Genomic DNA, 72089 nt, shown 5'->3' on the forward strand with positions numbered 1-72089 from the left:
GTGTGTGTGCACAGGAGATAGCAGGAAATCTGGGAAGCCGTCCATGTTGAGCCCTGGCTTTCCTGACTTGCTATCCTCTTGAGCATGATGGAGTCTTCAACCTTAAAAGAAATCGGAACAAGCCCTCCCTGAGGGTGTGAGCAGCCCCGGGTCAGATCTCCCATTAAGTCATGTTGGGAAATGAAATCATCAACAAGTCTTGAATTTAAATCGGGGACATCAGCTCCACCCTGCCCCCGACTCTGTTCCTTCCTGTGAGGTGACCTGAGTCAGATGCCCGTGTCATGCCATCTTTAGAAAGGTGTCCATTCCTATGAATACATCTTTCCTCAGCTGATCCAAATGAGAGCATCCTGGTGTTCCATTCAGGAAACCGTGGCGAGCAATGACCTGGCCAATGGGAAGAGGGTGTGAGCTCCTCTTGGCTGAGCACCCAGGCTAGCCTAGGGCTGTCCCATATTCAGTCCTGAGAATCCCCTTTGCAGGTGACCTCAGGCCTGGCTATAAGAGGGTCCCTCTATCTCCTCATCACAATTCCATCTCCCCACAGATGTCCCCATCTGCCACGATGTCCTCTTCTCCACCAACCCCTGATTTGTGTCATACCCCACTCCACCCCACCTCTTCCAGTCGTGCCCTTGTCTCTATCACACACTACTCCACATTCCCACCACTCACACCCCAACTCTGCGGTGTGTGTCCCATCTCCACTACACACACACACACACACACCCTGAAACTGCCATACACAGCCCTGCAGCACCTGCCCCACACAGCCCTGCACCTGTGTCCCACACAGCCCTGCACCTGTGTCCCACACAGCCCTGCACCTGTGTCCCACACAGCCCTGCACCTGCCCCACCCACCCTGCACCTGCCCCACTCACTCTGCACCTGTGCCCCACACAGCCCTGCACCTGTGCCCCACACAGCCCTGCACCTGTGCCCCACACAGCCCTGCACCTGCCCCACCCACCCTGCACCTGCCCCACTCACTCTGCACCTGTGCCCCACACAGCCCTGCACCTGTGCCCCACACAGCCCTGCACCTGTGCCCCACACAGCCCTGCACCTGTGTCCCACACAGCCCTGCACCTGTGTCCCACACAGCCCTGCACCTGTCCCACACAGCCCTACATCTGTGCCCCTCACAGCCCTGCACTGTGTCCCACATAGTCCTGCAACTGCCCCACACAGCTCTGCACCTGCCCCACACAGTCCTGCACCTGCCCCATTCAAATTTGGTGATTCAACTCTGCAGCTTCCTCTGCCAATTTCTGCTGATGAATTCTATGGCTCATCTGAAAGGAGGGAACTAACTCCTTGTGCAAACATAACATAAAAAGAATCCTGAAAACCGTTTGTAGCAAGAACTTTAAACTCATTTGTGAATCTTTTCATCAAATGCAAACATCAGTAGCTCTGAATCGATGAAAAGCCTGCAAAGAATACCTCATTCAGGATGTAGATGCCCAGGAGGCTGGGCTTTTGTTAGCAGTGGAGATGCAAGAAGACATCTGCAGGGATTTGGAAGGACAAGCTTCAAAGTGCATGTACACGCGTGTGCATGTGCATGTGTGTGTGTTTGTACATGTATGTGTGTGTTTGTGCATGCATGTGTACGCACATGTGTGCACATGTGTGTTTGTGCATGTGTGTGTGCACGTGTGTGCACGTGTGTGCATGTGTGTGCATGTATGTGTGCACTGTTTTTACATGTACATGTGTGCATGTGTATGTGTTTGTGTGTGCGCACGTGTGTGTATTATGATATGTATGTGTGCCACTGTATGTGTTAGAGGGGATATGTGCATGTGTGTATGCAGACGTGAGTGCACGTGTATGTAGAGGTCAGAGATCGATGTCTGGTGTCTCTTTCCATCTTATCTTTTGAGACCAGACCTTTCACTGAACCTGGAGCGCACTGGTTTAGGTAGGGTGGCTAGCCGAGGAACTCCAGGATCCTCCTGTCCCTGTCTCCCCAGTGTTGGGACTTCAGATGCACACTGCCACACCCAGCTTTTACGTGGGGACTCAAGATCCAAACTCAGGCTCTCATCCTTGCACAGCAGACGTTTTACTGACGGAGCCATCTCTGCGGGTCCCAACCAGCTTCTGTTTACATGGTGGATCAGAAGAGCTGCCTCGGAGTACAGATTCTGTGCCCCTTAGTGGACATCGAGGCACATTGTCCCAGGTGTTTGTGGCATGCAATCCTGGGCTTGTGTGCAGTGATGGCCACCCAGCTGGCTAACCCAAGAGAGGAGCACCCTGGGCTGTCAGTCCATCTTTTCAACCTGTACTTCTCTACCTCTTCCAGTGCACGGGCTTGCTTCTGTGCACCAAGATCCACCCGCCTAGAACTAACAGGGAACTTCACAGCCTCATGGTAAAGAACACAGACCCACAGCTGCTGACACCCGGACCCACAGGCCGGGGCTCAGGTGGTCCTGGAGGATACTTAGGTTTGCTTCTTCCTACACCAGCTACAAAGGTGCACACCACCCAGTGTCTTTCAGAGCACCTCAGGAGCAAACCCTAAGGGAGACAACCTCAGGTCCGCCACAATGGCCAAGAGTGGCAGGCGATAGGGTATAGGGTCAAGACACTAGTTGACTTCCTGGAGACCATTCCCTATGACTTCCTGGAATGAATGTGTTTGAAAGGAACGAACAGGCTGACTAGTCAGGTCCGCCTTAGCTAGTGGCCTCTGAAATTCAAGGTTCTGAACCCTTAAGTGCACAGCTCCAAGGATGGAGTCTGGGAAGGAAAGCAGTCTCCCCAGGGAAGAAGGGCTGTTAGCAGACAAAGCCATGTGGCTCGCCCTCACCATACCGCTTTCAGTTTTAAGTTCTTATCGGATCCCGTTAGAGTTGAGCAAGTGTTAGTTCTGCTAGGCTCTGGGCTCGGTTGTTCAATCAAACAACAGATGAGATCTTGCATGGAGGGTGATATTTAGATTGATATTTAAATCAGTTACTTGGAATAATGCAGATGACCTTTTATAATGTGTGTGGGCCTCACCCACTCAGCGGCTGCAAGAGAAAAATAGGTAGGGACCCTCAAAAGGGGAGGGCTTCTGGTTCACCTCCAGCTGCCATCTGGCATGAGCCAGTGAACAGCCATGTCAGCACCTCCCTGCTGGGGAGCTGGCTCCAAAGTAGGAATCTCTCTCTCTCTCTCTCTCTCTCTCTCTCTCTCTCTCTCTCTCTCTCTCTGCCTGTCTCTCTCTGTGTATGTTTTTGTCTGTCTCTGTCTCTCTGTCCCTCTGTTTCTCTGTGTCCTTACTCTGTGTCCCTTCATCTTTCTCCCACCCTTTTCTTCTCTCTTTCTCCTACCTCCTCTTCCTTTCTCTTCTCTTTCTCTCTCCCTGTCTCTTTCCATCCTTCCCTCCTTCTCTCTCTCCCTTTCTCCATCTGTGTCTCCATCTCTCCCCACTCTGTGTCTTTCCTGCCCTCCCTTTTCCCCTCCTTTTCTCTCAAGCTTGTCTCTTCTATCTCTTGGGAGAACCCTGCCTTATATACCTCTGTATGCAACACCACCTAAGGAGACTCTAACTCTGCCTTTAACTGGACAAGGCACTGAGTCCTAAATATTCTCATTCTCTCTCTCTCTCTCTCTCTCTCTCTCTCTCTCTCTCTCGTGTGTGTGTGTGTGTGTGTGTGTGTGTGTGTGTGTATGTGTGTGTCCGTGTGTCCCGTTTCAGGTTCCAAATAGGATCACACAGACTCAGACGGCCCAACTCCCTGCTCAGCCAGGAGTTGTGTTCCTGTCTGTGTCACAGAAGCTATGCCTTGTGGGTGCCCAGTCCACTTCTCAGCTTAAAGTCTTATTCTGTAGGTTCCTTGGAGTCTTAGTTTTGTTTCAGAGGTGACCTTGTTTCAGGTCCTTAGGCTGCACTCTGTCCTATTAAATCTCCGACTATGACTAGTTAGAAGGGAGACAACGTAAGGCTTAAATAATTTATCCGGCTTCCACTTAGCTGGTCCTTAGTGGAGATTCATTCTCTAATAAGGAAAATTGACTTGAGGAGCCAGTGTTGGTTTGGGGCAGGGAAACAGCCCCATGTGTACCTCCTCTCTGAGATACACTCAGGTACTCTCTGCCATTGTGTTGGGAAAAGCAGCCTGCATCTACTCCCTTCCAAGATCTCTCAGCTTTGTTGCAGTTGTTCTGCAACCTGGGTGAAGGATGTGGGAACCTCTCAACTGTCAGTCTGCCAAAAGCGGAGATTTCTTTCCCCAGGCACCAGTTCAACAAGGCTCTTGGGCTGCAGAATGAGACAGCCTCAACTTCTGTGTGGCCCAGACCAGAGGGAGTTCTTATTGGATCCTGTGCGAATGGAGTAGGGAGAGACCTGAGGGTTCAGTGTGTTTCCGTGCTTCTGTTCTAACAGCATGCTTGTTTATAATTAGAAGGAATGATTTGCATGGAGACAATTAATGTAACAAGGCATCGACAAGCTGGATCTCCACTTTGAACAGCTTCCTCCAGCCTTTGTTCGTTTCACTCACCCCCTTCCCTGCTCTTTGTTTATCGAAGAGGTGAGTTTCAGGCGAAGCAAGACTCCCTGTGTATGATGGATGACTGGGCCACCTGCCTGGCTCAGGACGTTTTGCAGGTTAGGAGGCTTTCTCCTCCCCTGGCCAGGAGAGGCCCTTGAGATCTCTGTGGGAGCAGAGTCTCCCCTGGAGTCGAGCACCTATCTCCCTGAGTGCCTGTTGCATACAGGATAGGAGGAAACGGAAACCCACATTTCTCCAAACTTCTGGCCTGAGACTCCACCCTGAGGACCCGACCTCCAGATGGCAGTCCCTGAACCATTGTGTTTAGTGGCAGTGGTTGGCTTTTCACTCCCTGTTTAAGCGTCAGTATGGATCCCGCCATCTCAGGTGACAGAGAACTCACTACTTCCTCCTCACTCTGAGATGGACCAGTGGCTCCCTTTGCCCTGGGTCCTTTGTGAAGATGAAGACAAAGGGCAGAGGAATTAGTGGCATCTCTCCCCCTACACCAGTCTGTTCTCTGACATTCCCCAAAGGCCACCATTCTGGAAAGCTGTCTTCCGGCAAACAGCAGCTGACATGGCTCCCGGTGAGTCAATGAGAACGGCTGAAGCCATTGGGAATGGCAATCACAAGGCTCACAGATTGAAAGACAGACACAGCACAGTCTCATATAGACAAGAAGTCTCCATGTGCAGGGCACAGAAGCAGAGGGAGGGTATGGCTTCTAGAGGTTGTCAGAGCACGGGAGGCATTTTTGTAGAGATGGTTTAGTGAGGATGAAGTCCCGGCTGCTATCTTGGAGAGTAAGTCCTGGTGTTCTACAATAGAGAACTGCGTATCCTTAATGATGTCATATAGCGTAAATCAAAATGGCCGCCGATTTCAAACGCTCTCTTCTCTGAAGTAATAGCCAGTGTTGGAGAAGACAGAGTCTGAACGCTGCTGAGCTGACCATCGCAAAGGGCATGGCACACGCCAGAGACCACCCTTGTGCTTTCCACCACAAATGCATGCAATGATCGCTGTCATTTAAAGGCAACTGAATCAAAGGGGCTGGAGAGGTAGCTCAGTAGTCGGGGTGCTTGCTGCTTCTACTTTAGATTGCATTTTTAATTTGACACAATCCAGAGTGGTCTGGAAAGAGGGATTGTCAATGGAGGGATTGTCTAGATCAGATTTGCCTGTGGGCATGCCTGTGAGAGATTATATTGATTGATGAGTGGTATGGCAGAGCACTGTGGGTGGCACCATGCCTACACAGATGACTTGATCCTGTATATGAAAGCTAGATGAACCCGAGCAAGAGGAGGGAGCCTGTAAGCAGTGTTCAGCCATGGTTCCGGCCTCCAGGTTCCTGCCATGACTTCTCTCAATGATAGGCTGTCACCTAATAGTATAAGCCAAACCCTTCCCTCCCCAGTTACTGCCACAGAAAGGAAAGCCAAACCTCTGTTCTTTCAGGGGTCTTGAGACAAGTTTTCAGCATCCTTATCAGGTGATTGACAATCACCAGGGGATGTGACACCCTCTTTCAGCTTCCACAGGTACTCACACACACGTGCCCCAACTTCCAAATAGAAAATAAAAGTAATCGTTAACAAAGAAAGAAGTCAAAGAGGAAGCTGGTGTTGAGTGCTTCTGTAGGCCTGCCCTGAGACTTTGGAGGCAGCTTGTGGGTTTTCAGCATAAGCCTGTCTCATCCTGTAACTGGGACTGACATAGCATTGCTGACCTTTCTGACTTACCTGCTGCTGACGGAATCCAGAATCATTAGGGACACTAGTGAACGGTCGCTGCAAAGTACAGGCTTCTGTCCCTCGGACAGCCTGGAAGCTCACCAGGGCCCCGTGCTTCTGGAAAGCAGATGTGGGCTGTTGGCTCTTGGTCCAACTGTCATGTAACTCAGTCCTTAAGTTCTGCACATGTTCTTGTCCCACCCCACGCCCCTAAGTACAGCTCCAAAAGTGAAATGAAGTGACTCCAGGCTCCACTAGTCCTCTGTGTGGGGATGTGATGATTCATGACAAGATAACACAGCCAGGCGCCCGGGAGCCAGAATCACACTTTCAGAGATTCTCCCGGAAGATGTCTTAGAAATAAATATATACAGAATGCTTTATTATAAGCTGTTTGTGATTAAGCATATCAGATATACCTAACACTCCCTCACAGAATGGGTTGGCTACCCCATGACATGCACAGGAGACGGGGCTGCCACAGCTTCAGTCAGAGGACATGACCGTTTCATGTGGACCAATGTGGAAAGATTTTTCGGGTTCCACAGTTACATATGTTACATATGAGAAACAGCGTGTGTGTGTGTGTGTGTGTGTGTGTGTGTGTGCATACATATATATACCTCTGACATGCTACAAGGAGGAGGGATGAGGGAGAGGACACCCAGTATGCGGTTCTGGATGGAGTCCTGCCTCAGAAGAGCAGCTTTCACTGGGCTATCAGACGGTCTTCTCCTGCTGTCAGGACAAGCTCACTTTAAATATGGGTGTTGAGGCACAGACACTGTATTGAAGCTGAAAATCTGATAGCAAGAATCAGGAGGTTGTCTTCTGTCCCTCAGGGGCTGTATGCCTGGCTTTGCTGTCATGCCTGGACCTGGCTGCAGGCTGGAGCACTGATCTGGCTGCAGATGGGAGCACAGTACTGCTGGATTGTGCCTCGAGTCCCAACTTCCTGCTGGTTCCATTCAGGATTCTGTGGACCCAGTTGAAGCTGGCTGTTTCTACATATAAATCTGTGGTCCAGTGGTGTCTTGGATGCTGGGCATCTGGCTTGGCTCCCAGCCAGTCATGGGCTTCCAGGGAAGCCACAAAGATTCTGCTGTGTGTTGAATGGCGAGGCAAGGATGATGGTTAGGTGAGGGTTGATGAATTCACTTCTACCAATGATGGGTTTGTGGAGACATCCAATGTCAATGCCCATCAAACAGGCTGATGGTAGAGACTGAAAATTGCCCGAGAGAGAGAGAGAGAGAGAGAGAGAGAGAGAGAGAGAGAGAGAGAGAAGACCTTTGCCTCCCTCCCTGAAATCTGTGTGAGAGGAAACGCTCATTTGCCCTGCCCCAAATGGACTGTTCACTGTCGCTCCAAAGCCTTCTATAACCCAGCACTGGGGCACACTCCTGGATGGACATGTCAGCACAGCGATTTGCCCTCAGAGGCTTGAGCCATGAGTAACGCACTCTGTCCACAAGGCTTGTGACGTGCAGTGAAGGCATACACACACGTGAGGTTGGGGCCACACTCTGTCACAACCCAGCTACTCGAGGGCCACACACCTCTAACCCTTCACGCCAAGCTTTCTCTAAGGCTCTGCTTTCCAAAGTTTGGAAGCTGTGGCCAGCTCTGCTCTGCTCTGCTAACCGAAGACATTAATGCAACGAGGTCACAGCCTAAAGGCCGTGTTGTCTTTCCTTCTTTCATGCTTCTCAGATCATGGGAAACGTTTCCTAAGGCCTCTGGAAGGTAGCAGGCTTAGGAATGGGGTGCAGAGGGGGATGGGAGATCCAAGAACTATAAGCTCCCTCTTTCTTCATTCAGACAGATCAAGGACGGAGGAAGGCTGTGTGATATGATTAAATTGTTGCCAACCAAAGTCACCTTGCCTTGTCAGGCCCAAGAAGGCCAGCCTTCAGGCAAGTAATAAAGCCAGTGTCTGTGCGGGGCCCAGTTCACGGATCTGCAGCAATGAAGGTGATGGATGGTGTTGCTCAGGGACAAGGGACACCGCCAGAGGAACAGGGAGGGAGTAGCGTCAAGGAGGCACAGGGGCAACCTGGGAGGTCCTAGACCTGAAGCCTCAGTGAGCATCTCTGGAATGGACAAGAGCCCAGTGGGGCCTCAGTAGATGTCTCTTCCTTCCTTTCTTTTAAAATTTTATTTATAAATAGCTCTCTCTCTCTCTCTCTCTCTCTCTCTCTCTCTCTCTCTCTCTCTCTCTGTGTGTGTGTGTGTGTGTGTGTGTGTAGTGCCCTCAGAGGTCACAAGAGGGTGTTGGATCCCTGGATTTGGAGTGACAGACAGTTGTGAGCAGGCATTGGGTGCTGGGAACTGAACTCGGGTCCTCTGCAAGAACAGCCAGTGTTTGTAACCATTGAGCCATCTCTCTAGCCCCTAAGAGACACCATTTCCCCACCCAGCTACTCTGCTTGCCCGGAGCAGGCTTGGCAGTTCCCTCAGCCCTATCCTTTGCACTCTTTAAAACAGTGATGTCTCATACAAGGTCACCCTAGGTCATCTAGTCCCACGGCTCACAGGGTTTGTGAAAATCCTCCTCTGGTATTTGCAGACAGAGGCCACAGGACCCTCTACCCCTCTGCCAGGACCTCACCCCTGTTGCCTTTCTTCCCACGGTTTTAGACTGTGACTCTGGTCTCCCAAAGTGCCCACAAGGGTGTGTTCTGGAGCTCTGAGAACAGAGCAGACCAGACATCAGTGAAACTACCAGCTCTCTTTCCATCTTGCTAGGTTCACAAGACACAGAACTCCTCCATCCTGGGTAGATGTTGGTGGGAAAGAGGTCTGATAACAACATGGAGAATAGGGGAGGTGCCGGGTCCCACGCCATCGTCTGAGCTCTGGACTTAGTAGCCAACCAGATATCATGTCTACCCTTTCTTTCCTCTCCAAAAAAGCCTACCTCTGCCAGCTGCACACACCCAAGGAAAGCTACGTAGGGCAAGTTGAGAGGCTGAGGATCCGAAAGCCAAGTTGAAAACCCAGGGCAGCCCACGTGAGTTGCTGGTCAGTCTAGGCAGCAGCTGCACATGGCCATCTGCAGGAGTTTCCCAGATGGCGGCTTTGCACTAACATCAAATCCAAATGACGCAAAGCACGCACTCGCTGGCTTTTATTAGCACACGTATCTGCAAGCTATCTTTAAAAATCACCTTCAAGCTCACAAATCTCTGGCTAGTGCAGCTGATACTTCTGTTCAAAGTTTATGGAAAATCTAGCATCCAGTCAGAAGCTGGTGAAATTCTCTTCCTGCAAAGCGGACAGTCTCGTTCTGACAGACTAAGTTCTGGTGGAAGGTTCCACATGCTGAGTGCGAAGTCCATACAACTCGTGAGTCTGTTCATGGGAAACGGAGCCTAGACAACCATGTGACATTATAAAGAAACTAGGAGTGACATGTCAAGTGTCAAGGCTCCCCTGAGGAAGGTGAGAGGCCCTCTAGAGGGGTGGAGCCTCTGACATGGCTCTGTTCATCCCAGCAGAAGATGAACACTGAGAAGCAGAAGCTCAGACCATTTTACAGAAGACGCACCATGACTTCCAGGGGACGCTAAACCGATGTCAGACCACTGACCTGAGATAGGCCACTGGCTCTACCAGGTAGGCTGGTTTCCTTGTATTAGGTTACTCAGGCCTGATCCAGGCTGTTGCTTGGTTTTCTTCCCCGTACCCGGGGTCAAGTTCACCAGTCTGTTGAGAGTGAGATTGAGGAGAGTCCTTCTGGTGACCGGTGCTGTCTGCTGACTCATGTCAGCCTCAGGGGACAGATACTGACCAACACATTTCTAGATGGTTCTGTAAAGGTATCTACTTCATGGACTTCACCTTTAAGTCAATAAGCCCAGAACACAGCAAATGTCCATAAGGGGTGGGCGGGCATAACCCAATAAGCTGAAAGCCTTAGGGGAAAAATGGAGGGTCCTCTAGAAAAAAATCCACTGTAGGTGACCTTGTGGCTGGAACGGGCATGCTTGCTTTTAGCCTGCCAGGTAGCTTGGGCATCTTTGTAATTACACGAACCAATTTCTTGAAGCTGGATCCAGCACCGACATGCGCAAATGTGAACGTCCCGTCTCAACCCCATTCTTTGATCTCTTTAAAGAATACCAGCCTCTGAGGCCTGTGGAGATCTAGGCTGGGAAATCCTCTCTGGAGGAGCTGGGTTTTACAAGGTGCGGTTACTGAGAATCACGTATGAGTAATGGCATCATCCTTCCCTTGGAAGCTGGGAACATGGTCCCTGTGTGCTGGTGAAGACATCAGACTTGGCCCACCCGTGAGCTGCGAGCTGCAGGGCTGACCAGGATTTGGGTCTTAGCAGGGGCATTACCAGTCAACTGTGAGACTCAAGGGCTGAGTGATGTTGGGTAAAGTACCTCTTACTTGGCTCCATGTCAACCGCAGGATAGAGCTGACTAGGACTCCATCTCAGATCTGCCTCTCTATCCACCGTGACATCTATGATGATGTGGCGGTCCTTGGTCTTCAATGCCCTGCTAAGCCACCTTGCATAGTCTGATCAGGTTCATAACCTCAAAGGGCCCTTGTAGAGGACTAATTTCAGGCATCAGGTAGGATGAATGAGAAACACAAATAATCCCTGCATTCCAGGGTCAGAAGCAGGAGGATCTCTGTGAGTTTGAGGCCAGCCTGATCTACCTAGTGAGAAATAGTTTCAAGAAAGAACAAGGGTGAGGACAGAGAGACCTCTAGAAAAGCATCATTTTCAGGCATGTCTCTGATGTTTCCAGAAGAGGTTGGTGTAAGAGGCTGAGTGAACCAGGTGCAGAAAACCTGCCTTCCATGTGGGAGAGAACATCCAGGTCAGAGGGCCGGAGAGGACAGGAGCAGAAAGTAAGCCAAACCATCTCGCACCCTGAACACTGAACCTTAGGGCTCTCCGGCCTCAGGACTGCAGGACTCATCTCTGTATCCTAAGGCTCCCTGCTTCAGTTTGAGTTGCAATATTGTTTCTCCTGGACTGAAAGCCCTCAGACATGTGTCCAGACCCCAAAGTTCTGCAGCCTTCAAAAGGCCCACGGGAGACCTTCAGCTGCTGCCACACAGAGTCACTTCACTGGTAAGCTTACTCTTCTCTCCCCACTCTGGTTCTATTGGCTCTGTCTCAGGAGAGTCTCACAGACCCAGGAATCACAGCTGTCCTGCAAGAGGTTGTCAGTTTGTTAGTGTACTAACACTAACATGCAAGAGGAGCTGGGGTAGGCCTGGATGGGTTCCTAGGAACACTTTTTACCTCAGGAAGGAAACAGAATCCAGTCCTGCCGGCCACCCTACAAATACACTCCAAACTTCTTCCTCATCTGCTGCTCAGTCTGTGCCAAACCCTACTGGGATGCAAGAGGCATCCAAACGGGGAAAGGAAAGTGAATGTGCGAAGGATTTTAGAAGCTTCAAGAAAACCAGCAGGTGTCCAAACTCTAACTGCAAAATCAAAGCGGCGGCTCTCAGCTCCAACGCGCCAGTTGTCACAATCATTTGAGATAGTGGGGATGAAACTCGTAGTGTCGCTGCAAATCGTATTTGTTCTGTCGTTAGCCAGAGTGGTGTCATCTGTGAACAGAAGCTCCTTAGCAGAGGGGGAGCAGGACCAGGCAGGCACACTCCTTCCCACTGTCTTTATCATGACTGGAGAAGTAAGACCGACATCAGAGTAGAACATGCAGCCGACACAGAGTGCGTGGGAGAGGTGATCTTGTGTGAGCATCACCTAGCAACGGCAAAAAGCCTTCCCTACATCAGCGACCACTACGACCAGAGACAGACCGTGCCCCTCAAAGCAGATCCATGATGTACACAGGCTGCTTTTCTCCTGACATGAGCTTTATCTGCTCATGGAAGAATAACATTCCTGACATTGGACAAAATCTTCAGATCAACTTCTGGTATGTCTAGACATTAACGGGGGTGTGGGAGGTGTGGGAGGTACCTCAGCTCCTCCAAACCCCACTTTCCTTTCCTTGGAAAGATGCTAAGGGCTACTGATCTCCCAAGGTAGTAGGAAGGATTGGGTGGGGACCTCTCTAGGCAAGCCAGCACCCTTATCCCAAACTCATAGATGATGCAGATAAGAAGTGGGTGGTAAGAACCATGCTCTGTGATGTTCCAAGGTTCATTCCCACTTTGCATGGGTGAGGGGAGAGCGATAAGCCCCAGAGAGTTCTGGTTTTTAATCTTTTGTTTGCCAGGGAAGGTTTTGGTTGCACTGTATGCCAGCTCCCTGCAGATCTGCTGATGTTGGCCCCATTGGCAACAGGCTGCCAGTTTGCTGTGGGGCGGGGGGGAGACCTTTCAACAGCCTCAGAGCAGCATTCACTGCAATGGTGTGAGCCACCAGGTGTTGTGTGGAGACAGGAACTGTTGTGACACAGGATATGGTAAAGTGATGCACATATTTGTGTATGTAGATGGACAGACAGACAGACAGACTCATACCCTTTTTTTTTTTTTTTTAAATGATTTGGGGTTTTAGTTTTGTTTTTATTGAGCCTGATAAAATACAGTTTTCCGATGGTTCCTCAATTATGCTATTTTAATAAAATAAATTAAATTTAGGTTTAATGGCTACTGACTCCTTTAAAAGTAAAAGGAAATATCAAACTCGCAGTGCTGCTTCAGTTTCTTGTGCAGAACTCAAGGCTCCTACTCTACAGTCACATGAACAACCAAGCTAAAAGCACACAGGTAATAACAGCTTTTTTACAAAAATAAATTCAGGTTTAGAACAAACTTGCTCTGTCTTGGCCCCAGTTCTCCTTAAACAGAGGAGTGACTGCTCCTCCTGCCTACCACAAAAACCAGTGTGGAGTAGAGTCTACTTTATAGGCGAGAACAAGCAGTTTGAAGGTGAGTCCTGTGTATTGTGCTCTCACTACAAGGGGGAGGGTAAGATGGAGTCTGCCTGGAGATTTACAACTGCACACACCTGTTGACTTGACACACTGGAAGGAACTCAATAGCCACCCTCACAGCCATAAAAGTCTGCACTATGGTACAGCACCAGTCCAACCAAATGTGTTCTCAGTGCACAGCTGCATAAATTCCTGGACTCTATATAACAACTATATAAGAGATGGTCACTGCAGAGGAGCCTTCTGTAGGGTGGCGACGTCTTGGCGAGAAAAAAACCAGATCTGCTGCTTTGTGAGCAGCTGCAGGTTTACTGTTGCTGAAGGAAGAAAGTCACAAAAGAAAGATGGCAGTTGTGTTTCATTTAAAAGCAATCAGTTCAAACAGCTGGACCACATAGCTGGTCCCTGATAAAGGGGCTGACGTACAACTAAGAGCTCAACTTTAAATTCAGTGATTCCGTGGACCTGGTGACCTCCCTTCGCTTCACCAGGGTAGGGAAAGTGGATCATGAAGAGACCAAGGGGACGCACTACTGCACTCACATCCCGGTACCATGTCACCTCCGGACCTGGTGATCTCCCTTCGCTTCACCAGGGTAGGGAAAGTGGATCATGAAGAGACCAAGGGGACGCACTACTGCACTCACATCCCGGTACCATGTCACCTCCGGTCAGTGACAGATGCGACCATACCATGCCTTGGAAAGTTGACCGCACAGCCCAAATGAAGGCGTCAACACCGACTAGGGTTCTGATGACTCTACGGCAGAAAGCCGACTCATATTCTTAATGAAACTAAAAGTGTTGATATTTTCCTCAATAGTGTTTTTAGTGGTGATACTATCTCTGTAAGAGATTTTCTTGTGTAACACAGGCAGCCTGTTGGTGACCTACTGTATGAACAAGAGTTCCACTGTAGGAAGACTAAGTATCTATGGGGCTCAATAAATGATGTATGGTTCTTGCCTTAAGCAAAAATAAAATAAAATAAAATAAAATAAAATAAAATAAAATAAAATAAAAATCTGTGTAAACTATGATGTTGTCTCACTAAAAATTCCTTAAATAGGGGCCAGTGAGAAGTGAATCTACTGCTGCCAAGCCCCGTGACTTGAATCATACCCTGGAGCACAGAAAAAAGAAGAAGAGAACCAGCTCCTGAAAAGTGTTCTCTGTTCTCCACATACACACTCAATGCACACTCACGTACACACTCACACATACTCAATGCACCCTCACATGCACACTTATACACATTTATACCCACACTCACACACTTGCGTACACACACACACACACTAACTCACATGCACACTCATGCTCACATATACTCAACCACACAAACACACACACTCACATACACACTCCCACACATACTCCCACACACTCACATGCACACTGACTCACATGCACACTCAGTGTAAATAATAACATCCTTGAACATCTGCTGTCCACTACAGAAGAGATAAAAGCTGTGGCAGCAGTGGACACTCCCAGCACACAGTGGACACTCCCAGTACACAGTGGACACTCCCAGTACACAGTGGACACTCCCAGTCACAGTGGACACTCCCAGTCACAGTGGCCACTCCTAGCCACAGTGGACACTCCCAGTCACAGTGGACACTCCCAGTCACAGTGGCCACTCCTAGCCACAGTGGACACTCCTAGCCACAGTGGACACTCCCAGTACACAGTGGACACTCCCAGTACACAGTGGACACTCCCAGTCACAGTGGACACTCCCAGCCACAGTGGCCACTCCCAGCCACAGTGGCCACTCCCAGCACACAGTGGCCACTCCCAGCACACAGTGGCCACTCTCAGTCACAGTGGACACTCCTAGTCACAGTGGACACTCCCAGTCACAGTGGACACTCCTAGCCACAGGGGACACTCCCAGCACAGAGTGGCCACTCCCAGTCACAGTGGACACTCCCAGTCACAGTGGACACTCCCAGTCACAGTGGACACTCCTAGCCACAGGGGACACTCCCAGCACAGAGTGGACACTCCCAGCACACAGTGGACACTCCCAGTACACAGTGGACACTCCCAGTACACAGTGGACACTCCCAGCACACACACTGTAGTCTTTGTCTACCACAGGATGAAATCTAGTCTTTGTCTAGCCCAGGCCCCTCAGTTTCTGCCAACTACAGACTTGAGGTATGGTCAAACAGCATTTCTTCCATTCTTTGTCATACAGGAGAAGAGGCAAGGACTTCTCCAGTGACCGGAGTCAGAGTAATGCTAATAACAACGTGTAGTGTAAACAGACAAAGCCCCAGAGCCAGCTGGGAGAGTTCACGCCGGCCTGAGCACTGCCATCCACACTAGCAGCCGGAATCAACTGAAAGAAGAGAGACGTTTACAGTCTCAAATTTATGGTGACCCAAAGGACAAAAGAAAATGAAAGTGTGTGGGGGTAAAGGAGAGGGAGATAAAAAGAGGCAGGGAAGAGGAGAGACAGACAGAAAGACAGAAGAGAAGAGAAGAGAGACTGAGAGGAAAGTGAGGGAGAGAAGGGAAACACATACACAGAGAGAAGACACACACACACACACAGAGAGAGAGAGAGGGAGAGAGAGAGAGAGAGAGAGAGAGAGAGAGAGAGAGAGAGAGAGAGACCCAGAGACACAGACAGAGAGACAGAGGGGGACAGAGAGACAGAACAAATTAGAACACACACACAAAGATAGATAGATAGATAGATAGATAGATAGATAGATAGATAGATAGATAGATGGATACATGAATACATGGATGGATAGAAACAGATGCATAGAAACATAGATACATAGAAACATAGATACATAGAAACAGATACAGAGAAACATAGATACATAGAAACATAGATACATAGAAACATAGATACATAGAAACATAGATACATAGAAACATAGAAACATAGAAACATAGAAACATAGAAACATAGAAACATAGAAACATAGATACATAGAAACATAGATACATAGAAACATAGATACATAGATACATGTATGTATACTAGAACACATGCACTCTTGGAAAAGCTAGGCAGCCAAGTAGATATTTAAAAAGAAACCTGACAGCTTTTACTTTGTGGGAAGGGTCTTTGCAGCTCTGGATGGATTAGAGACTCATTTGATTCAGCCTCCTCAGGGCTACTTGGCAGTTCTTTTTTATCTTTACAAAAACTCACAGTGGACACTCCCAGTACACAGTGGACACTCCCAGTCACAGTGGCCACTCCTAGCCACAGTGGACACTCCCAGTCACAGTGGACACTCCCAGTCACAGTGGCCACTCCTAGCCACAGTGGACACTCCTAGCCACAGTGGACACTCCCAGTACACAGTGGACACTCCCAGTACACAGTGGACACTCCCAGTCACAGTGGACACTCCCAGCCACAGTGGCCACTCCCAGCCACAGTGGCCACTCCCAGCACACAGTGGCCACTCCCAGCACACAGTGGCCACTCTCAGTCACAGTGGACACTCCTAGTCACAGTGGACACTCCCAGTCACAGTGGACACTCCTAGCCACAGGGGACACTCCCAGCACAGAGTGGCCACTCCCAGTCACAGTGGACACTCCCAGTCACAGTGGACACTCCCAGTCACAGTGGACACTCCTAGCCACAGGGGACACTCCCAGCACAGAGTGGACACTCCCAGCACACAGTGGACACTCCCAGTACACAGTGGACACTCCCAGTACACAGTGGACACTCCCAGCACACACACTGTAGTCTTTGTCTACCACAGGATGAAATCTAGTCTTTGTCTAGCCCAGGCCCCTCAGTTTCTGCCAACTACAGACTGAGCCCTCTCAGAAACCCCACATCACCAGATTGCTCTGAGGAACTGAAGTTTCTTTTCATGGAATTATTCCAGCCTAGAGACAGAGAAAGGAGCCAACAAGACAGCAGATTCCTCAGGCTCTGGAGGAGGATAACGGCTACAGGTCACCATCGTGACCTCTAACACCTCCAGGAGAGTGAAGCAGAAGTCACTCTGAGGGAAGCATGGAGGAAAAGACACCAGAGGGACAGGGAGCTTGAGTTCACCCTGGAGATGCTTCCTGCATGTGCAAGACTCTGTACTGTACACAAAGACAATCAGTGGGACGCCCAGCAGCGACATTCAAGAGTCAATCCTGAGCCAGCCAATGAGATCAGCTTCTTAGATTTAGTGTTTTACAGGGCAGTGGGTGAGATCCGGACCCTACAGGACTCCAAATGACTTGGGGTGGGGGAGATGATCAGAGGAGAGGGAGAGAAAGGGATTGGGGAGAGGAGAGCCAGCCAGCCAGCCAGCCAGCCAGCCAGCCAGCCAGGAGAGAAGAGAGAGACAGAGAGAGGAGACAGCATGAAAGAACACACACATGCACACACACAGCGAGAGAGAGAGAGAGAGAGAGAGAGAGAGAGAGAGAGAGAGAGAGAGAGAGAGAGAGAGAGGAGAGAGAGAGAGGACTGTTGGGAATACACTGACCAACTGAAACATTCAGATCTTTCTTAGATGTTGATACAAATAAACTGTAAAACAAAACAAAAAAATAAAACAAAAAAAAGGATAGAAGCAAGATAATTTGCAAGGGAGTGTCGAAGGAATTGTGGACTCAGCAGTGACTTCCACGTGGCAGCATCCTGGTGTGCTCTTTGAAATGAGATGCTCCCATCTTGGAGATGGGGTCCTAAACATCTCAGGCATTGCCAGCTCCTTGGCTGGTGCTGACTTCTTGGTGGCTGTGGAGGGGGAGCAATCTGCTGACTGATTAGAACATAAGCTCATTTCTCTCTTTATTCTGGCTTTGCGTGTGGACCCGGAGTCTCCTATAGACAAGGGATTTGAGGAGCTTAAGTCCGTCTCTACCAATCTACTGCTGATTACACTCTCCCGAGCCCCATTTGATGCAAGAAGCATATTCTTCAGTCTCTGAACCTAAGATAAACACATGGCACCTCTCAGTGATGCTGAATCAGGGTGAGCACTCCTCAATATTCGCAGACAGTAAGTGTGCTGACCCTCTGACCCCATGTGGGTACCAGTGATGGAAAAAGTTGTCCCCAAAGTCCTATACCTAAGGTCCTGGAACTGGAAAAAAAAAAGGAGGTGGTTTGTGACAACAAGGGGGCAACCCCTCACAGTGGCATACACAGGAACACAGGGGTATGACAGGCTTAGTGGAGACTGTAAGGAGGGCTTTGTGCTGGGCTGGGAAGTGCACTCAATGATCCCAGGGTGACCAGTAGTGGCTCCGTGATGGGCAATCACCTGCTGTCATTCAGGGAGCTTGTTTCTAGTGAAGCAGACAAGGGAGAATATGTGTGCATGTATAAACAAAATGCTTTCAAGGCAAGGGAGATGGGGTCATCAGTAAAGTGATCTCTCGAGAGCATGAGGGCCCAAGTTGAATACCCAGAACCTACAGAAAAAGGCTGGGCGTATCGGCAAGCACCGGTAGTCCTAGCTTTGAGATGGGCAGAACCCTGGGCCTGGCTGCTCAGCTAGTCTGGCTTAAATTAATTAAAGAGTGCCAGGCCAGTGAAAGATCCCACCTCACAAACCAAGGTAGGTAGCAACAGAGAAATGGTGGCCAAGGCTGTCTCCTGGCCTTTACATGTTCTTGTAGACACATGAATACACACTTGACTTTTTACAGCATATATATACACACAAAACCAACAATCAATACCAAGACACTCTCGGCTAATGATGCCTGGATCCAGCTCTCAGCTAGTGATGCCTGGGTCCAATAGCAGGATGCTCTCGGCTAGTGATGCCTGGATCCAGCTCTCAGCTAGTGATGTTTGGGTCCAATGGCAGGAAACACAGCAGCAGAGGTGACCATGGTCCTGCAAGTCTGAGGTGTAGAGAAGCTTGACCTGTGTAGACACAAGAAGAGGCCAGGGGCCAGTGAGATGGCTCAGAGGGTAAAGGTGCTTGCTGCAAAAGCTCAGGATGGAGTTCTATCCCTGGAATTCACACAAGATAATCTTTTTCCTAAAAGTTGTCTAAATAAATACTTAATCAAGAAAAGGGAGGTTTGGCCCTGCAGAGCCATAAAGCATGTCTCACCCTTGCTTCTTCAGGACTCAAATGTGGCACCAGCAGTTCAGCAGGGTGCCCCTCCTTGAGAGGCTTGCCTCACCCCCATCCCCTGCTCTCTCCCCTCCACAAGACACTAACCACAGCCTGGTAAACACCAGAGACTGTCTCCTGTCCCCTGTCACCAGGAAAGTATCAGCTTTAGGGCTCAGGCTTAGGACCACTCAGGCCAACATGACCTCTTTGTCGGCGGTCAGACAAATACTAATAACGCATAGTATTTAGGGACATGTAACATGTATATCTCAGGCACACGGACAGCCAAAAGAGAGAGAAAAAACCCATCAATTTCATGTCAGCCGGGCAAGTAAAGTGTCATTTACATTTTTGTAAATGTACACCGAAGAAAGATTTTTAAAGGTTAAAAAAATACATCTATGTGAGGATTATAGAAATTGTATGGAGAAAATTAAAGTTTCACTTAAAATACTGTAGAGAGGCAATTGAGCGGGCTCGTGGAGGAGAGGAGCCGGTCGACTGGACACCAGAAAGTCACAGGTGCTGAGTGGCCGCGCCAGGTCTGCAGAGGCAAGAGCAGTTACAGCAGGGAAGCATGTACTGTAGACCGGGGTGTTACACGGAACACATGGACAATTGGTCCCATATGCAAATGAGATAAACTCAGGCTCCGCCTCCTGCCACATTCAACTCCAGTTCTGTGAACATCTAACTGGGAAAGGCAAAATGCTCCAACATTGGGAAATTGCTGAACCATTTCCAAGACTTCAGAACAGAACCCCCTCCCCTTCTCTCTCAAATTTCACTTTGGTGAGACCGTTGAGTTTATTGGCCTTTCTTACAGAGCATGCGTAAGGGGTTGCATGGGAGTGTGAGTGACCCCCATACATCATACATGGACCATGGTCACCTCTGCTGCTGTGTTTCCTGCTATTGGACCCAGACATCACTAGCTGAGAGCTGGATCCAGGCATCACTAGCCGAGAGCATCCTGCTATTGGACCCAGGCATCACTAGCTGAGAGCTGGATCCAGACATCACTAGCCGAGAGTATCTTGGTGTTGTTTGTTGGGTTTGTGTGTATATGTATGTTGTAAAAAGTCAAACTCACACATCACCATGAAGCCCCATCTCAACATGGTCGACAATTTCATAGAAACTCAGGGCGGTCTTGAGATTAGCTCGCTTGCAGCTAGGGAGTGGGGCAATGGCTGGAATACCAGGCGCTGGTCTCAGGATGCTTAGAGTGAAGATATGTTTCTTAATGAGGGAAGGGAGAAAACACCACAGGGAGAAAAATAATTGATAAATTTTATTGTGCTGAGTTAAGACAAAACCTTCCCAAATTAGGACATGTTGTTTCAGAAGTGCAAATATAGCCACACTAGTAGGAGAGAGAGAGAGAGAGAGAGAGAGCTGCAAAGTGGAATAGCCAGTTCCCCTTGCAGATGGCATGGCCTTGTAGACAGATGTTCGAAGCAACACACAACAAACATGCGAGCTCAGAAACCAGCCTGGTGGTGTTGTACCCAGATCAACACACAAGAACCAAGTGGCCCAACACCAGCAGCAGAGAAGCAACTTAGAAGGAGGCCGAAACCCAACTCCATTTACTGAAGCACAAGAGAAACACCACTGAGAAATGGCATTTTAAGAAAGCCGAAGTCTTGTGTATTGGATACTCCAAACACCACCGGAAGAGACCTGAGCATGGGACGGCATCCCAAGCCCATGGAATGGGCAACTTGCTGCAGCTGAGATGGAAAAATTCCTGTAACAACCCTGCAGATTCAATGAAGTCCTTGATGAAATATGTACAGCTTCATTTTGATTCATGAAGTGATATTAAAGTTTGGATGAAAATGTAAAAGGGAGAGGAGACCAGGGTAGGCAAGTCTCAAACTGTACAGGCACAGCGGTAGTTACGGCTATGAGGTAATGGCGTGAAGATGGTCACATGGGTCAGTCGAGGCAACACTGGAAATCCAGACAAGCCCATACGGTTATGAGCGGAATTTTACAAGGGTCCCAACACAATACAGTCAGGGCCCCCCTCTCTCTGTGTGCTCTCTCTGTGCCTCTGTGTGTATGTGCATGCCTCTGTGTGTGTGTGCCTCTGTGTGTGCGTGCCTCTGTGTGTGTGTGCCTCTGTGTGTGTGTGCCTCTGTGTGTTGCTCTGTGTGTGTTGCTCTGTGTGTGTTCCTGTGTGTTCCTCTGTGTGTGTGCCTTTGTGTGTATGCCTCTGTGTGTGTCCGTGCCTCTGTGTGTGTCCGTGCCTCTGTATGTGCCTCTGTGTGTGTGTGCCTCTGTGTGTGTGTCCCTCTGTGTGTGTGTGTCTGTGTGTGTGCATATGCCAGTGCAGTGGAAACCAGAAGAGCCTGTCAGATCCCCTGGAACTAAAGTTACAGATAGTTGTGAGCCACCATGTGGGTGCTGGAAATAGAACCTGGTCCTCTGCATGAGCAGCAAAGTAGTCTTAACCACAGAGTCCTCTCTCCAGCCTACCAGTCAATCTGGTAACTAATGATGTCGACCTAAAAGGATATATACAAAAGAGCAAAGTCAGATGTGCATCTAATACCATGTAGCAGAAAGGACCCCGGGTAGCTCAAACATCTAAGTGTGAGAGCGAAGTCTATCGCATGCCCTAAAGACCCACACGCGAGCCTCGTGCAGGAATGGCTTTGTGTGTTTAATTCTAAGCAGCGTAAGTCTACATAAATAAGTTGGACGCCCTCAAAAAAGTGAGAAATGTGTGGGGTTCAAAGGGTGAGAAAGTGGATGATATGTCTATACCTGGATAGGCCAGGCTGGCTACAGAAACAGTAATCCTCCTGTCCCAGTGCTAAGGTTGAAGACATGAGCCACCATACCCAGAAGGGAAGAACCTTTCTTTCTTTCTTTTTTTTTTTTTTTTTTTTTGGTTTTTCAAGACAGGGTTTCTCTGTATAGCCTTGGCTGTCCTGGAACTCACTCTGTAGACCAGGCTGGCCTCGGACTCAGAAATCCACCTGCCTCTGCCTCCCAAGTGCTGGGATTAAAGGCGTGCGCCACCACTGCCCGGCGGGAAGAACCTTTCAATTCATATATCTAGTAAAGCATAAACATGATTTGTAAATGTATATATTTAAAGTTACACAGTTAAATAATAACAAGACTCATGCTGGGGTTGGAGAGTTGGCTCAGTGGTTCAGAGTGGCGACTTGTTGAGAAGAGTTTAGTTCCCCCGCACCCACATGGTGGTTTACAACCATCTGTAACTCCACTTCTAGGGGTCCTGACACCCTCCTCTTCCCTCTGTGATGCACACACTTGATGTGCAAACACACTGTCTTAGGGTTTTACTGCTATGAACAGACACCATGACCAAGGCAAATCTTATAAGAACAATATTTAATTGGGGCTGGCTTACGGGTTCAGAGGTTCAATCCATTATCATCAAGGTGGGAAAATGGCAGCATCCAGGCAAGCATGGCACAGGAGGAGCTGAGAGTTCTACATCTTCATCTGAAGGCTGATAGAAGAATACTGACTTCCAGGTAGCTAGGATGAGGGTCTTAAAACCCACACCCACAGTGACACACCCATTCCAACAAGGCCACACCTCCTAATAGTGCCACTCCCTGGGCTAAGCATATTCAAACCATCACACACACATACAGGCAAATACTCATAAACTTAAAACAAACAAATCTTTTAAAAAAATGACACATGAAGGTCTAGGAACACGGCTGAGCAGTGGTGTACTGGTCTAGTAAGGTGGAGACTCTGGGTTCAACCCTTGGCACCATAAAACAAACCAAAGCGAGGCAAAAAATGACCCAATTAGCAGTGGGCAAAGGATTTAAATTGCCTTTCACCGCAGGAGGTCTGCTGATGGCCCACAGGCCTGTGGACAGATGCTTGATAACATTGGTCTTTAGGAAAACAGGAATCCACTTCCCATCGGCTGATACGGCTCCCAACAAATGGAACCGAACATAAACACAGACACTGGCAAAGCCCTAGAGGGTCCAGGTCACTGGCGCAACCCTGGTGGTTTGAGCTGTGATATAGCCAGCCATTTTGTGAAGTAGTTTAGAGCTTAAAAATGTAATGGTCACATTATCCCATTTGTCACCTATAGCACAGCGATATCTTCAAGACGGTCCCCATTCCAACCCTCAGTTCAAATTCAAATTCAAACCTTCCATAGCACAAAGGAGTCTGCATCTGGGCCATAGTGGCTAAGCCTGAAGTGCCAAGATGACCAGTTACTTCGGATTGCCTGGGTCTGTGCAGTATGAGCACAGCGCCTCTGTTACAGGGAGAAGTGACAGAGGAGAGACTCATGCCTGGATAAGTGTTGTGAAAAGATCCTCATGTCAGAGAGCTATACAAGGCCAAGAGTTGGTTCTGCCTCCAGAGGGACACCACAGCCTTGCACACACCCATGTTTCCATCCAGTGCAGCTGGGCTGGGCTCTGATCTCCAGAGTCATTGGGTCATCCGTGTGTTCTCTGTGTCCCTTGCTTTTACGCAGTTTGTTACAAGAGCCAAAGGAAACAAATACACTGAGCATGTCCACTCCTGGGAGCCGCCTGTTCACTGGAACATTCACACACAAACACGTGTGAACACTTATCCTAAGTCTTGGTAGCTAAGAAGTAGACTTAATTCAAATATCCATATACTGGCACAGGAGTAACCAGCATGTGATAGACCTATACAATTGGATATTGCATGGCAAGAAAAAGAATGGACTATTGATGCAAATTACAGCGAAGATGGATCTTAAAGACAGCAGGTCAGAGACCACAGGGAGAAGGGTACATTTATCTGATGTGCCCGGAGTCCATGTGTCCTGGAGACAGGACTCAGAGTGGCTGTGGTTTCTGGGGTCTGGAGAAGGGCAATGGGTGTTATTCAAAGGTTTTAAATGTAATCATGGGGTACTGAAAGCTTTCTGAAATCTTGCTAGCCAACTTGCTTAGAAGGAGGTCCACTTCCCCCACCTTCCAAGGCTGGAGCTACAGACCACCTGGACGCCCACTGGGCATCTAACTTAGTTTCTGGGAATTCAAACTTGAGTCTTCATAAGTTTCCAGCAAAAACTTTAGTCACTAAGCCCTCTCTCCAGGCCCAGGACAGCCACGGTTAGGAAGACAATCAGATCTCATGGACCTGTTGGCAAACATTTAGAGGGCCCTGTTTATAGCAATATGAGGGTCCTTGAGGCCAACCTCCCCGCTCTGTGGTGTCTCAGCCACAGGAGCCCACGAATCCCATTTTTAGGTAACACTATTTTGAGTTGGTTTCTACCACTGTTATGTAAAAGCACTCAGCGCGTAGCTTTTTCTGGCCCACCATCAACTCCCGGAAACATTTGTGGAATTGAATTGCCCTGGCTGTTTCCAGGGAGACTGAAAATGGAGGCCCGAAAGCTTATTTGTCAAGCCATTTTCTGGATGCCCTGGGTCACGTAATGTTACAGTATGAGTGTCATGTCTGATCAGTCTCTGAGACTCCTGGACAATTTGGACTTTCTGATTCTCAGACATGGATACTAGGATGTCTGCTGATGCCACAAATCCCCAAACCTGAGCCATCTCTGGATGCTATGGGCAGAACCACTTCCATATTGAGGAGAGATGCTCCTGCCCTGGCAAGTGACCCTCACACCCTGTGCTTCCCTCCTGCGTCGGGGGGGGGGGGGGGGGGGGGGGGGGATGGAGTCTCTGCTTGGGTCTTCTCAAAATTAACTAATGAAATGTTGCCGGATACATTGTTAACATGTACCTGAGGCTGATGACTCAACTTAAGGTTATTTGTTGGTTACTTTGGGGGCTCAAAGAGGGATAGAACAGGGGGCACCTGGTGAGTGAGGTCGGGGAGAGGAGGACAGAGGGAGAAACCAGGGACTGTGGGAGATAAATCAGAACTTACAGGTGTGCCCCAGTCATTCGTGCTCTCCATGGATACCTGCTGGGGCATGGATACCACCCGTATCCAAGGTGAATAGTCATGGCCAATCTACCCAAGCTTGAGACCCTTCATCTGGAGTCCTTCTCAATCAATCCTTTGTGAATCTGTCCTGTCACATTCTTCCAACACCAAGTCGACAGACCCACCATGCCCTGATTCCCAGAGCCTCTTACATCACAACCACTCCTTTGTCATGCCAGGGTCACAGCCAGAGCCTGATTCTCGGTGTTCTCTGTCCAGCTGCCTCTCCCCAACCCCTGCCTCTGCCATCTGATGATCACACCTTTACCCAGTGCGTGCTGTCTGAGGAATCTAGTCACAGCTCCCAGTTTGCAGCAACTGTAAAAACACAGCTGTCCAGAGACACATTCCTAGCAACGGAGGAAGCCACACATCCTCCAGAGGGAAGAGAATGACTACCTGACCCTCTGGACGTGTACAGGCAGTGTTACCAGCCTGATATTCTGAGGCGATTCAGAAAGACACTAGAGGCCAGGCCAAGGATTCCAGGGTCCACCATGAGGTGTACCCTCCGCCTGCAGATATGTCTCATTAGTAAAGCTGTCTTGTGTATGTGACAATGGAAAGTGTTACCTCTTGCTGTCCATCACACAGGAAAGGGGTCCCTCGATCCCGAGTGTGCTGGAGTGTGGAGAGAGAACTTAACATGCCCCCTTCTGTTTTACACACAGGGGACCAGGCAGGAGAAGTAGGAGAAGTGTTCTAGACTTCTTGCTTAAAGGCAGTGGCAGAAAAGAAGAGCCCAGAGCAAAGCTGGGCTTTAAAGGATTGGATGTAGGTAATGGTGGCTTATAGCTAGTCTTGGTTCTGTTATCTGCTAAGCCCCCCTACCTTTCCAGGGAGGAGGTGGGATGGTTATTATTAAACATTCCGAGAAATCATATGGATGTCATAAAAGTCATCTGGGTGACACTTCATTATATTAAAGCCAATAATCGGAGGGTCCCTGTCGTGTTGCCTCCAAACATTCGGCATGCAAAGCCATCTTTTATCTGTGTATCCATAAATGCCTTATGGATAATGGCTGTTATAAAAATGATGAATTGCTTAGGTAAGATTTAAAAAAAAATCTTAAGGAAGGATCGTTTTAGATGTACGTTCCTTGAGGGACATTACAACAGCAAACACGGTCTCTTCGTTAACTTTACCAGGTGGCTTTTTTTTTTTTTAACGGTTTTGTTTTGTTTCCAAAGGAAAACGTTTGCAGGCGCCACCACCGTCTCTAGATTTTCAGAAAATTAATTCCGTAGATGATGTGGAAACGATAGCCTATAAAGTTAATGAGATATTACCGAAGGCTGGATGAACAATTAGCGGTATTAGCTTCAAAGATAAAGCGAGACCCAGTGCCACCTAACAGAACTTCACTAATTAAATTGAAAATTACAGCACGGCCACGTGAAGACAAAGGCAAGGGGGTGCGGTGAGAATTATGAGGATCATATTGCAACAGAAGCATTGGTATTAAAAACGAGACGGGGCAGAGGTGTGCGGAGGCACCCGCTCCCCTCCCTCGGGCATCTCGGAGCTGGTTTCCCTCATGCCTTTCCCATCATCCTTAGCACCCACCCTGCTCAGTGTTAGTTTCTGGCCATATAAAGCAGATCCTAAGTTTGCAACTTCTGTTTGTCCATCGACCACAAAGTGTCTGGGCTAAGCCTGAAAGGAGTCCTTGCTGACTCCACGGATGGGCCGCCAACTCTCTGAAGCATGAAATTGGCATTCAGAGATAGAGGGTTTCCTGGGGAGAGGCAGCAGCACTTCAAGTCTCCGCCCCTTGAGTTTAGAACCGCCCCCTTGAGTTTAGACCCTTGAGCTCAGGTCTCCTGGGGCAGGGATGGAGATATAGTTGGTTTGGGCTTTTACTTTGTGAAAGTAAATGTTTCACAAAGTAGCTTTTTACTTTGTCCTGTCTCCCTAAGGTCTTAGAGAACACAGAGTCTGACGGACATGGAAGTGGAGACAGAGGCAGACATATCTTCCTGATGGAGGAAGGCTAGGGGCAGGGTGTGGCTGTTTGCTGAATTCCTGGGCCCTGTGTGACTAAGGAGACCCTGGGAGATCATGTGTCTGCTGATGGCACCTTATCCTCAGCATACCACCCCTAGACACAGTCCTTCTTTTCTTAACTGCTGTCCTCATGTCTCTGTGAAAGAATGCAGGACACCACAGGCTTCCTTTGAAACCTGAGCCCCAAGCTTATTTGTATCACAGAATGTCATGTCTTTCTCTAGCTGACACACTGCTGTACTGGAAAACAGCCGCCTGGACTCAGATATACGACCAGTTCTCTAGATCAGACCAGATTCAACCATTCTTGCTGCCCCACTCATGGAGAAGCCTGGTTGAAAGCATGAAGTCTTGTTGTCTCTCCTCAAGGCTGTCACGATCACTGAAAACAGGTCCTGCCTCTTTCTGTCTTTAGAGAAAGGCCAGCGATGGGCAGTTGGCTGGAGAAACTAGAAATCAGTGCTACAACTGGCACCTTTAATAGCACTACAGGGTGGGGGTAGGGGGTCTTACGTCCCAGCATGCAGCTCCAGCCCCTGGCTCCCTTACCATGGAGTAAAGGGATTTCCGGGATAGTTAGAGAGCTTGACGCTCAGCCCTGATGCATAAAATGGACGGCTGTCCCAATCCAGCAGCCTGAGACCTCAGCTCTTAGTAATGACAAGAAGATGCTCCTGCACTTCCTGGAAGAGCGGGGGAAGCCAGGCACCCCTCTGTGAAGGGACCACTTTCCCATCATGCTCTTCTAGGAAGAACCTACAGTGTACATTAGCTGAATCTCCCCTCGAGTTGCCCCTGTGGAGCCAGGGCTGAGTTTTTCAAATGAAACCCAGCCCTTCCCAGGTACATAGCACAGCAGCACGGTGACCAGTCCCTGTTAGTGACTTTTCTATCAACTTAGAGCTGGACTCAGAACACACCCATCCAGGCGAGAGCCAGTGGTTAAACAAATGTCGTCACTTTGGGTGAAAATAGTTATCGGAACAACACATTTACAGGGGCTAGACTAGAAAACCCTCGGGCAACTTCTCACGCCCGGGAACAGAGCTGTGTGCAGAGACTTCAGTGTACACATTGTAATCCTTCCAACGATTAAATTACCTTAAACTGACTCATTATTTTAGAGTTACATGTTAATAATTTAACTGGCAAACATTTCATAAGTTAATTCTGAAAAGACTCAAGCAGAGGCAGATTTAATTAATTCCATATTTACACTGGCTTTGGCACTTTGAACGTCAAATGATTCTCCTGGAAAGGCAAGCAGTGTATAGACGTGTTCTGCAAACAATGAAATAGCAGCCTCTTTCTGGTATTGTTCTGAGAGGGGACTTTTATAACAGGAGCGACTCCCAGGGCAGGAGAGAGTCCACACATGGGCCTGTGATGTAATCTCACTCTGGCCGAGGTGAGCGGGTCAGTGTTAATTCTCATTCACCCATTTAAAGATTGGCATGCTCGTGACTGAGGAGGTGTCTCGGTGAGTCAAGTGCTTCCGTGAAAGCTCAAAGACCTGATTCAGATCCTCAGAAACCACACGGAGCCAGATGTGGTGGTACATATCTGTAATCTCAGCACTCCCATGGAGAGATAGAAGCCAAAGACAGGACACTCCCCAGAAGCTGGGCTACACACAAGACATCAGAACAAGCTAGAAGCCACAGACTGACACCTGAGCTTGTCCTCTGACCTCCACATACACACCATGGCATCTGTACTCTCAGATTCACACTCGTAAGCAAGCACACACAGCACACTTCACACACACGCTCACATACACTCCACCCTTCTCCCTAACTCCTCCCACATCCACCCACCTCCCTGTAACTTCATGTCCTCTCTTCCGTTACAGCCCATGAACTCTAGTTTCTGCTGACTACATACTTACCACATACATGTGAGGGTGGTGCTGTCCACTGAAGCAAGGTTGACCTAACAGGGGACACACCCTGAAGGAAAGCTGGCTGTCCCTCCCTGAGAAGTCTATAGCTCTCACTAGCTCCTCAGGTAGGGGTGGGGTCTTGTGAGGGCTTCCTGTTCCACACTGGAATGTTGAATCACTCACACCTGGCTGGCACTATTCCATGAGCATTGGGACTGAACCCAGACCCTTAAGCTTACGCGGAAGGTAATTCACTGACTGAACACAGTCAGCCACTCTGTGGAGTGGTTGCTGGACCCTGGACCAAGAACAAGCACAACTTGAATTGTTATTTCACAACTGACTGCTGTGTTTCAGGAGCTGCTTTCAGCACTGGGTCTGTGGGCTCAGAGTCTGTCTGTGTGTGGCTACTCCCTTCCCTCCATAGAGAGCTGCCCTGGATGAGTCTCTGCAGGAACATGGCCCCGGTCTTCTGTCTGTCTCCTGTCTTTCTTCTCTGATTCATGAGAGGAAAACACTTGACCATTCCTGCTTCCATCCTGCGTGGTCCACTACACCCAACTGTTCCTTGACTTCGTGTCTTGTCTGCGTTTTTTTTTTTTTTTTTTTTTTTTTTTTTTTTTTTTTTTTTTTTTTTTTTTTTTTTTTTTAAAGATAGATGTTAGCTGCTAATTAACCCACCTAACCCTGCAGCTGTGAATAATTTTGCTTTGGTGGAAACTGGGGCTGAGGTTAATGATCTGTCCGTGCTCCCCGGCATGTGCTCCCCGGCATGTCCTTACAGAAGGCATTGCCTACGGAGGAGGGAAAGGAGGAGAGACATCATACACCCTGAGACAGGACTGGGCGCTTTGAAGCAACTTTTATTAAGGCAAGGGGGAGAGGGGTAAAGGTTGGGCTGGAGCCGCCAATAATTACAGACACTATTCTGGGATTAATTAATATCTAAGCAGGGCCAGAGTTGTGGAAGAGGGAAGAAAGATATGAGGTAGAGTCTCGGACATCCACCGTATAGGATGACACCCTACTTTAGGCTAACCCTCATGACATTTCCCTCTGTGACCTCTAGGAAGTAATCTCCTTCAGAGCCCAAGATGGAGGCAGTTTATGGAGATCAAGTTATGGAGCCATGAGTGGAAACAGGGGCAGCCCGGGAGAGCTCAGAGATGGCTTTGCTGTCTCTTTGAGCCACTGAGGGGTTGGTGGACTGCTCACAAAATACACAAATCTCCCTACTCAACCCCCCCCCCCGCTGTTCTCAATAACACCAGGCTCTTCTTCAAGAAGGCTCCATTTCTTGGCTGCGTTAATTTTTAATAAGCTGCTTGCATCTGATCTAATCATGCCACTGAGGGCAATTTTTATATTTTATAAGCACAAATAAATCCCTTCCCAATCGGCAAGCCCCTCGGCGGCAGTTTGCAAAGGCCTTTGGGTAGCCAGCTTCCAGTCTTCATCTCCTAGAGGCATCCCTGACTTGTAAATACCTCTGGAAGAGTCATTGTTGCTTAAATAATTGAATCTATTTAAAGAAATGAAGCCAATTAACTTTTCAGTTTATGACTAAGAAATAATTTCACTGTGTGTGGTCAGAGTTGGCTAAGTATCTGGGGATTCAATTATTGTTTAGGTCTTAGAAAAACTCAAACAGGATCCTAAACCATGTTGGGGAGCCTCTTTGGTGGCATTTAGTGTGAGGACCTTGGAGTCCAGATTTCAAGGTAAGACAGCAAGCAACTGAGAATCTGTGAGTCTATCTGCTGAAACCATCTAGATTTTTCTACCGAACTGCTGAGGAGAGACTTGCCAGTGAGGGTTTCAGGCTCTGTGTTCTTGTTCCTATGCCCTCTGCTTTACCAGCCTTTTTCTCCTATAAGAAACACAGGACCCTCCTGGGTCTCCTTCTGATCTTGAGTGTTTTTTAGATCCTCACTGCACATTACAGTATAGGCAACTGATAGAAGGTTAAAACAAAGAAAATTTCTCCTGTGGGGATTTGCAGTTTTAATAGGAAATGTATCCTGGAATATACCAGAAAGAAGTCACTGCGTGTAAGAGGAACAGACTGTAGATATATCATGAGCTGTGAAGAGCTCTGGGGAACCCTGAGGCCACTGCGTGGGGTGTGCACCCACTCTTGCAGAGGAGCCAGAGGGCGGCACACAGAACTTCCACCATTCTGTGTAGCACTGGGTTTCCTCACCAAGGGGGCACGGGGGGAAGAGTGGGCATACACACACTTGGCACACACAGGGAGGCGCAGCTGTCCTAAGACTGAGCACTGTCCTAGCCAGCTTTCCGTATCTGTGGTAAACAGCCTGAGCCAAAGCATCTTGGAGACGAAAGGGTTTGTTGAACAACACATCCTGGATCACAGTCCAAGGAGCAAAATCAAGGCAGGAGGTCAAAACAGGAGCCTGGAGGCAGGAACTGAGGCAAAGGCCATGGAGGGAGACTGTTTGTCTTCTGTGGCTTGCCCAACCTGCAGCCTGCAGCCTGCTTTCTTACACACTCACGACTACCTTCCTAGGCATTCCTCACCGTGGGCTTGCTCATTAATAAGATGCCCCAGAGACTTTTCCAGTCTGATGGAGGCATGTCCTCAGCCCCAGAGACTCTTCCACAGGCCAGTCTGATGGAGGCATGTCCTCAGCCCCAGAGACTCTTCCACAGGCCAGTCTGATGGAGGCATGTCCTCAGCCCCAGAGACTCTTCCACAGGCCAGTCTGATGGAGGCATGTCCTCAGCCCCAGAGACTCTTCCACAGGCCAGTCTGATGGAGGCATGTCCTCGGTGAAGATTCTTTCATCTCAGATGGTCCTAGCTGTGTCACACTGACAGAAGCCAACCAGTATAGCTGGTAACTGGGGGAGGCAAGAGCTTGGGGGAGTCTTTGTTCCTGGAAACAGAGCTCTGATTCCAGTGTCAGAATCCCACTGCTGATGTCATACAAACGAAGATGTCACACAAGGGGAAGCTTTTCCCATGAGTGCAGAGAAATGCCAGGACGTGACAGAAACCCTCACCTCCCAACGGCTTCCTGCTTCCTGATCCTCCTCATTCCCAAACACAAGCTCCGTTTCACTCCTACTGTTCAAGGAGACGTGTTTGTTGAGTAACTACAATGTCCTGGGCAATTTCAGGGCCACTTAGGCAGACACTCCCCTGCATGTTGGAAGGAGAGTCTAGCCTTGAAGACAGATGTTACTAACTCCAGATGTTTCTTGTTAGTCTTCTAGGCATTCACTTCTTTGTAGTACTCCAGACACTTAGGTCATTTTTAAAGGTGTGTGTGTGTGTGTGTGTGTGTGTGTGTGTGTGTGCGCGCGTGCCATGCATGCATGTGTGCAGGTGTATATATAGTCTATGTGTGTGTAGGGTAGGTATGGGTGAATGTGTGTTGTGATGTCATGTGTGTTCATATATGACTGTGTATGTTATATATGTGCAGGTGTGTATGCAGGTATGTGTGTGTATGCCATGTGTATGCAGTGGTGTGTATATGTCTGTGTGCTGTGTGTGTCTATGTGTATATGCATGGATATGGGTGCCTGTCATGTATTCCAGAGTTGGATGTCAGATCCCTTTGATCTGGAGTTGCAGGTTATGAAGCTGCGGGACCTGGGTAGTAGGAATCGAGCCCTGGTTCTCTGGAAGAACGGCAAGTGCTCTTCAGTCTCTCTAACACGGAAGGTCAGAGTCACCCGCACTCTCTCCCTAGGCAGGTAGGCTCCGTCACCTCTGAGACCTATTCATTCCTTAAATGGTCTATATCCACAGGCTGCTTTTGGAGTTTTTGTCACACACCCCCCCCCCCGCCTCCATCTTTGCCTATCTATCCCAGACTAGTCTCTCAACAACCTCCACAAACAGAAGCCATATACCCCAAGGTTCCTGGTCATCTTCACTCCCCCCGACCCCAGCATCTCTATTCCAGCCATGGTACACACCCTTGACTGTCCTACATCATAACCATAGGACTCCTGTACTGCAACCCACATCCTACTCTCATGAGAAGAACCGTGTTCCCCGGGCCACTGTACACATCCCTGAGTGAATGTTCCTCTGAGAGTGTTGTTATGTGGACCACAAGCAAATCCTGAATCAGAGAGGCAACAGAAGAGAGAAACCCTGCTTGCCGCTTTGCAGCTCTGAAGAGAGACTGGTGAGAAGGTTACACATCAGGGACAATGCTCAAAGCCAACAGAGAACAACTCTATACACCAGGATGGGAGGATCGCCAGGTTCTGTGTAGCCGGACGTGGTGTTGCGGACTTACAATCCAAGCTACGGAGAGTCACAGAAGGGATTCAGTCTAGCTTGAGTGGTGACCTCCAAGCCAGTGAGAGTCCTATCTCAAAAGGAAACAATGTGGCTGGAATCCGAGGAATGATGCCAGAGGCTGACCTCAGGCCTGTGCATGTACACATGTACCTGTACCTGCACACTGAAGAACATACACTACGTTTGACCTTCTTAATGAACAACAACAGCTCCTGACATGAGAGACTCTTTCCCTCCATGGTTGAAGCCATGTCTCACAAGGTCATCCTTTTTTCGGGAATTGCTAGAGCACAGTAGCTCCTCTTGTAAGCTTCAGGCTGATCTCTGGTTAAACCATGGGGGACTTTGGTCAGCCCTTGAATGACATCAGCGACTGGATACTGTGTTCTGAATCCATTCTGTTAAGTAGTATTTTCTGGATGTTTCCAGGGTTTCATTCCCAGTGCTAGATACAGGAGTGCAGCAAACAAGAGGAGGTTCCTAAACTCCAGTGGTTTGTGGGGCGTGTGTGTGTGTGTAAGTGTATATATATGTGTGTGGTATGTGTGTGTATGTGTGTGGTGTGTGTATTTGTATGTGTGTGCATACGTGTATATGTGTATGTGTGTGTTTAGGTGTGTATATGTATGTGTGTGTGTAGTTTGTGTGTATGTGAGTGTATGTGTGTATATATGTGTGTGGTATGTATATGTGTGTGGTGTGTGTATGTGAGTGTATGTGTGTATATATGTGTGTATATGTGTATGTGTGTGTATGTGTTTGTATGTGTGTATGTGTGTATGTGTATATATGTGTGTGCATGCGTTTGTATGTGTGTATATGTGTATGTGTGTGTTTGGGTGTGTATATGTATGTGTGTGTGTGGTATGTGTGTGTATGTGCTGTGTGTATATGTGTGTATGTGTGTGTGTATGTGTGTGTGTGTGTAGTGGCATCACCATCAGAATGCACCCCAAGGAGAGGATAGTTCCATATAGGAGTCAACACTTCCCAGGCTGAACCTTCTGGGAAGGCTCTGTGACAAATGGGTGTTGCCCAGGAGGGAAACTGTGTCCTAAGAGGAGGGGAGCCTACAGTGTGTTGTGTGTGAGGCCAAGAAGCAAATGACATCTGAACACGTGTAAGGTCATCCTTCAGCTGAAGTGCTTGGCCATTGGCAGCCACTCGGGGTCTCCACTGGCAGCTGTCTGACTTCTGAAACATGGCGGGGTTAATAATGATGGGGGTGCAGGGGGTGTCCACTGAAGCCCTCTCATCACCATGCGTTTTCTCGACCAACATCCTCATCTCGGGGTAATGTCTGCCTCTCCAAATAATCCGATTGAGCCCGACACAGCGAGGCATGGAGCAGGGTGGGAACTCCACTTGCTCTGTGGCTTGTGTGAAAGTTGAAGCTTCAAGCCAGAGAGACTCGTATATCAAGGGTGGGACGGCTTGATGGTTATGAGGATATATGGGCGAGCTGAGCCATCTGGATGACATTAAATGGTCTAAGTAGGTCAATCTTGTCTGGAGTAATGAACTTGAGTTTAATCAACATATCATACGCAAAAATTATGTGGGGACAGCATCGCAAGTTATTGTTGCCGTGTTTGCTTATTTGAATACTTAATCTTCTAATGCATGCCCATAATAATAAAATAATCTCACATGTGGGTAGAAATCATTTCTCCATCATCACAAAAGTGTATTTAAGAGTCTTGGAATTATGCTTCATGCTGTGGCTGTGGGGAAATGTTTTGAAGGCTGTACTCATGGGTGATGTTGGACAGCCTGCATTTTCACACCTATAGACAGTCTGATGGTCTTGTCTGCACAATCTGAATATAGGGAAGCACAGCCTGTTATCATGTCTCAGATCATCAGCTGTGGCAGGAACAGGAAAAGGGGTTTTGGCTTATATGGGGGCTTTTTAAAGACATGTGGCACATTCTTGTGACAAAGCTGCGTCAGCCTGGAGAAAGAGAAAGATGGCAGTCAGACCTGAGATCTTAGGGGTTTTTTGTTTTGTTTCTGTTTTTGTTTGCTTGTGTGTGTGTTTGTGTGTGTGTGTGTGTGGTGTGTGTATGTGTGTGTATGTGTGGTGTGTGAGTGTGTGGTATGTCTTGGGTGTGTATGTGTGTGTTGTGAGTATGTGTGTTGTGTGTGTATGTATATATACGTGTGTGTGAGGAGTCTGTGTATGTGTGTGTAAGTTTGTGATATGGCATGTATATATGTATGGTATGTGTGTGTGGTATGGCACGGGTGTGTATGTGTGTAGTGTGTGTGTGTGGTGTGCGTTTGTGTGTGTATGTATGTGTATGTGTGTGTGTGTGTATTTTTATGTGTTATATGTGTTGTGTGTGTATGTGTGTGTGTGATGTATATGTGTGTGTTAGTGTGTGGTATGGCATGTATGTGTGGTGTGTGGTGTATTGTGTGTGGTATGTGGTGTGTGTGGCCAGCAGACAATGTCTGGTATCTTCTTCTATTGTTTTTCACCATAAATACACACACACACACACACACACACACACACACACACACACACACACACACACTCACACACATACACATTATATAGAAAGAAAAAGAAAGAGAGATGGAGACAGAGAATAGATATTGATATATTGATAGATGTTGACAGGTAGATATAGAGATAGCTAGGTATGATGTTAATTTTTATTGATAGATTTAGAGATAGATATTGATATATTGATAAATATTGATAGGCATAGAGATAGATAGATGATAGATAGATAGATAGATAGATAGATAGATAGATGCATAGATAGATAGAGGAGATCTGAACTCAGGTCCTCATGCCCACTCAGCAGACATTTTACACATTGAGTCATCTCCCCAGTCAAATCCTATGTTTTGGAGAGGTCATGTTTGTCAAGTTAGAGCCTGACCAAGCCTCCTCTCCACTTCACTGGGTCTCAGAAGATGAACTGAAAGATGCTTGGCTTCTTACATTGTGTATTTCTGGCTTCTTTATCAAAAATCAGGTGTCCATAGGTGTGTGGATTTATGTTTAGGTCTTCAGTTAGAATTCATTGATCAGCCTGTCTGCTTTTATGCCAATAACATGCAGTCTTTATTATTAGAGCTTTGTAATACAGCTTGAAATCAGTAATGGCGAAACCTCCGGAAGTTCTTTTATTGTTTAGGATTGGGTTAGTTATCCAGGATTGTTTTTGTTTTTCCATATGGAGTTGAGCATTGTTCTTGAAAATCTGTAAGGAACTGTGTTGGAATTTTGATGGGGATTGCATTGAAACTGTAGAGTGCTTTTGGTAAAATGGATATTTTTACTATGTTAATGGTGCTGTTGTAACTGGCCTGTAGCATGTAGAAGAATACAAATAAATCCATATCTATCACCCTGCAAGAAACTCAAGTCCAAGCCAATCAAAGACCTTAACATAAAACCAGATTCACTGAACCTGACAGAAGAGAAAGCAGGAAATAGCCTTGAACACACTGGCACAGGAGACAATTTCCTGAACAGAACACCAACAGCCCAGGCACTAAGATCGGCGATTGATAAATGAGACCTCATGAAACTGCAAAGCTTCTGTAAGACAAAGGACACTGTCAACAGGACAAAATGGTAGCCTACAGAATGGGAAAAAATCTTCACCAACCCTACATCTGACAAGAGGCAACTGTCCAAAGTATATAAAGAATTCAAGAAACTAGACATCAACAAACTAAATAATCCAATTAAAATGGGGTACAGATCTGAACGGAGAGTTCTCAACAGAGGGGTCTCTAATGGCTGAGAAACACTTAAAGGTATGTGCAACATCCTTAGTTACCAGGGAAATGCAAATCAAAATGACTCCGTGACTCCAGCTTATCCTGTCAGAATGACTAAGATTAAAAACAAACAAGCAAACCCCACAAGTGATGGTGCAGATGCGGAGTGAGAGGGACACTCCTCCATTGCTGGTGGGAGTGCCAACTGGTACAATCACTTTGGAAATCAATATGGCAGTTCCTTAGAAAACTGGAAATTGACAGGTAGTGTACTCCTGGGTGTATACCCAGAGAAGGCTTCACTCCACCGCAAGGACATGTGCTCAGCTATGTTCATAACAGCTTTATTCATAATAGCCAGACACTTGAAAACCATACTTGTACCTCAGCAGAAGAATAGATTTTTTAAAAATGTGGTGCATTTACACAATGGAACATTACTAATCTATTTAAAAAAAGAGAAAGCCCCACAAAGTTTGCAGGCAAATGGATAAAACTAGAAAACAATCATACTGAGTGAGATAACCCAGACCCAGAAAGAAAAACATGGTGTGCACTCATAAGTGGATACTGGCCATACAGGATAATCGTGCTACCGTCCACAGACCTAGAGAGGATAAGTAACAAAGACATGCATAGATCTCCCTGGGAAGAGGAAATAAAATAATAGATTATAAGGGTGGACTGGGGGTGGGTGGGGATGGGAACAGGAGGGATCAGGTTAAGGGGGATAGAGGGAGAGAGTATTGGGGGATAGGAACTGGGGGACATCTTGGGGGCAGGGTAGGAACCCACTGGGGGTAATGGAAACTCCAGGAATCTACGAAGGTCACCTAGTAATGGCAGATATGGAGCCTGACTTCTATAACCAAACAAGGTTTCCAGTGGAGGGATTGGGACACCAACCCAGCCACAAAACCTTCAACCTACAATTTGTCCTGCCTGTAAGATGGGCTGGGATAAAGCCGGTGCAGAACTCATGGGAGTGGCCAACAATGACTGGTCAACTTGACATCCATGCCACAAGAGGGACACTGGCTCACCCTTGACACTACCTGGAGAGCCAGAAGCCAGAGGCTGGATAGTCCCAAGACCTAGGATAAAACCAAATATGACTGGCAAAAAACAAAACAAAACAAAACAAAACAAAACAAAAACAAAACCAAACAATGAAATAATCCCTAATGATAGTCTGTAGACAGGAGCCTAGCAGCAATGTCATCAGAGAGGCTTCGTCCAGAAACTGAGAGGAACAGATGCAGAGAGCAAACATTAGGCAGATCTTAGGGAATCCTGTGGAAGAGGAAGAAGGATCATAGGAGGCAGAGGGGTCGAGGACACAACAAGAATATGGCCCACAGAATCAACTAACCAGAGCTTGTAGGGGCTTACAGAGACAGAGCCGACCATCAGGGAGCCCGTATGGATCTGACCTAGGTCCTCTGCATGCATGTTATGGCTGCGTAGCGTGGTGTTCTCATGGAACTCCTAACAGTGGAGTTGAGGGAGGGCAGCTGTCTCTGACTTCTTTGTCTGCTCCTGGGATCCTTTTCCTCCTACTGGGTTCTCTTGTCCAGACTTGATATGAGGATCTGTGCCCAGTCTTATTGTCACTTGTTATACTGTGTTTGTGTTCGGCTGATGTCCCTGGGAGGCCTGCTGTTTTCTGAAGGGAAATGGGGGAGAGGATCTGGGGGACAGGGAAGGTGGGGGCAGGGACTGAGAAGAAAGGAGGGAGGGGAAGCTGCATTCAGGATATGATACACGAGAGAGAGGAATAAGTTAAAAGGAAATTAAAATATCGGTTACGAACTGGACATAATGTATGTCTCTTGTAGACAATAGGGTTTAAAATGTCATGGAGTCTGGAACCATCCCAGGGAATTGATCTAGAAACAGGTATCCGTCTAAAACTGCCTATTGATTTGACCCATTAATTTCACGCACAGAATGTATTCCTGACGAAACGGGTAAGACTGCTGTGCCGCCCCTAACGGCATTGCTTTGCCCAAACCCAGCAAAGCTTCAGATAATAGAAAATGAGTGTATTGAAAAAATGGAATATGAAATAAAGTTTCTGAACGGTGCACACAATGGATTCCTTTGTGAAAACAATATATAATGCCTGTTCAGATACACGTCAGTACAGTAAAGCAATGATGAGCTTGAGCAAAGATGGGGGGGACAAGAGAGACCTGGGGCCTCCGTGTGGGAGGAGCCAGCTTCTGCTCTCCCTGGAGCCAGTGCTCCTGGCTGGTGGCTGTGTGGTGGTCACTCACCCTGGTCAGGCAGGGCCTGCAGAACTGAAGCGGTTCTTGTTAACGTGTCTGGTTCAGTGAGTGTCAGCAGACAGCACTCTGCTCCCGTGTGTCATGATGACTGTGTTTCTGCCGTCGCTGCCATCATCATGAGGGCAGAGAGGATGTATCCATGTCTAGGGTGTGACTGACCCTCTGAACCTGTTGGCTGAACCATGGTGAGCCACAGAGCATCTGATGGCTTCAGGAAGAGCAGGTGATCTTCTGCAAGGGCCCCATTTCCTACCCACCCCACCAACTCAGTAACATTTTTGGCACCCCAGGATCGGAAGCTGCTGGAAGCAGACCAAGGTTTTTATTAGGGTGCCTGGTTAGTACCAAAACCAGAGCCATGTGCATTTATGGACCCCCAGATCCCAAACCATGATCAGTACTCTCCCTTACTTGAAGGTCAGAAGGAAGAAGGACCAGACCCCACGGACACCCCGGCCTTCATGCTCTGTTCTTGTTAGAGTGGCTTTCAGGGTCTCATCAGCTGGAGTTTAAAAAAGCAAGGTATCAGCTCACTTGCAGGAAGTTCCTGGGAGTTTTTATCTTTGCACTGAAGCCTTAAAGGGCCTGGCAGCAGCTGGGCAGACTGTAGAGTCGGCACCCTGAGCAAGCAGCAGAGGGTAAAGGCGTCTGGCATCGTGGAGAGTGAAGCTCACGTAGTGGGCTAGAGGCAGCATGGAGCTGGGGGCAGCTTGGTGCATAGTCTTGACCACAGATTGGCTGGTAGGGGACAAGCCTTGGTGACTGTAACCAGCCCTCCACCCTGGGCAGGGCCAGCCAGTCAGGCTCAGGTTCAGATGCATTGGTACAGACAGACAGACAGACAGACAGACAGAGGGACAGAGGGACAGAGGGTGCTCGGCTTGCCAGCCTGGCTGGTGCTAGAAAGTGGCTGAAGCACAAGTGGTGAGTGATTAAAGCTTTTTCCTCACACATGGGTTGCACAATGGCCTCAGTTTGGGGATCAAAGCTGTCTTTGAGGTCAGGCAACTATCCCACCCTCAGGATTAACCATGGGACATGATTCTTAGGTGGCAGAGGTTTTCCCAAAGACAGAGCTGTAGGAGTCTGGAGGCACTGTCAGCAGAGGCCTAGAGTCCCCTCTCTCACAGCCTTCTGACTGACAGCTGAGACAGCAAGGATGACAGCCCAGGGGCCTGGGGCTTCACTTCCCCACATCAGGAGGGGCAAAGAACTCAGTCACCTTCTGTGATCCTCGTACACATTAAGAAAACAATGCTCGTCTTCAAGGTTCAACAAGGAGAGTTAGGGTCAAGCCTCCTGCCAGGTACTGATTCCCCTGGGCACACAGGGAGCAGCGTCTCTTTCTCCTTCTGCTGGAATCTCGTAGATAGCACATCTACGAGAACTAGGTGCCCACTGTTCCCTTCAGCTGGAACCTGATCCTGGGAACTCTGGTTAAAGTTTGTAGTCTCTGCCCAAGCTCAAAACACGGGAGACATAACACTGCTGACCCCTGTGCTCGTTGGGAAGTTCTAGCTTAGGAAACTCGGCGTGGGCTGCCTCACTCAGCGCTTGACTGGGTAAGCACGTGGTTGCCAGTTATCCACTGTGAGGGTTCACTTTAAATACTTAAATATCAACTTGCCACACCCTAGAATCATCTGAGAAGAGGATTCCAATAAAGAATTATTTAGTTGGCTTTGGCCCACGGGTATTTCTGAGGCCAGGACAATAGTCTTGACTATTCATTGAGATGGGAGGACTCACCTTGAATGTGGGGAGCACCACTGAACGGTCTGAGCTCTGGGCTGTGTCAGAGGGAAGAAGGCTATGTAGGTAAACAGCAAGTGAGGATGTGGTTATTCTCTCTGTTCTTGACGTGGATAGCCGATGAGTCCCTGCCTTGGCTTCCTGGTGACGATGACAGTGACAGTGACAGTAGGCTGTGGTATGGAATCGTGAGGCCTGTAAACCCTGTCTTCTATAAGTTTCCTTTTGTTCTGGTATTTGTCACACCAACAGGAATAAAAACAGAACTCTCGTAGTGACGAGAGGATCTGCCACTGGGGCAGGACTTACATACAGGACAGTGGTGGAGTCCCAAAGAGAAGTAGTTATTCACAGATGGATCCTGGTGCACCTGTGGTCTATCTGGGCCCAGTGTGTCTCTGACTGCTGCAGGTCGCACTAGCTCCCAAGGACAGTTGGAGGATGTCCCTGAAGACTTTATGAGGGTGGCAATTCCCGTGTCCCATCAACTTCAGCAAGCACAGAATGAATTTTTTCTTCTCTGGAGATTTAATGCATCAATTCATAAAAACAGAATGGCTAAGGAACCCCGATTAAGGAGAACGCCACCTCGGTCAGCTCCCACCAGGCCCTCGGCATGGGGATGGATATAAATAGCCAGCTTTTAGAAGAAAGTGCTGATCAGATACAAGTATCAGCCACCTTGACGTACTGCTGAGACACCGTCCCAGTAATTGGGGTTACGGGCAGTTGCTCTCTCTGCTGGAATGGCAGGTCATTTCTGCTACCTTGGGGAGGAATGGGGGCCCTTCCTGGGGAGGTCCAGCCATCCAGCAGACAGTTAACCCTCTCTCTGCCTGGCTATGGTGGTGTCCCCTTCAGTCTCTGCCCTGAGCTTTTTTTTATATTCACAGCCTCCACTCTTGCCAGCCCTGCATCCATCCAAGGTGGCAAGAACTTGGGAACAGGACACAGGAAAAGATGGCTGGATCAAGTCATAGGAAACAAGGTTATCCTAGGAACACGCACCAGTGAGCAGACGGGGAGGCTGGGTTCATTTCTGATGGGGTTCTGATCCACAGTCTGAGAGTCTGACCAAGTATCACCCGTTTCAGGGAAGACATTTTGGCCACTCAGCACCCAGTCTCTGGGGGTCAGGGGGAGAAGAGAGTCTCAGGAAGATCATTCCTTGTTAAACTTAAATCAGTTTTCCACTAGGCCTGGCCCACAAGCTCTCTGGTGACTGACTGGCTGGAGGAGCAGACAGCATGGGCAGCAGAGCTGCAGGCTGCTCCTCCAGATTTTCCTCTTATGGTCTCAGGACTGAGGAGAGTCTGTCCACTGGCGTCATGTGCTGGTGTGAACCTTGGGGCTTTAATGAATGTTCAAAGCCAGTGGAGGTCCTCAGAAGGATCTGGTTTGCTAGAGATCTGGTCAAGTATCTTTCTGTTATTCAGTTAGTTTGAAAACAACGCTTCTGTTAACCTGAGCTTCCCTGTAGTGGATAGCTAACTTGTAAGACACTGTGTGGCCTTACTGGATAGACAGTATGGAGTTGAGTGTCATCTGTGTCTCCTGCTCAGATTGTGACAGCTGAATGACCTGAGCAATAGATATGTATCTGTTCTCATCCCAGAGACAGGACCTTAGAAATGAAGGGTTCACAACTTGATCTTTCCCGAGGTCTCCTGCTTTGCTGTGTAGATACCATCTTTTGCCTGTGCCCTTGGGGGTCACCCCTCGGTGTGCCTGCCTCTGTTCCCTAATCTCCCTATAAGGTCAGTACTCATACTGAAGGAGAGACAATCCTACTCACCTCATTTTAACTTAATTACTTATGAAACAGCCTTGTCTCTCAATAAATACAGTTGCATCCTGAGGTCCTGAGGGGTTAGAACCACAACCTAGGAAGTCTGGGGGTGGGGAGGCACCCCACAGCTGAATGTGTGGCTCCCAGCTCGGCTCCCGGCTCCTCAGTTCACCTGGCCGCAGCTGCAGACAGTGCAGGAGGGCCACCACATGCCCTGTGATAATGACCTTCACCATCTCACTGTCAGGTTATTCCGGGTGTCAGCTCTCCCCTTACTCCACCTCCCACAGCCGTAAATGAAGACAGATCTCTCCTCTCACGTTTAAAGGCCCCTGAATACGGAGAGAATCGATTTATATATGGGAAGGCAGCGGCCCACCCCCACTCCTCCCACCTCCCCCATCCCCGGGCCACACCAGTGTGAGCTTGATGACCAAGCTCCTCGTTCAGCAGATTCCTCCTCTCAGGGTGGTCAGACATGAACCTGCACCGTGCAGGGAAGAGCGCAGAGTGGGCATAAAGCTGTGCTATTATCCCAGCCAGTCAGTGGTAAAATTTTATTTGCCTAATCAATTATGAAGGATGTGCTGGCTCTTGGGGAAACTTCTGGACGCCATATAAATCAGACACATCGGCGATTCCTGAACTCATCTTCTTCATGGCTCTTCGGGTGTCGGCGGTCTCCTCCCCAACAAGCCTTCTCCCCTGCAGAATCTTCAGTGGATCCCCACTGCCTCTTAGATCAAGTTCAAAAGCCAAGCTCTCTATGGTATTGTCCCCTCCTTACAGTGGAATTTTCCTTCTCTGAACAGCCAGTTGCATGCCACTCTCTCCTCAGAATGTCAACATAACCAGCACTCTCGAGCTTGACAGCGTCTCAGAGTCCTTCCTTTCTACACCTGCACTTGCTTAACCTGGCAAAAACCCTCACCACGCATCAGCCCTGAAACAATTCCCTGTCCTGAGACACATTGTCTGTCCCACTCAGTGACTCTAGCCTGCTGGTGCCTGTTCCTGCCTGGTTTTTGTAGGGTTAGAGCTGAAGTGTCACACGGATGCAGGGTTAACCTTTGACTTCATCATTGAGTTAAAATGGAAGCACTCACTCTCCCCAGAGATTCTTTCCCAGCAAGACAAGCTGCACACTGGTAGACAGCACAGTTGCCAACATCACAAGCATCTTCTCTCCACGTTGGCCTGGAGGAGCGATAGCAATCCCCCAGGATACCCGCCGGCTCCCAGGATACCCACTGGCTCCCAGGATACCCACCGGCTCCCAGGATACCCACTGGCTCCCAGGATACCCACTGGCTCCCAGGATATCCACTGGCTCCCAGGATACCCACTGGCTCTGCTGGGCAAAGCCATGTTTATCCAGTAACTCTTAATGCATCGTAATTTGGTTCAATCCGCTTGCCAAGCTGTGGCCACCTAAGGCAGCACATGAATATTTTAGTTGGATCTATGAGTGGAGAAGCCACTCAGACCCAGACCCGCATCTCAGGAGTACCTGTGCCTCCCACCTGGAGATCTGTGAAGGTGGGACTCTCTCCACTGTGTCAAGTAAGGAGCTCAGGTTTGCTTGGTCAGTGGGTTACTTCACAGTGGTCTGGGGAACAAAGATGAGGTAGCATCCTTTAGACCCTCTGCAGTGCTTCACAGAGGACAGGCACTGGTGACTCCACCCTCTGCACAGATGGAGCCATGTGTGCGGACAGGAGCCTCGTGCACTCTGGCCTTTGCATCCTACCAGTGTGGAGAAAGAGCACTCAATGAACAAGTGGGAGAGAGAGAGAGAGAGAGAGAGAGAGAGAGAGAGAGAGAGAGAGAAGTCACACCAGTAAGAGAGAGAATAAAAACACCCCTCCTCCCAGGGGACTGGCAAGATGGCTCAGAAATAAAGGTACTTGTGCAAACCTAGAGACCTGGGTTCAATTCCTGGAACCCACTTGAGGAGGAAAAAGAAAAACAACTCCAAAAAGTTGTCTTCTGGCTTCCATGTGTCCCCCATACCACATAGTAAGTGCTTAAGCACGCACATGAGTGTGCACACACACAGAGACACACACACACAGACACACATAAACACACACAAACACACACAGACAAACACACAAATACATACTCACAAATACACATATATGCACACACAAACACACATACACAGACACACACACAGACACATACAAATACATACAGAAATGCACATAAACACACACAGACGTACACACAAACATAAACAACATAGACACACACAGAGACACACAAACAAACAGACACAGACACATAAACAACACAGACACACACACATAAACACCCACAGATACACACAGACACACATATACAAACACACAGACACACAAACACACAGACACACACACAGAAACACACAAACAAACAGACACAGACACATAAACAACACAGACACACACAAACACACACACATAAACACCCACAGATACACACAGACACACATATACAAACACACACACACAAACACACAGAGACACACACACAGACACACAAACACACAGACACATAAACAACACAGACACACACACAAACACACACATAAACACCCACAGATACACACAGACACACATATACAAACACACACAGACACACACACACACAGACACAGACACAGACACAGACACACACACACACACACACACACACACACAATAATAAATGAAAACAAGCACTTTCGGAGCTGCAGGTAAATGCCTGTGAGATCAGGAACTTGGCAGCAGGTGCCAGCCTCGCCCTGGCCTTGCCAGTGGCCTGCACACATCACTGGGGACAGAGAGAATGCCTACTTACACTGTGTCATGGGTGGGGATGGAAGAGGACAAATGTCTCATTGTGGCTCACCAGTCCTGGGGATTTTGATACTTGGACCCTGCAAAATTCGCAGAAACAACTGTATTTCATCCCCATTCTGATTCCTTCAATATCTTGATAGGAACTTGTACCCTGGAGCCAGGACTTTCTGCTAGCAAGGCCTGAAGCCACAGCAGGAGCCGACTGGGAAAGGCAGGTGTGCAAAAATTCCTGAGTTTTCTCTTTGCCCAATTTTGCTATTTTCCCCCTGTGTGGATGCCAATTTCTGCCCTTGGAGGACATCTCAAGGACATCCATGAGAAAGGTTAAGGCATGAAAAGAAGACACAGTGGGAGATGGGGACACCTCTCAGTGGTAGTTTGGATCCTGAGAACCTGTGTGAAAAGCCAGACACGGTGGCCCACTCCTGTGACGTCCACACTGGAACGGAGACAGGAGACTCCTGGAGCTCATTGCCCAAGCCGCATGGCCTGGAAGACAAGGTTCAGAGACTTGAAGTGCCTCTCTGTATTCTCCCTCCTCCACCCTCTTCCTACTCCTCCCCTCCATCTCTCCCTCCCCCTCTCCCTCTCCCCCCTTCCCTTCTCCCCCCTCTTCCTCCACTGACCCCCTCCCTCCTTATCTTTCTCATTCTCTCCTTCTCCCTTCTCCTTTCCCATTCCCCTGCCCCTCCTCCTCCTGCCCCTCTCCTTCTCCCCCCCCTCACTTCTTCCTTCCCCCCTCTCTATGGTTCCCTCCTGCTTTTCTTCTTCCCTCACCTTGGCCCTCTCCTCCCCCTTCCTCCCTCTCCCTTTTCTCCTCCCTTTCTCTCCCCTCTCCTGCCCCTCCCCCTCCCTCCTTTAGCTTTCAGCGGGACTGAGCTGAATTTCTCTTCTCCGGAGCAAACTTCCTTGTGAAGACACTCCTCTCACGCCTTTCTCCTTGAAATTGTTTTTAAGCAGAACGTTTGCCTTTTCAGTAAACCACAGGGAGCAGCAAACCACAGGGAGCCCTCAGCACCTACTAGAAATGCCACGGCCCTGGCCCCTCAAGTCTACAACACTGACGTCACTGCAAGTCCCCGTGGACCCGCCAGGCTTAAGAGGGCAGAGTGGATGTATGAGAGATGAGCCCCTGGGCTCTGAGGCGTCTGAGAAGCCCGCAGAGACTCATTCCTATATTCACAGGACTCTGAAAGTCGCGCTAACTCAGACGGGAGCCTTGTGAAGAGGATCCCTCATGGCCCACGCTGTAGTGTGTATGTAGGATGTAGCAGTATGGGGGGGGGGGACCCCTTCCGAGTAGCAGCCTGCTTCAAGGGACTGCTGGCACCATTCTTTACATTATCCATAATTCATTTACCAATTACCAACCCAGCTAGTCTGCTTCTCAGTAGACCTTACGACAGGGCTCTCTTAGGCTGGGTCTCCCGAAGTGTATACTGCTTAAAGCTGTTTGTTGGTTGCAGAAATGAATATTTCTACCAAAATAAACAGCCAAGGAAGACGGCTGATGCTGGTGATCCTGCACACTGTTGACCAACCATCGCTGATTCTCTAAGTGCACTGTTTCAGAGGGCTCTGCTCTGGAGCAGTGGTCCCTTGCTCTCTCTGACGGGGTTGTGAGTGTCCAGGCTTCATGGAGACATGGGGCGTTTTTGTTTCCTTCTAACTTGACATAGATACTGGGTTCTCATGGAGAGAGATCTAACTGGTGTGTGTGTGGGGGGGGGGGTAGCAGTGTGAAATGATCTATATTGCTAAGCAACCCTAGGCTTGACAGACACTCCCCTCCCCCAAGCAGAGCCACAAATGCTGAGGTCAGGAAATCCTGGCTTGCGGAAGAGCACCTGACCTGGGAGAGGACTCCTCTCAGGGCTCCTGCACAGGGCCTTGGGTAGAGCTGCCCGGACAGGTGAGAAGTTCTGTTTGTGCCTCTGGATAGATTTCTTTGGGGAACAGGACCTGAGAGTGAAGACACACACTGAGCAGAGCACCAGTCAGGAAGAGCCAGTGCAATGCTAATTATAGGTCCCATGACAGAGAAGCTTCTAGAATGGCTCCTGACGAGTGACAAGAAGGAGAAGTCTGTGGTCATCGAGTAGCGTAAATTGCAGAGACTGGATCTAGTTACAAGTCGCCGTCTTCCCTCTCAGCTTGGGTGAAAGTTTTACGAGATACGGCAGTTTTGACAGGGTCTCACTACACAGCCGTGGCTGGCTTGTAACTCGCTGTATAGCTCAGACTGGTGTGGAAGCCACAGAAATCTGTCTGCCTGAGAGAGAGTGTGTTATGTGGCTAAGGACCTGTGCCTGAGAATGTCTCATGGCTGTGAAGTGGAGTGCATCCCCAGGAAGCGTCATCTCCACAGCCCGTGCTGGCCAGAGGTGCACTCTGGGATGAGGTTCATACACACCGTGTCAGGCTACTAGGCCGTGGCCCGTCTTAATTGAGAAGAGGAGAACACTGCTTTGAAGGGAGGTGGAAGCCAACACCCACAAGCTACAGCAGGTGCAGAGTGACATGACTCAGTTTCCTTATGTCCCAAAGGAAACGAGGATGCCCAAGGTTGTCAGTGAGGTGGACAGATAGGAGGCAGACAGGGATGGGGAATCGTTGAGTAACCTGGGGCCACCCTTAATTTGGTGTGCGTAACCCTCTTACAGTAATGTATTTAGCAGCTGGAGGCACTTACCCACAAGCACAGATACTCAACTCTGAACAGTACACCCAATACCTATTGCCTGTGGGCGACCCAAGACTCCCAGCTGCATCTGGTTGCATGCACACCCTACTTACAAAGGAAAACTTTCATCTCCACTTACTGCCAGACTCAGTTTTGTTTCAAATGCATGCCCAGGGTGTGCTAGTCAGAGAGTTCAGGCTAATCCAGATGGAACTGGCTTTGATGCAGGACAGTCAGTTAAACTGGCCAAGGGAGAGCTGGGTGAGAAGCCCCTGTTTTCTACTTTATCACATTATGGCTAAAGCCAGATGCATTGTGGGAAGAATCTGTGCAGTACAACACTGATAAAATGATGTAATCTGTCAGTCAAAACCACCTAAGTCACAACCCTTAGCAACCAAACTCCTTCAGCTCTTGAACCCTATAAAGAGGGGCCCAGACTACAGTCAATGGGGAAATGTCTTTACTCTGGCTCACTACTGTCAGGAAAAGCAGCTTGACCTCCCCCGCCCCCGTGTGTTTCTCTGTCTCTGTCTCCCTCTCTGTCTCTCTGTCTCTCTGTCTCCCTCTCTGTGTCTTTTTCTGTTTTTCTGTGTTTCTGTTTCTCTCTGTCTCTGTTTCTCTATCTCTGTTTCCCTCTCTATTTCTCTCTGTCTCTCTGTTTCTCTTTATCTGTCTCTGTCTCCCTCTCTGTGTCTCTCTGTCTCTCTCTGTATCTGTCTCTCTCTCTGTCTCTGTCTCTGTCTCTCTCTCTCTCTCTCTCTCTGTCTCTCTCTCTCTTTCTGTCTTTTTCTTCTTCCTCCTCTTTTTAAAAATTTGCTTTGAATAAAGTTTCATCTCTACTTTTGCAAATCAGTGTGAACCTTTACTTCAGGTTTTGCTGAGGAGATCAAGAACCTCCCTGGCCTAGTGCCTGTCTCTGTCAACACCTTAGCCTCTGCGGTTGTTGCAGAGATGGGTGACAGGGGTACGGCTCTCAGTGTGGTGACAGTCACAGGGGAGCTGAACACACCCAAGGATCTCGGGCCTGGACATCCTCGGCAGGGGGAGTTGGCAGGTGTGGCTCAAGATTCTGTGTTGTGTTTAGCAAGGAGGTGCCTGGTGGTGGCTAAGCAGCTTTCTTTTGTACTGTAAGACTCCTTAGAATCATTAAAATGCTAATGTAAATTAGGCTTTCTAGGAGAGATAAGGGGTGGGCATCTTCCAAACTTGTTTTATTCATTTCACATGTAATTATTATGTTCATATATATGCAAAACACTGTCTGATGTGTTTTGGAAGTGCATACAGGGTCTCTCTTCTGCAGGTTCCTGTCTACTGAGCAGGGAGGGAGGGTGGGAAGCGGCGGGGCACGGGGGTAGGGGAGTGTGGTGGAGGGGACGCCAGTGAGGGAGAGCGGGCCTACAGAGAATGAAACTCTGGAGCAGGAGGAGCTGGCTTCTTCAACTGAGACATAAAGGCGAGGCTCTAAGGAGGTCTCAGAACAAGAATGGCAAGCCGCAGCCAAGACGGGAGCCTACCAGGCTGTGGGCACAGTAGAGACCTTCTGTGTTCAGGATTGATGTCTTAAAAGGACAGAGAGTTTAACGCCAGGAGTATAGATTGGTGCATGGTATAGAATGGGGCCCAAGAGGCCTGAGGGCTCAGTCCTGCCAGATCAGACCACACTCGTCCAGCTGCTGCTTTGGGTTATAGGATGCAAGTAAAAACCTGGAGGTTGTGATAGCCAGGTGGTTATAGGATGCAAGTAAAAACCTGGAGGTTGTGATAGCCACGTGTACATGTGTGTACACGTGCACATGCTCACATGTACACGCGTGTCCATGAGTGTGTGCACGCACATGTGTGTGCTCACATGAACATGTGTGTGCACATACGCATATGCATGTGTGCACATGTGTATGTACACATGCTTGTGTGTGCATGAGTGTGTACATGCACATGTATGTGCTCACATGTACACATGTGTGCATGAGTGTTTGTGCATGTGCTCACATGCATGTATGCACATGTGTATATACACATGCTCGTGTGTGTATGTGTGTGTTTTGTAACATTCTTTTTTGTTGTTTTTACTTAAAACATTCTAGAAAAGAATGGGGATTCATGAGACTCAGAAATTGAACAAACTTCATATTTCTGGGAAAGCTGACAGGATTCACTGCAGTCCATTCCCCAGGTGATAAAAGAGGCAAAAGACGACAGGGAAGGAGACACTGACATCAGAGGTGCCTGGAGTCTCGTGGACCGTGGACCAGTTGATCTGCCTGCAAACCACACAGAGAGCCCCCGGGATGCATCTTTCATGAGACATCACCCATGATGGGATGGGCTTTTCGGTGGTGCCTGTACCCTTGAGTCACCTTAATCCTGTGACCCTTCACCTATTGACCTAGTTAGGGTTTCTACTGTTGTGGTAAAACATAAAAGCAACTAGGTGGGGAAAGGGTTTATTTCAGTTTGAACTCCACCATGAAAGCAAGTCATGGCAGGAGCTCAAGGCAGGAACGTGGAGGCAGGAACTGAGACAGCAACCACAAATAAACCTTGTTCATGGCTTGCTCGGCCTGTGTTCTCATACTGTCCAGGGGTGGCACTAACTGATGTGAACTGGGTCCTCCTGCATCAACTATTAATCAAGAAAATACATTATAGACTTGTCTGTAGGGCAAGTTTGGGGATTCTTTAAAATTTTTTTCAATTAAGATTCCCTCTCCCCAGATATAACTAATTTGTATCAGGTTGGCACAGACCAGTGAGCACACTCATGATTCTGTTACTAACCATAAGCTCACTGCTCCACCAGGCTGGGCTTTAGTATAGATGCTACTTTTGTTTGTCGTGGGTTCCCTATATGGGGTGAGTAGATGTGTTCTGTCTCCCCAGGGAAAGTCTCACAGGACAGTGTGTGTATTTATACAGAGCTGGTGTGTGTGTGTGTGTGTGTGTGTTTGCATGCTCCTATGTGCACACAAGCTTGCCTATGTTTGTAAGGGCCAGACCAGATGTTGGGTTGGGTGTCTTCCTCATTACAATCTACCTTATTTTTTGATACAGTGTTTCTCACCCAGTTTGGATCTAACTGGTTTCTAGACTGAATAGCCAGCAAGCCCCAGGAATTCTCCTGTCTTCAGCTCCTGAGTACTAGGATTGCAGGCATGCATGTTGCGGCCTCAGGTTTGTAAGTGGGTGCTAGGGAATACCCTCGGGTCCCTGCTCAAGCTGCATGCACTTCCCAGCCTAAGCCATCTTCCCAGCCGAGGGTTGATGTTTTGCATGAATATTTTCTGTTTAAATGATGTTTGCATAGGACACTACCCAACCCACAAGGTCACAGGGTATCAAATTATCACAAACAAAGCATGCCTATACTACCCTCTTGTTATTGTCACCCAATCCTCACTCCCAAGACTAGTGCAAACACGACTTTGAGGCCTAAAGCCATGGGATATGCTTATTGGATTTAGAATTTGTGCAATGGAAACTTTCAGTGTGTTCTCCCCGTGGGCTCCTTCTGCTCAGCATCTCAGATAATTCATCAGTTGTTGACTGTGGCAGGAATTCACTCATTTCTGCAGCTCCGTGGACTCCCATGTTCAAACATGACACAACGCATTCACTAGTTCTAAGCTAGCGGATGTGTGGCTCAATGGCTGTCATGGATACTGCGCTGGTGAGTCTTTGTCAAACCGGAGTCGCATGGGAAAAGGAAACCTCAGCTGAGTCACTGTCTCTACTTAATTCGCCTGTGGCCATGTCTGTGAGGCATTTTCTTACTGATGAGGGTGGTGGTGTATTCCTTAGCTGTGTAAGAAAGCAGGGAAGACCGAAAGCAAGCCAGTAAGCAGTGTTCCTCCATGGCCTCTGCTTCAGTTCCTGACTCTAAATCCCCACCTTGGACTCCAGCCTTGAAGTCTCTCACTGATGGGCTATAAAGCTGTAAGGTTAAATAAACCCTTTCCTCCCTGTAGTGGTTTGAATAAGAATGGCCCGTAGGCTCCTACAATTGAATGCTGAGTCACCAGGGAGTAGAACTCTTTGATACGATTAGAAGGATTAGTAGGTGTGATCCGGTTGGAGTGGGTGTGGCCTTGTTGGAGGAGGTGTGGCCTTGTTGGAGTAGGTGTGGCCTTGTTGGAGTAGGTGTGGCCTTGTTGGAGTAGGTGTGGCCTTGTTGGAGTAGGTGTGGCCTTGTTGGAGAAGGTGTGGCCTTGTTGGAGGAGGTGTGGCCTTGTTGGAGTGGGTGTGGCCTTGTTGGAAGAGGTGTGTCACTGAAGGTGGGCTTTGAGGTTTCAAAAGACTATGCCAAGCCCAGTCTCTCTCTCTCTCTCTCTCTCTCTCTCTCTCTCTCTCTCTCTCTCTCTCTCTCTCTCTCTCTCTATCTTGCTCTCCCTCTCCCTGTGGATCGAGATGTAGCTTCCAATTGCTTCTCCAGTATCATGCCTGCCCTCCCTGTCATGTCCGCCCTGTGTACTATGCCATGCTTGCCATGCTCTCTACCCCAGTGGATGATACTGAACTAAGCCTCAGAAACTGTAGCCAGCCCCAGTCAAATGCCTTTCTTTATAAGAGTTACCATGGTCATGGTGTCTCTTCACAGCAATAGAACAGTGACCAAGACACTCCCAAATTCATTTTTATCACAGCATTGAGAAGCAATCTAGAACAGTTACTCTGGGGTGCCAGCTTGCTTAGAACTGACATTCCCCTGGGTGTGTCTCTGGGGGAATGTTCATAGATGATCAGACCTGACATAACTGATATATTCACCTCTTGATGTATTTGTGACGTGCATTCTTAGAAGAGGGTGGAGTGGAGAGCCGGGACCATTGGAGGAAGTTGCTCTTGGGGCTGGATCTTCCTGTCTACCACTTTCTTTGCTCAGTGTCCTTCACAGAGAAACTCTTCTTCCTGTTCCCATAATCACATGGAGGCAAGTGGCCACCAGTTGAATCTTCTGGAACCGTGAGCCCAGACAAACAAGATCTCCCTGAAGCTGTTGATCTTAGGTAGTTTGTCACAGCTACACAAAATGAACAAAGAGTGGTCCTGCTCTCTGTTACACATGGTATTGCCCCCGGGATGTGAAATGTCAGGTGTCAGGTCCATCAGGGTCTCTGTGTATGCACGTTTCTGCTGTTTATGGTACACCTAGCTCTTTTCCAAACTGATATATATCATGGTTCCAGAAGATACATATATATATATATATGTGTGTGTGTGTATATATATACATATATGTGTGTGTAGATAGATATAGATTTCTATAGCTATATAGCTATATAATTATATATAAGCCCACTTAGATATAAGTCCACTTAGATATAGATGTATAGATAAGATATATAGAAATATAGTTAATGATATATAGGTATATATAGATGTATAAGTATATAGGTATCTATAGCTATATAGATGTATAGCTATATGGATACATAGATGTATAGATTATAAATATATGATTATAGATATATAAATCAGATATATAGGTATATAGCTATACAGATCTATACATACACACCCACCTACATTGAGATGATTAACTATCTCTTACTTGCTATGTAGGTTTTTGAGTTTAAACTCTCCCAGTCATTCTGGAGTGGTGTCCTCTTAGATTTAATTTTATTCCCGTGATGATTAATGAAGTTGAGTTCCTTTTCATATTTAATTGCCTGGTATGACATCCTCGTCTGTGAAGTAGCTGCAGAAACCTTTGTACGTCTTTTACTGGGCTGGTATGTCTGTTTAAGTGCTTAATTTGTGGTGTTTATTTTTATGTCTGAGAATTTCTTTTTTGATTTACGTTTATAGTTTCCAGTTCTGGGCCAAAAATCCATAACTTGTTCTTAAATTTACTGAACGTATTCGTCATAGCTACTTTCGCGCCTGAACAGTGGCCATCTCTGAGTCACCGTGGCCTTGTTGGTGTTGCCTATCTTCCTCTAGGTTTCTACCTCTCACCTTCATTTTGGAGCAACTCAATGGGACATGGAAAGCCCAGGATGTTAACCCGTGCTGGGAAAGGCATGGGGTTGACCTTGTTCAATTTCAACCCTTTGTTCCTGGGTTTGAAGCCTCTGGGCTTATGCTCATGAATCAGTCCCAGAACACACAGCTCTAAATTGGCGCCTTCCCTCTGTTGCTCTCCAAGAAGGGGAGGGAAGTGACCTGAGCCAGCCTGGACTTGCACTGCTTGAAGTTGCCCTTGACTATTATCTTTGTTTGTGTGTTTTCTTTCTATTCTGTTTTTCTGTAGGTGGAGGAGTGTCTAGTGCTAGCCCATTTCTGGGATGCTCTCTTCTTGAATCCTGTGTAGCGACATCCTCCAAATTAAAATATTTCCATTCTGGAGGGAAATTCTTAAAACTTAGGAAGTAAACCAACTCACAAGTCTCAGGAAGTCTCCAAAACTCACTAGATTCATAGAATTATTCTTCCTTAAGGTTATAGAAGTGGTAAGACTAGATGAAGAAGGAGGACACCCTCTGAGGTGTGGGACTTCCTGCAAGTCATGCAGAGAGCCCCAGCCTTACAGATTTCATGAGTCAGCAACCATGCTAGGGTGGACGTTCTGCCTTCAAGTTAGCCATGCTCCTGGAAGTAACCCTTCACCCATACTCATATTAGCAACTCCAATAAGACACATTAGGTTTCCAAAATGTATTTTGGAGGTATTTTCATTGATCTGTCATCAGTGACTTATCGGGGTGAGTAGATATTGCTTACATCTCCCCAGGAAGCCACACAGCATCAGGTTACAGCCCTTCCTGGATGCTGTGTGACATCCAGCATGCAGGCGGTAACTCATGCTCCTTGGCAGCTTGAGATCACCCCCTCCACTCCACCCAGGGCTGCACAGCACTCTGCCCAGCTTAAACTTTGCTGCCTATTTTGCAAATCAGCAACTTTTTCCAATTAGAAAAAAAGTCATGGCAAGCTCTTGGCTCTCCTTCCTGAGCTGGCCTTTTAATCTTAGGCCTTGGCTCCTCGTGCCCCTACTGGCCTAGCTGCCCTCAGATATCCTCAAGTAGATTTGGCTTAAAGAATCTTTTTTGAATTTTCTAGACAAATAACATTTTTTATAGAAAATTCCATCAACAAGTCGTCCTGTAGACAAGAATGTTTGTCTGTGTCAAGGTTGCCTATTACAACTGGATGCAGCAAAAGGGTCCTTTACAGAAAGAGCACCTACCAGATGGCCCAAGACTTTTCAAGGACACAAGACAGATGGGAGGCCAGGGTGACTCCCAGAACAGTGGAACCTGGGGGGGTTCCATTCTTTGAGGAAGTGGGACAGAATTGAAGAGGGAAGTTTGAAGCACAGTGAGTTGGGGTATTAGGGCTTTGCAGAGATTGAGTAAATATGTGAATTTGGAGTTTGACTGAAGGAGAAGGTGAGTGGAGCTAAGCAGGTGTGGTGGTTTGTATACTCTCAGCCTAGGGAGTGGCACTATTAGGAGGCGTGGCCTTGTTGGAGTAGGTGTGGCCTTGTTGGAGTGAGTGTGGCCTTGTTGGAGTGGGTGTGGCCTTGTTGGAGTAGGTGTGGCCTTGTTGGAGTAGGTGTGGCCTTGTTGGAGTAGGTGTGGCCTTGTTGGAGTGAGTGTGGCCTTGTTGGAGTGGGTGTGGCCTTGTTGGAGTAGGTGTGGCCTTGTTGGAGTGAGTGTGGCCTTGTTGGAGTGGGTGTGGCCTTGTTGGAGTAGGTGTGGCCTTGTTGGAGTAGGTGTGTCACTGTGGGTGTGGGCTTTAAGACCCTCATCCTAGCTGCCTGGAAGCCAGTCTTCTGCTAGCAGCCTTCAGATGAAGATGTAGAACTCTCAGCTCCTTCTGCACCATGCCTACCTGGATGCTGCCATGTTCCCACCTTGATGATAATGGACTGAACCTCTGAACCTGTAAGCCAGGCCCAATTAAATGTTGTCCTTATAAGAGTTGCCTTGGTCATGGTGTCTGTTCACAGCAGTAAAACCCTAAGTAAGACAGCAAGCAACTGGACACAGAAACTCTGGCTCTCTGGAAAGATCCCGTCTGTGCACCTGAATCTGGAGTCATGGCTGTGCTAGCATCCTCTAAAGCCTTGTCTGAGTATCCAGAGAGTGGATGTGTGTGTGAGGAGTACCCCAGTGCCTGGCTTCTTGCCATTTGAGAGCATGGGCGATGAAGAGAGCCCTGAAGAAGACAAAGAAGAGCGTGTTCTGATGCAGGATAAAAACCAAGAATGTGTGCCACATGGAAGCCTGGAGAAGAAATCCAGCACAAGAGGAGATGCCCATCTGATGCTCTCTTCTGGGACTCTTGGGTGTTATAGCTCAACACGAGGCTGAGCCGTGGGTGGAGGAGACTCCTTCAGGTTTTCCGTGAGACAGGTGACAACATGGGTGTGGACATCTTCCAAGCAGGTGTCAAATAAATCAACATCTGCAAAGTTCAAATGAGGTCAAACCCCAGGCCCAGCCTTGCCCTTAGCATCGGAGCTCATGGGAGCCTTTAACAAGGGCAGGCTCTGGAGGGGGCGGGGAAGGTGGCTCCTGCCCTTTAGAGGGTCTGTCTCCTTCCCTGGAACCTGGCTTCTTTAGCTCCTGGCATCAAGTTTGTTAGTGCTACTGGCATCCCAGGGAATCCCAGAACACCCTGTCCACACTTTAGCTCTTGTGGCCTTTTCCTTTGAGAGTAGGCAGCTGTCGTCGGAACCCTTCCCATCATGCTATGGTCCTTCCGATAAAGGCAGTTGTCACTGCATGGGGTGGCGTGATGACATGGGAATCTGCAGCTCATGTTTCCCCCATTAAAGTGGCACTTGGGAACTGGACTGAAGGTTCTCCTGGCACGGGAGGATGGGAGTGAGTTTAAAACCCAGAGGTTACCAAATCCCCCTTGGTCTTCCTCTCTAGATAATCCAGAACCTCTCTGCACTTGACCCATTTCCCACAGTTCCCAGAGCTCCAAGGGCTCCTCTTTCCCGAATGCCCAGAAGACTTACAAACGGTGGCTGGTTTTCTCTGAGAATGAAAGTCCTGTAGCTACTACCTCATAACAAAAAAACACTTCCTCCTAGAGACTCCCCAATGACCCCCAAATCAACTAATTTACAAGGCTTGGCTGCAGAAACTGAGAAGTTCCTGGGATCCTTACAAGACACACAAGGCGTAGTTAACAGCTGCTGGGGGATGGGACCCCATGAAGGGAGCTGCAGAGTCCCTGGGCTGTCATTCTGAGGAACAGCTGCCATGAGTCACCTGTGAGGAACCATGCACCTGTGAGGAACCCCTCACTTGAACCCCATAAACTTGCTGGCCCACTGAGCTGGACTTCAGTCTCTTGTTTCTCTGTTCTGTTGGTGAAACCCTAACTAGACTTAGTCGTTTGTTTGCAACACCCCAGAAGAGGTCATCCCGGAGGTCAATGGCCGTTCCTGTGCCTTTGACCTTTGTATCTGGGGTCTACCCTTGAGGCTGCACAGCAGACTCTGTATTTAGGAGACCTTGATCTATGAGACAAAAGAGCCAGGATGTGAGACCTGAGGAGATTATGGGCTACAGGCAGGGGGGAAGTGTGTCCTGAATACTCAGGCCTCAGAGCCAGGACAAGCCATTGCTTCCTGGATCAAGTTCAAAGCCAATCTGCTGTTTCTCACAGGTCATGCCTTTTTGTCAGGAGGCATGCTTGCAAGAACACTCTGAAGGACGCTGGATGGTCCATGGGCACATTGGCTAGGGAAGTCACACACATTGTTAATACAAGACTACCTCGAAGGTACCAGCCCAAACACCTTGGTGAGGGACTGCAGCAGGTCTGACTCCCTACTCTGCTCTGGCAGACTGTGGGCATGGCTGAGATGTGGAGTAAGAACCCATTCCTACGTCTGTCTTCCTCTCTCTCTCTCTGTCTTTGTCCTTTCTCTCCGTCTCCCCCCACCTCTGTCCCCTTTCTCCCTCTCCCTCCCTCCTCCTCTTCCTTTTCCTCCCTTTCTTCTTCTCTCTCCCTCTCTCTGTCCTCTCTCTCCCTCTCCTTCCCTCCCCTCTTCTTATTCTTCTCTCTTTCTCTCTCTTTGTCCCCTCCCTCTCTCTTTATATCCTCTCACTCTCTGTTCTCTCTCGTTCCCTCTTGGTCCTCCTCTGTCCTCCCTCTCTCCTCTCTCCTACCCTGTCTCTCATCTTGCTCCTCTCCTCTCTTCTCTCCCTCTCTGACTTCTCTTCCCCTTTCTCTCATTCTGTCTCTTCTCTCTTTTTCTTCTCTCTCTCTCCAGATACAAGCAACAGCCCCTTAGCACCGTCAGTTCCTGAAAGCAGGTGCCCGTCTTAGAGGAATGCTACTGCAGGCAGTGGGCACCCCAGAAAGAGACAGTGCCTTATCACCAGGGACTTTGGGCTATCGGTCAGCCATCTGCTATGGTGTGTCTGTCCCAGCACCCTCCAGCTTGCGTGAAGTCTGGGCCAGATGTTCTCTGGAGGTCTCTCTTCTTGCTCAAGGATCTGACAACCGCACCCTTCATTTCTTCCCAACCAGCAGCTGCTAATGCCATTCAAATAATCTAATTTGAAATTCTGTCTGGAACACAGGCAGCTTCACTTACACAGGCAGAACAAAGGGATGGGGCAGGGGCCTTCGTGGGAGATGTGTTGGGTGTTTTCAGACACAGAAGCCAACAGTCTGTTCCCTCCTCAGGGCTCTGACCTCTGGTTTTGGAAGAAAACAAGCTGGGTACAGGAAACATAAATATTTCACTTTGGGCAATTCTTCCGTCTGGGCTGAAACAAATGTCTCCGCTGGATCCCGCCCCCTCCCCTGCACAACACATCTTCCGAGAGGTGACGACCGGAGAGAGAGAGAATGGGTTTAAAATGTCATTTGCCAGTTTTGAGGCAATGAGAGTTGGCCACCCAGCTATTCATTTAGGGAGGAGAGGCCACACTGTCAAACTTCTCCCAGTCCCTCTTTCCCACTGTGTTCTCACTTTCTCTTCTTTTGAGGTGATCTTGCTCTGCACCCCTAGCTGGGGCCAGACCCATGATCCTTCTACCTCAGCTCATCCGCCAAGCTCAGCTTTACAGGGCCCTTGGAGGAAAAGATATTGCTTTCCTTCTAACAGCAGCCTGGGCTCCACCTGGAGGGAAGGAGACAGGAGGCTGGCCGTGGGGGTGGAGACAGGGTCTTCCTGCAGAGATGAGAAGTGGAATCTGGACACTGGCGCAATGGAGATATTGTCTCTGCACTGCTGTCTTCTGAGGCAGCTCAGAGCAACACTTCACAGGCAACCCATAATCCTTCAGGCCTACCATCCGGTGACCCATTCAAGGCAGAAAGAGGACTGGGGAGATGCTTCAGTGGGTACAGGTTGAAGGAACCCACGTGGTTGAAGAAAAGAACCAGTTGCTGCAAGGTGACCTCTGACCTCCACGAGCAAGCCCCGGTGTGAGTGCCACATCGATCCTTCTCCTCTTCTCCCACTGCACACTCATGCAGTTAACAAATGTGATAACTGTTTTTGATAAAAGATTAAATGCGGGGCTCTTTAAAGGTGCAGTCGGGGAAGGCTAATTAGTCGGTGAAATCAGCAAGGGTGGGGCTTCCTGCTGTGAGTGACAAGTGGATCCACCAATGAAGAGGGAGCTTTTTATAATAGTGGGAGTAGGGCAGTGGAAACTTATTTTGTAGTTAAGAATGCTTGCTATTCTTGCAGAGGATCTGAGTCTAGTTCCCAGCACCCACAACAGGCAGCTCACATCCATTGTAGCTCCCGTTTCAGGCGTCCTTGGGCAACCGCGTTCACATTGCATCCCTCCACACAGACACACAGGCGAACGCATAATTAAAATAATAAATAAAAGCCTTAAATGAGCAAAATCAAGCTGTGCTTTGCCCGGAAGTGTCAAAGGGAGATGAACCGTGTTCTGTGGGACACGGTCGGGGTGGGGGTGGGGGGTCTTCTGGCTGCATGGTGCCTGAGAACGCTATCACGGGTTGGGGTGAAATGTCCCTCACAGGCTCCCTTGGTGAATACTTAGTTCCCAGACCTCTTCTGAGAGCTCTTGGGAACTGCAGGAAGATGGAGCCCATCTGGAGGATATACACCACTAGGGGTGTGCTTTGGGGCCATGTCCTGCCCTGGACCCCTCTCCTCCTCCTGTCTGTTTCAGGGTTGCCGTGAGCTAAGAAGCTTTGCTTAACCACATTTTCTCTCCATGATCCCAGATTCAGAGACAGCCCGTTGTGGATGGAAACTGCTGGAGCTGTGACACTGAGGTGAGCACACAGAGTGTGGAGAGGGTAGACTTGGAGGGCTCCCTCTCCCTGGTCAGGTCCAGGGGGCGGAAGGAAGGAGTCTGTACTGATGCCCGAGGAGAAAGGGCTGGAGCTGGGTACACAAATGACTTAGAGGCAGAGGGAGAGACCACTGAATGTCACACTGAGATATTTCAACATCAAAGCAAAAGGCAGGCTGCCCTTGAGCCCAGGGAGGACAGCAGAGCAATTAGCCTCGTGCACAGAGGAGCTCCCAAGACTGTTTCATGAAGTCACTCAAGCATTGCTAGGGTGATGTATTAGTTAGGGTTCCTCTTGCTATGTGTGACAAAGCACCGTGACCCAAAGCAACGTAGGGGACAACCTGGCTCCCACTTCTACAATCATCAAAGGAAGTCAGGGCAGAGAAGCAAACAGGGCGGGAACCTGGAGGCAGGAGCTGATGCAGAGGCCATGGAGGGTGCTGCTGACTGGTTTGCTCAGACTGCTTTCTATTGAAGCCAAGACCACTAGCCCAGGGGTGGACTCACCCACAATGGGCTGGGTCCTCCCTCATCAATCTCTAATTTAAAAAATGTCCTATAGGCTTGTCTGCAGCCTGATCTTATGGAAGCATTTTGTTTTTGTTGGTTTGTGTTGATTTTTTCTTTGTTTTTTGTCTTTTTGTTTTCCAATTGAGGTTCCCTCTTCTCTGACGACTATAGCTTGTGTCAGGTTGACCTGAGAACCTTCAGCCTGTACACACTTTTCAAAAAGGACCACAGTGCTGAGGATGGGGAATGTGAGCAGGGTCAGAGTGTGGCTGGAGGGTGTGTGTGTGTGTATGTGTGTATATGTGTGTGTGTATGTGTGTGTATATGCATGTATGTGTGTGTGTGTGTGTATGTATGTGTTTGTATGTATGTATGTGTGTGTATGTGTATGTATATGTGTGTATGTATGTGTGTATGTGTGTATGTATATGTGTATATGTGTGTATGTGTGTATGTATGTATATGCATGTATGTGTGTATGTGTGTATATGCATGTATGTGTGTGTATGTGTGTATGTATGTGTTTGTATGTGTGTATGTATGTGTGTGTATGTGTATGTATGTATGTGTGTGTATGTATATGTGTATGTGTGTGTATGTGTGTGTGTGTGTGCTATGACATAAATGACCTGCTCACCAGGTGGTGCTCAGCCTGTCACCCTGGCTTCCCCTTGGACTGGGATGGAGAGGTCCTGTTCAGAGCTCTCAGGTTCCTCCAGTTCTTACTTCAGGAACTCTAAGTGACAGATGACCTCTTGGTATAGACAGCCAACCTGCCAGTGTGACTTTGTGTGTCTGCTGTCATCCTGAAGCTCAGTTACTTTCCTTTCTCAGGCCAATTTGGGACACCCACATCCAGGCCAGAACGGTCCACAGTTGTCCCTGGCTTGGGGCTATGAGTCCGTGTGTGGAAGATCCCAGCTCTGCCCCAAGGGCCCTGCTCTAGCTCAGGTGGAGCTACTGATCCTGCAGTAGGAAGGAGGTAGCCGAGCCTGCTGCCACCTGGCCCCCTCCTTCCTCCTCTGCATCCCTTCAGTGTCCAGGCAAACTGACAGAAACCCTGTGGCTTCAGACCCAGTTTGCAAACACTAATCAGGCTGGGTCACCTCCCTCAGCTGAGCACAGTACCTCAGCTGAGTCTGGAGGGCTCCTTTCAGATCCTGGACCTGACCCAGGGTGAAGGGATGGGGTCAAGAGAACATGAGAGGTTTTAGGGACCAGGCAGACACATTTCCATTGGCTGTACGGACACCAACTCAGCAAACAAATGCAAGATTTTGTCTAGGAAAGATAAATGCCCGGGCACCCTATTCCCAAGCTGCCTCATTTGAGCTGTTTTTGGAGGGTGTCACGCGGGAAACAGATAACCCATCATCATCTGGACCAAGAGCCTCTTCCACAGGCTGAGATTGGATGCTGACTCTGCTCTGGGAGGGTGTCATGAGACATCCTGAGAGGGACTAGGTAACTCTACCTCTCCCCCACAAAATCCCAACGACAAACCAAAGTTCAATCCATCGAAGTTCACCCTGGGGAACCAGTGAGTTGGGTAAAGGGCATGGTTAGGATGGTGGGTGATCCTCAATGCAGCCACACTGGCAGGTCTCCAGTCAGCAGGGATGATGACTCCCCCAGGTCTCTGTAGATGGCTCTCTCTTCCTTTAGTTTTCCCTAGCCTCTACCCAAGACCCAGAGGCCACTTCTAGATCCTAGGTGATCTGTTGGGTCCTGAGTATGAACCAACTGTAGAGCCTGCTCCCTGGAAGCTGTCCACCCGCTGTCCACCCTGGCCTCAGGCTCCTGGGCGCCATGGACTGACCTTTTCACTCTTACACAGACATGGGCATCTGCCTTGGCCCATGCTGCCTTGCTTCCTCGGTGCCCACCACGTGGTGTCTGCACAGGATGTTTGCATTGCCTGCTGCGTGCTCTGGACTCTCACCTGAGAGCCCCGTGATGTAGGGTCTCAGCAGCTCCCGAGCTTCCTCCTCACACACAGCCCCTCGCTCCCCTCTCCCCATGGCCATGATTTCTGTTCTAGCCAGCACGCCTTATTCCCATTAATGTATGCTATTTCCGTGGACTCTATTTCTTGTTTCTGGTCTGGCTTCTCTCTTGCATAGAGAGAGCCCTCTGAGGGTCCTGCACACCAGAATCCTGGTTTGTAGTATTGGCCAGGTGGGATACAGCACTGTATCCTGTCCACTGGACAGAGTCTCCGATTATTAGCAACAGTGACTCTGGACAGGAGACAGGAAGAGCTGCCATTGCTACACTTGGGGTCTCTCAACACATCTGATAAGTGCTGTGAATGTGTCACCCTTCATCATGGATGCTTGTCTTGTCTTAAGACTGGCCCGCATAGACTCATGGGCCTGAATGCTTGGTTCATAGGGAGTGGCAATGGTAGGAGGTGTGGCCTTATGCGGGAGGTGTGGCCTTGTTGGAGTGGGTGTGGCCATGTTAGGGGAGGCGAAGCCTTGTTGGAATGGGTGTAATTTGTTGGGGGAGGGATAGCTTTGTTAGGGGAGGTGTGGTCTGGTTGAAGTGGGTGTGGCCTTGTTGGGGTGTGTGGCCTTGTTGGAGTGGGTGTGGCCTTGTTGGAGTGGGTGTGGCCTTGTTGGAATAGGTGTGGCCTTATTGGGGGTGTGGACTTGTTGGAGTGGATGTGGCCTCCTTAGAGTGGGTGTGGCCTTGTTGGGTGTGGCCTTCTTGGAGTGGGTGTGGCCTTGTTGGGGAAGGTGTGTCGTGGTGGAAGCTGGCTGTTGAGGTGTCCTAGGCTTAAGCTACATACAGTGTAACATACAATCTCTTTCTGCCACCTGTGGATCCAGACGTAGAACTCTCAGCTACATCTCCAGGATTGTGTCTGCCTGCGTGCCACCATGCTTCCTGCCACAATGATAATGGACCAAACCCCTGACGCTGTAAGCCAGCCCCGGTTAAATGTTTTCACAGCAATGACACCCTAACTAAGACAGCGCTGTAGTCACTCGCTAGTGCAAGGCCGTAGACCAGCATTCCAGCTTCCGAGTGAGGAAACCCTGAAGCATCCGAAGATGACAGGGCAAAGAAAATACTCAACTCAGCTGACTGCACTTGGTGCAAAGTTAACAGTGTTAAGAAGCCCATGGTGAACGTGGGTCTCTGAGGGCCTATCCAAGACCAGTCCGTCACACGGCCTCTACACTGCTGGGCTTGGGGGCCTTTAGAAACCACCCTTTGCCCACTGACAAAACAGAGTGCTACTCAACCGTTTCTGGCCAGCCATGGCTCGGTGCAGAGGTCCCTGGATTCGAGGGTCCCCCTCTCTGATGGATCAGGGCTGGTAGGGCAAGTGGCCAGGCTTGCTCTTCTGTAGACTGCAGATCCATTCACCTGCTACTCACTGAAGAGGGTTCTTTGACCCCAGTTGCAGGGTAGTATGTCCAAGTGTTTGTGTATGTATGTGTGTGCATGACCATATGTGTAGGTACATTTTCTGCACTCTGAATGCAGGGACAAGGACAGTCAAGCCATCTTTTTCTTCTAAGCTGAGGCAGGTGTTGACTGCTGTGTAAGGAGCCCACAGCCCAGCTTGTATCCAGAGAAACACACAACAAAGCCCACAGGGATGGGCTGTGTGGCAAAGCAGCAGAGGTGACTGGAAGGAAGTTTACAGGAGTGTTCCAGGGGCTTGTGTGCTACAGCTCTCGGCCAAGCTCAAGGACACAGGCCACCAGGCACCCACCTCAAGGCTTTTAGACTCCGGAAGGAGGGGGACACACAACTCATACATTCTACCATGTAACTCGGCAGCTGGCATTTGACCCAATGGTTCCATGCCCTGGTGACCCCTAGTAAATTGTTAGGCAGTTTCCTGTTTATCAAGAACTGGATGTGTTGTACCCACGACTCCGATGTGGGTTGTGCATATTATTTAAACTCTCGAAATAATTTAAGTTATTACATACTGCCTTTCACTTAAAGGTGTGTATTAATTACTAAGTATTTAATTAAGATGTACTTATTAATTATGAGATAATTAATTTAAACTTGTGTATTACATACAAGGTATTTAATTTAAATTTATAAATTTAAATTAGAATCTGAGCAGTACTATTTAAATATAAAATTCCTCATCTAGATACCCCCCCCCCATGTCTGTCAGCAGCATCTGCCTGTTCCCTGGTAGATCTCACACTATCTGGTGATTAAATCTGTCTTACTTAGGGTTTATATTGCTTTCATGAGACATCATGACCAAAAGTAACTTGGAGAAGAAAGGATTTATCTGGTTCATGGTTCCCCATCTGTAGTCTATCACCGGAGCGAATCGGGGTAGAAACTCAAACAGGGCAGGAACCTAGAGGCAGAAGCTGATACAGAAGCTATGGAACAGTGTTGCTTACTGGCTTGTACTTCATGGCTTGCTCAGGTTGCTTTCTTATAGAACCCAGGACCATCAGGCCAGGGGTGGCTCCACCCACAGTGGGCGAGACCCTCCTGCATCAATCACTAATTAGGAAGATGCTCTACAGGCTTGTCTAGGGTCCAATCTTCTGGAGGCATTTTCTCGATTGGGGTTCCCTGCTTTCACATGACTCTAGCCTGCATGAAGTTGACATAAAATTAGCCATCACAGCGCCCCAAGAGAAGGTAAAAGCCACATGCTTTTTCCCTGAGCTCCTTCCCAGCTGTCCTCATGCCTTTCTCTTTCCTTGCAGCGTACATGCAAACCCCAGCAAGCTATCAGTCACCTGTGGGATTTCCTTACATGTGTCTGCCATGCTCTAGTGTGTCAGGCATTGAGGATGCTGTGGGTCTTCCCGATGTCAGAGCTTTCTGGGACTGAAGAGAGCCGGGTTGCAGACAGGCCAATGTTTCAGGGACTACAGAGACTGTCCTGACATGGGAGGCTGGGTGGTCTGGCTATAGGAGAGAGGGGATTGGGACAGTGATGGATCTTCAAGCTACACGGAGGCCTTGGGAACCAGGGGAGCACTGGGCCCTTCACTTCTTCTTCTGCAAGAATCCAAAGAAGAGTTGCCCCTTTCCAACTTCAACTTAACGTCCAGCTGCATGGGGCAAAGGGGAGACTCAGGCTGGACAGACAGGAGTCAGTAGTAACGGCCAGTGCTTCTAAGCCTTGATCAACACGGAGTCTTCCAGGGCCTCAGTTTCCCCAGATGTACAATGCAAACCCCGGAGAGATTGGGAGTTTTCTGCCAGTGTCCCAATCTTGTCAAGTTGAGACTGTCCAGAGAAACAGCCCAAGGGGCCTGTAGCCACTCAGCTGGGCACAGGAGCAGTCACACACAGATGTATGAACTCCATCACACCTACTGCTCAGGGACGCCCCAAATTTTCAGGTCAATATTTCAATCAGTGTCGTTGTCGATGTGTGTATGGCACTACTTGGGAACTCTTCACACATGGTAAGTCAAGATGCATTGTGGACATGAAGTAGGCTGGTGGCACAGGCCTGTAACTGGAGCTACAAGAAGCTGAGATAGGAGGTGTCCAAGTTTAAGGTCTGTCTTGTTCACACAGTGAGTTCAAGGCAAGCCCAGGTAACTTGATGAGTTTTTGTGTCAAAATGAAAAGCAGAAAGTGGGCTGGGGTCCAGCTCAGAAATATGCAACGCCGTGCGTGCAGCTGACATGCATGCAGTAGCAAGGGGCCAGAGAGATGGCCTAGCAGCTAAGACTGTTTGCTGCCTTGTAGAGGACCCGATTTCAATTCCCAGAACCCGAGTCAGAGGGCTCACAACCACACGCAACTCCTGTTTCAGGAGATCTGACACCCTCTTCTGGCCTCTGAGGGCAGCTACATTCACTTCCACACACCTCCACAGATGTGCATAATTAAAAATAAAATCTGTTAAATAAAAAAGGCTGTATAAGCAAAGCTTCCCGGAGGAACAGAAAGACTAATGGGAAGAAAGAAATGGGGGAGGGGAGGGAATATGGGAGGATTTGAGAAAGGGATAGTACGTACTTGCATGAAAATGGCCTCATGTAAACCATATGGTAAATTAAAATATATTCCATACTCAATGTTTTGGACCCAGGTCTCCCTCTCCTATGAGTGTAGATCTGAGCAGTATAGTGACCAGGTCAAGTTGTGGTGACTTGAGGTGGGCCACAGCTGTCTGACTGCCTGATGGCTCCATTTGTGGTCCTGGAGCAGAAGACACTGGGAGATAGCGGATGAAGCCCTGCAGGCTTCAGAGTGGCTGACAGGGCTTGAGGCTGTCCAGCAATGGCATCACAATCAGAGACCTAGCTGGGAGTCTCTTGGTCCTGCCCCTGGGCAGATGTGACCCAGTACTGAGTTCCCATAGTCTATCTAAGACACTAGGAAAGAACCCTCTCTTAGAACCAGCTGTGGATACACCAAGGATAAAACAGAGACATGCCAGGGCAGGGGCCAGGCCCAAGTCATTCACTCAGAAACAGCTCTGCAGTAGAGCCACAGTGATTCTTCCTTCTAGGATTCCAGAACAATCTGGCTTAAGCCAAGAGCCATCAGAGTGTCTGGTTCCTTGCTTTTGGAAGCTTAGCCTTCTGCCATGAATAGGAAAATGTCATACAATTTGACATTGAAATTCCCTTGGGTGGCTGGTGAGAGGTTTCCAAGTTCAGACACGGGTAGAGGAGAGCATGAGGCAGCTTGAGTCTTAGTTCCCACACATGGCCGTCATTTGGAGTCTCCGATTTAGCAATGTTCAGTTGCAGTGACTTAGAATATGCAGTATTAAATCACCAGATCAATTCAAGCCACAGAGGAGGTTTTGAGACAACTGGTCTACCTTCCAATCCTAATCTGATGAACATCTGGAAGGACACTGTCAGACTGTAGCTTGCACACATGGTCTTCAGTCTGCAGCACAGCTGGCTGGTTGGGGAGCAAACACAGCCATCCTAACACATTCAGAGGCCTTCTAAACACAACCGGTCTCCTCCATGATGAGTAAAAATGGCCTGCTCAGGCCGCGAGTCCATGACTGGCCTCCATCCAGAGGCTGCCCAGGCCACTGGAAAGGAAGAAATAAGGAGCTAATTACGTAGCTCCCTTGTCACCCTGAGAATTTACTGAGCCAGGAGGCCTGGGCACCAATGCTCTTGGATGAAAATGTTCATTTGCACATTGTGCACCCCGGTGCTTGGAGCAGACCTCAGGGCTAGCAGAATCTCAAGCGTGACCTAATAATACTTCACTCCGAGGAAGGCAGCGGGGATGAGTGATGCCACGCCAAGCCCCGGGTTAAGTAGATTCCAGGAATTGTTTTGGATTCTCAGCAGCTGCAACCTGCCTGGCATGTGGTCAAGTCTAGCCCTGCTACTGAGCACTGACCTTCTCAGTGTTGCTAAGGACATCCGTGCTGCAGGTGCTGAGGGACACACACCTCATTCTTTCAGCATATTTATCTCAGGGGATTCCTCCACAGTCCTGAGACTCTGTCCTCTCTCCACCCTCCTTGGAGCTTCTTCCTGCCCCTCTTCCATTGCTTTCTGGCCCCTCTGCTGCCCCCTACTTCTCCTTGGCCAGCCTGCAGAGTGGAGTGATCCCAGCCTGCAGAGGGTGCAGTGGTCCCAGCCCCTTATTTCAACCTCCTCTGGGTGTTTTCTCCAATTGTTCCAGCATCAAGGAACTAGTGACTCACAGTGCCCACATTCTAGGACTCTGATCTCACATACACATCTCCTTTCTGACTCCACTGGAAAGCCAACAGTTACCATCTGAATGAGGCCCAGTGTTCTTCACAGCCCTGGAGCAGCCTTTCACAACTCAGGGAGTCTGACCTCAGTCTCCCAAGTCAGTTATCATTCCTCCTCCCCCTCCCACATCCCATCCATCGCCCCATTTCTCTAACTGCCCCTCTGCTTGCCTTACTTACAGATCCAAATCCCGAGTCTTGCAGCCATCTCTGTTGTCTCTTCACTTCTTCTGTATGTATGTGTATATATATATGTATATATATATATATATATATATATATATATATATATATATATCCCAACACCCCCAAGTATGACACCATTCTTCTGAAGATGCATCTGGTGGCATTTGTGGGTGACTCAGACAGTCCAAGGCTAGCTCCCTGTGTTTGCATCGCTACGACAAAAATCCTGGAGGCAAATCAGTTTATGAGAAAGACTTTGTTTCAGCTCAAGATTTCATCTATGGTGTGGTTAGGCATTTGGACCTATGGTGGTGAAGAGAGTCTCTGGTGTGAGTAGGTAGGGAGGTAAAGAAAAACTCATGTTGGCTGGGAAGAAGAGGTGGGGGGAGAGAAAGAGAGAGCATGAGAGAGAGAGAGAGAGAGAGAGAGAGAGAGAGAGAGAGAGAGAGAGAGATATCCCAATACCTCCTTGTTCAGAAACACACTCCCAATGACTTAAAATTCTTCTCATAAGAAACCAACTTTAGAAAGTTCTGGAACCTCTTTCCCAACAGTGCCACAAGTTGACAACCGAGTCTTCAGACATGAGCCTCCTGGAGGACACTCTTCAGCCGAGTGTAGTAGTTACCTTGTCTAGGTCCTTATCTCAGCCCCATCTTATGGTGGAGAAGGTGCCATTCACAGGCTCAGGAGTCTTAGGACATAGGCGATCTATTTCTGAAACTCTCTGTGTTGCAAGGCTCTTAAACAAGCCTTGTTTCCAACATGTCCTTAGGAAGAGCCTGCCTCCCTGACAGACTGGTCAAAACCACCCACATAAGCAGCATGGCATTTGAGGTGGCTTTTCTGCTTTCTGTGGGAATATTCTCGATATGGAAAGATAAGGCTCTGTCGTGGAAGAGAAGGCATCTGTCTTTTAGGGAAGGCTGGTAGCTCTGTGCTAGATCAAGAATAAAGCCCCAGCTTGTAGGTGGCACAGCCAAGAGCACCTGGAGAGAAACCAGGAGGTGATGTCCAGGCACGAACCCAGCTCGGGTGCACTTTTTTCCATCCCCCGAGCAGGCGCACTGGCTGCCTATCTATTACCTATCACTGTATGCAGCAGGTAGCTTTATGCCCTCACTGACCTCTCAGTTAACCCCGGGGAGGGGGGGGGAGGCAGGAGATGGCTGCCCCAGCCGTCAGCTCTCCACTGATCCTGACTCTCCCCTGTCAAGTGTTCCCAGCAAGAGACTCGAGCGAGCCTTCTTCTCAGCACTGAGATACCCATTTCTTCCCAGCTCCCTTTCTTCAACAGACCAGCTGAGGTATGCAAGGCTTACAAGGACTAGAGATGTTATAAGCTGGTTCTCCACCAGCTTATGGATGGAAAAAAGTGCACCCGAGCTGGGTTCGTGCCTGGACATCACCTCCTGGTTTCTCTCCAGGTGTTCTTGGCTGTGCCACCTACAAGCTGGGGCTTTTTCCTTGATCTAGCGCAGAGCTACCAGAAGAAGGGCCAGAGCCCAGTATTCCCAGCCCATCCCCATGTAAAGTTCTTTGCAGCCTTCGTTCCTCAGAATTGGGACAAAAATAAAGCATACTTTTTTTTTTTTTCTCGCTAGAAAAGCAACATGCAAATCACTGCTCTGGGACAGCTTCTGGCTTCTGTGAGTCAAGTCATTTGCGCTCGAAGTTCCTGGACGAGCTCGTTATTTTATTGTCAATTTGTCATAGACTACAGTCACCAGGGAAGGGGAGACATCAGTGGAGGAGTCGCCTCCATAAGACTGGCCTATAGGAAGGTCTGTGAAGCATTCTCTTGATTGATGATAGACGCACAAGGACCAGGCCCATAGGAGGCGGTGCAGCCCTATGCTACTGGCCTTGGGTTGTATAAGAATGTGCACTGAGAAGCCATGAACACCAAGCCAGTAAATAGAAGTCCTCCCTGGTCTATGCTTCAGTTCTTGCTTCCAGGTTCCAGACTTTACGTTCTTACACTGGCTTCCCTCCGTGATGAACTATGGGTCATAAGCAAAAATAAGCCATTTTTTCCCTGAGTTGCTTACGGTCACGCCGTTTATCGCACCAACATAAACTTAACTAGGATGGTGGGACACTTCAGACATGCACATGGCCAGCTAGGATCGTCTGAGAACCCATGAGTTTCCTTTCATTTCTGCCCCTGGACATCTTTGAGGCCTTAGGTCATACCCAGACATGAAGGTTCTTCCCTCTAAAGCCTTCAGAAGTGAAGCCAGGCTGCTAGGAGAAAAAAAAAATAACAAGAATAAATTTTAGAATCAGACAGAATGGTGTCATATACCACCAGTCGTATGATTTGGGGAAAGTTACTTAACTACACTAAATTGAGTTTCTGAAATCAACTAGACATATAAGCTGCTTCTCGCCGAGTCGTTAGGAAAATTGAATCAGAAAACACAGCCTGTCTGGCACATCAACACTCAAAAAGTCATGATCTCTTCTTTTCCTGAGTGGAACCAAGAATTGTGTGAGTGGGTGAGGTTCCTGTCCTCAGCCCCGTCCTCAGAGACTCACTCTGAGCCTTTCCCAACAAGAGATGAAGGTTTTGCTCATCAACAAGAAGTTAAGGTCACACAATCAGCAACTGGTTGGTACCTAGCAATGCTTCCCAGAAATCATCAACGTCCTCTGGTAGAATGAGCCAGTAAGTGTCATACTGAAAACGCTACTTTCTAAGTGTGCAACCTGGCCATCAAGTGTCCATCCAGGGTCCGAACATTTGTGAATTCCTAGAGGACTTTCATGCACTGAACCTTGTGGTTATGAGACTTGTGTCTCTGTTTCTATAGCGTGGTGGGTCGTCCAAGGGAGAAGGTTCTTAGTTGATGGTCTGGGGTGTGGTGATCCAGGAAGGAGCTAGGATGCACTCCCTGAGTGTGCATAGCACACAGTTCTCTGTAGCTACCCATGTTCCTTGTTCCTTGTAGCCACCCGTGTCTTTGGGTAAAGTAGGAAAATATACATAGA

This window comes from Arvicanthis niloticus, chromosome 5 (genome assembly GCF_011762505.2).
Source record: "Arvicanthis niloticus isolate mArvNil1 chromosome 5, mArvNil1.pat.X, whole genome shotgun sequence".
Taxonomy (NCBI): Eukaryota; Metazoa; Chordata; class Mammalia; order Rodentia; family Muridae; genus Arvicanthis; species Arvicanthis niloticus.